Consider the following 72,089-nt stretch of genomic DNA (forward strand, 5'->3'; position numbering starts at 1 on the left):
TCGGCCGGGGCGGTCTCTCGCTATACCGCTCGATGGACTACACGAACACAGCTAGTCATAGACATGCCAACTATATGAACACTGTCCACACGTGGCAAAGAGATTTCAACACAATGCTCAAATGTCAACAAACGAGCAGACGAGCGACCTAATGGGAAGCGGTCACCGTCGCCCTTGAACATAAGCAACATCGGAGAAGCCACATATTATGCGTTGCCGAGCCTTGAGAACCATGAATACTCGTTGAAGAACCCCATGTCGTAGCGCAAAGGAAATACCTGATGGCTCCTCTACACGATGGCCCAGCGCCGGCCACTCCAAGGGACGCAGCCATGCGGTAGAATGAGATAGCAATATCACTTGCTCCCTCTAACACACAAATGCGTCCCTTGGAGTGGCCGGCGCTGGCCCATCGTGTAGAGGAGCCATGAGGAGGATCTTCACCATCTTGGAAGAAACGAGCGAGATGCCCGCTTATTTTTGGTGTGCCATATATGTAATGTATCTATAAGAAGTGGGAATGAGCTTTAATTATATAAAAGTGAGACGACCTATATTATGGTTTTGATACCTATTTGATACAATCGCTCGCACTTATTGGTGCTCGTGAGAACCATGAGTGTTTTCAAGGCCGTGACGATTCGCAAACATAAATTAACATTTTGACTGTGCTACATGATTAGTAACTATTGCATGTATCAACATCAATATTATATAATAATATTGTATTTATACACGTTTTATGCCCCTTACTAACTTTGAAAATGTGAGCACCGATGTTTTGTGTTACATATTCCCACTCCAATACCTAGTAAGTGCTCTTTTTCTGTGTGAATCTTGTGTATTACTTATCAACATTCAAGACATTTCGGGGTTTTTCCCACTAGTTACCACCAAGTTATAACCAGTGGTAACAACTGAGATTTTTTTCTCACTTAATACCACTGTAACAACTGGAAAAAAACACACTAGGTATTAACCACCAAACTTTGGTGATAAATACCTAGTGGGTGAGATGGTGGTAACTACTGGGAATTATTTTTATCTGTATCAGTAGCATACTGTGAATTATAGCATATTACGCTTTTGTAATTGGGTGTTAAAATTCTGTTTGTACCCTTACTAGGTTTTAATATGGGGCAGGAGCAGTGCCCCGCGCGTCTGCCATGCATGGATACCCAGTTCAAAAACCTAGTAAGTCTGCTGGATAACCACCCTAAAACCTAGTATGTCTCAGTCCCTTACTGGGTTATGATATGGGATTTGTGACTTGCTGAGTTTTACAATGGTAAACCGTCACTAGACATGCTACTTACTAGGTTTGGAGGTGTCAAAATCTATGTTATTTATGCCGATTCTTGAGCAGGTGTCTTTGTAATCGGGTGAGGACTTACTAGGTGGGTCCAAATAACATAAAAAACAAATTTTGGGAAATTTGTCACTTACTAGGTTTTGAAATGGGACAGCCGAAAATAGCTTAGGAGGAGGCCGATTCTTCGTGTAATGTTTCAGAGTTTTAAAAGATACCCATGCTCAGTTATTAGTCACCTCGGATACATAATTAATTATATGAGCTGTCGGCTGGCGGTACCTAATAATGCATGTCATTGAAAGTTATGCTGAATGTCTGAGTTAGATCTTCTAAAGTCTACGCCTGAATATCAAGCCTAAATTTTAGAAGTCATTGACACCACCTAACCTTATGAGGCGAACTATACACAGATACTATCTGATTGAACGTGCTCGCTGAATACGTTAACTAGACGACTAATTTAAATTCGCTAATTAGTACAGAACCTTGGGGAGTAAACTAAAAGTACGACGACACAATGCTGCCAACATTACAAGCTTGTATTATTATACAGAACGTGCCTACATTGTGCCTATTCTACCCACCGAAAACAGATACGAGTGGTATTCAGATTTCATAAATTGTTAAAGTTTTGATATTGCTATAATACGACCTTTAGGTACACGACTTGCAGTGCGCGAGAGATCGTATCATATCAATATCAAAATTCAAAACAAATTGAGATCTATGGTCTAACTAAGTACAATAAAGAGAAGAAACTCATTTATTGTATAATAAGTGTTATAAAATGAATATAAAACTAAAATTAACTACAACTAATAACTAAAGCTAAAAAAATTAAAAATACCTATCATAATTTTGCGCCCTTGGTAAGGTGCCCGTCGCGCAGGCAGCGTTCTGCGCTGGATTGCTATGGCCAATCTTTGCGCGAAAAAGCTGCCTGCGCGAGGGTCACCTGTGGCCTGCCTTAGGCGTTTGCTAGTACAATAAATGTATGTCAACGAGATATACTAGATTATTTTAATAGATACCAATGCGCAAATCACTTCTGAAGACTAACTAAATTGAATGTATCGCCGAAAATACGAATTAACATCCTACTTCTTTTAAAAAAAGTAGATAAATGATATTCACCGAGCATACGACGAGTAGGTACCTACATAGAGTTAGACCAAGAAAAGTTTGCAACGATTTAAATAGCACATGCAGTGCAAGTGTTACTTTAAACGTCAAACTTGCATGAAAAAAATATGTGTGCTATCAAAATCGTTGCAAACTTATCTTGGTCAATTCTAAGTATATGTTTTATGAATGCTATTCGAAAATAACGTTTGAAAGTCTCAAATATTCAAAGGTCGAATACCTATATGAAGTTACCTAAATTGTTTTAACTTACCTACTTACATTTACTTTTCAAAATTAATAAACAAATTTAGATAACTAATTCATATTTACGTAGGTACTTGCTCTATTTATTAAGCATTGAAAATTACCACTGAACGAAACCAAACTCCTTTACAGTACCTAGGTAGTTATCTAAAGCAAACCGCAGAGAGCGAGCGGATCATTTTCCTTTTTACTTCGGCCTCCATATTCGTATTTTGACCTCTTTAAAAGGCTTTGAGGCCTCTTTTACGAAATAGTAAGTGGGCTTGAAATACGAGAATGCCCTTGAATATCCTAATAATCCTATATTTATGTACCTATACCTATTTTATAATACCATCGCCCACACTGTTAACTGTACAATGTGTACATCGGTGGACCTTATGCCTTTTGTAATAAGGTCCACCGATGCACAGTTAGGAGTGTTGCTGTTTGTACCTAAGAAAGTCATACCTACGTAGGTTCTAAACATGGTAGAAAACATATTCGCTATACTCAACTATTTAAAAAAATCATCAAAAGTAGCCGATCAAACTAAATGCGCCAAAAGTATACTTAACTAAACTTAATTTAACGTAACTTAACAAACCGAGATAATTATGTTTCCATATATTAGACTTTGACAGATACTTCGCTTTCGTAAAAACTAGTGCCTACGCCAATTCTTGGGTTAGTTGTCAAGCGGACCCCAAGTCTCCCATGAGCCGTGGCAAAATGCCGGGACAACGCGAGGAAGATGAGACTTTGACAGATACTTTTGAACGCAACTGTAGAGATATAAATATACCTATCTCTTAACCTTTTATTTTCATCCTTAATAACAAGTAATATTAAACAACAATAAATAAAGCCTTAAAGTAAAAATTACAAACTAAACTATAAATAGAAAATTCGCCCCAAATAGCCTTCTATTTGGAAAATAATTCTAGGGTGGCAGACACTTGCGGCGTGTTGTTTCTAGAAATATCGATTGTGGAAGTAGACTTATTTTTAAATATATTGGTAACAGTATCACTAGGTGGAACGGAAAACCGCTGTTAGGATGCTAAGTAGGATCGGAGCATCCATTGACAGACTTCCCTATAAAAAGTGTCCGACACCGTAAAGATGTAATAATGCCTTTTGAACTTTTTACTCTAATGTAGGTATCTGACAAATACGAGTACCGTAGACCGGGGTGACTTTGGAAAAATTGGGGTTACTTTGATAGATTTAAAACGGCCATAGAATTACCATTATTCATTATTTACTGAAAATGTTCCTGTAACTAGTTAGATTACTATATATTCATATTCACCTACTGTAAAAAATCTCGCATAAATATATATTATGGCTTAAAACCTAGAATTTTAAAGTCGCCCCTGCATTTGAAAGTCACCCCGGTCAATGGTACCAATACCAATTCAGTACACGAAGGATTGGCTGGTTTAGGTACTTATTCTTAGTAACGGCAATCAAATGGAATTGGTACATCCAGCTTTGATGCAGTACCAAACAATACCCGGATCACCGGATAGGTACTCTAACCTACGGAGAGTATAGGGAGAACCACAGTATCCTGTCTCCGAACATTTAGCAATTCATGTTCGAGTTTCAAATCTCCGAGACAATGACTATTCGTCGTCACTAATCCAGATTAATCACAGCTGTGCCTTCGGCAGTAACAATTTGCCACTTGTTTTTGCCTGAGATGTACATTTATTATGGCGACAATAAACTACTGTATATTAATCTACTCTGATACCTACAGGTCGTAAGACGCAATCAACTCGGGCACACAACAAATTGAAGACCGGGTGTAGACTCCATTGACACGTTATTGATTCTGCCTGTCAACGTAATTGCTTGCGACGGCGAGACGGGCAGGATCGTAATACGTATGCCAGAGTTTAACTTGTCAATTTTACCTATTCCCCGAACATATATGATGGAAGGGTGGATTTATCCGGGTCATGCTAGAAATTATACCACTGGTAACTAATCTCCATAGAAAATGACATGTTATTATAGGTAAGTAGATTAGATCATCAAAGCCTCTGTTTGACAGTGTTGCCAACTTGGCATAATTGATGCCAGATCTGGCATAATTTCACTCACTTTGGCACCAAAATTTTCCATTTAGCATCTGGCATATTTTTTAGCATAATTTAGTCTAAGCCAAGTTTGCACCAACTTGGCAGCAACAATATGCGCCATCGCCTTATGTGATTCATATTTTCATATGAATTTTGACTTTTGTGGGCGGATGGACGTCGACGGACTATAGGTATATGAATATTTTTTATTAATGGCAAATAAATTCAGTTAAATTGACCTCTGATTTTTTCGTGGATTGACATAGGTATTTGAGTTTCGTTTTGCAGATTTGATCAGACAATTTAATCAGGTTGGGCGAAAATTGTCCCATCTGGACTGGCCTTCACTGATCTTGTAGGTATTTACCTACATAAATTTACAGAGGGCCTACCACGAACGTCGATAATGAAAATTTCGAGCAACTACCTCTTTTACTCCAATTAAGGCGTAATTAGATTGACAGAGATAGTTGCTGGAAATTTTCGATTTTCAATGTTCGCGGTTATACGCCTGAAACGGAGAAGCTTTGCTCGCATTTTGAGCTCACTTGGTCAATAATAAGGCTGGTCACAAACGCACGGAATTTTCCGTATGGACTGACAGGTGCAAACAAGAGATGTGTAGGTAGTTATGTGTATAGCGACGTCCCGTTCACACCTGACCGGAAACACAATGAAAATTCCGTGCGTCTGCGGCCAGCTTATATTGCCAAACAACAGCAGACTCGTAACCGTCGTAACTATAGTCTGTCAAGCCATTTCCGTTAGTAAACAAAAATGACAAAAAAAAAGTAGGCGCGAAGGATTATTATCCCATAGAAAATTTGAATTTCGCGCCTTTTTCTACTGACAAAGTGGGCCATTTTATTTAAAGTTGTCCCCTACACTTTTTTTTTAAATTGGGATTTTTTATGTTATTTGTACTTAGAATCATGAGCTCTTTTGATCCCAATTGGAGAAAAAAAGTGTCCCAAGATTTCCATACATTTTTCGATCTTTGCATTCCGAAACCGCGATACAAAGTCTATGAAAAAATGGCAACGGAATGGGAAAAAAACCTTGGGACACTTTTTTTCTCCTATAATAATAATAGAAAGTGCTCGTGATTCTGAGTAGAAACAACATAAAAAATCCCAATTTTGAAAAAAAAAAGTGTAGGGGACAACTTTAAATAAAATGGCCCAAGTACGGTTATTTTTAGTGAATATTTTTAGACATCATATTATTTTAAGTGTCTATTTTCAAGTGACATTTTAGCATTTTTTTTAGCACATTTCAAAATACTTTGGCATAATTTTGGCATAATCTAGACATTAGTCTAGCATTTTTTCAAAATCCGAGTTAGCAACACTGCTGTTTGATAACATGTGTGTATATAGGTAGGTATATTCCATTTAGTGTTCTGGCGGGTATACGGTGTGCTTTAGTAACACAAGACGGCTCAACCCGGCTCTGGTTCTTATATCTAGTGCAGCAAATACTGTTGCCATTCAGCGTGGAAATGCATATTTGAAGCTTTTGGATCGGGAAGGGATGAATTCCGGCCTCGGGGTATAAGTTTGTGTTCTGTTAGGTTGCAATACTTAATTAATATTGGGGTTGCTGTGCGTAGGTATTATAGGTTACTGTATGTAGGTACCTATGTATATTTTGACGAAGTATAGTATATGTTATGGATATTGTCTTCGTAGCAATACAATTATATTTTTTTATAGTCTTACATTTTAAATAATACTAATAATTTGGAAAAAAGCTGTTCTTTTCGGGCGTAAACCATAGCTAATACTGAAGACTCTGCCAGACGCCCGGATCTAATAGTAATAAGGACAGTACCTATAGCAAACTAACTGCCTAAGTAGACAGGTTTCATTGATCTCTTTCTAACGCTGCACCAGCAACGCAGGCGCAGTCCTTATCCGAATGCAACCTTAACAAAGCTTGCAACTAACATCTAAAGTAAAATCCGTAACGAGCACGGCCACGCGACCCTCTAACTGAGAAATATAATTAATTAAGAGCGTATACCATTCAATTAGTTGGTTTTACCACGTTCTTTGAAACACAAGTATCGTAAAATCAGGTAACTATAATCCTATAGGTACTACAACTACTTAGTATATAACTATGGTCCAGTTTTTAACGTTGATTCATAACAAGCCTTTATGATTCGAAAAATACTTACAGATAATTTACTGGAACTTGAATTTGGCCATATTTGTAAGCTGTGAACTAAAGTTACCTGATTTTACGGTACCTATTACCTACCTACCTACAGTACCGTCTTTACCATAAGGGCACATGGGGCCCGTGCCCAGGGCCCCCATCCTCAAGGGGCCCCGAAGGACAGACAGTAACAGTATATTTTGATTATCTACAGTAAATAGAGGATCATAGTAGAAAAATGTTAGTTTAATTCGCTCTCTTTACTTTCCAAAAGGGCCCCAAATTCTTATGTGCCCCAGGGCCCCAGCATAGTTTAAGACGGCCCTGCCTACCTACAAAATACAAAAACCAGACGCCTACAAAAATGTAATAGCAAACCAACTCCTACTATTCCACATCAATTCGCAATGCTAAGTAATGACGAATTTTCATCATTCCGTGCGATAAAAACCGGCCCGTTGAAAAAGGAAACTCGCTGATTAAGTCACTCGAGGGAAAAAATAAATCGAGAAGCGGCCCTAACGACCGTCAGGGGAAGTCATTAGCTGATGTCCACTGCTGCATGACTCAAATCCAAATTAGATTCTTTTTCGGCGTAAGCAGACACCACTACATTAATTAGTGGTTGCAAAGTTTGATGCGGCCGGTCAAAGGTTGATAAGTAGTTTTGGGTTAAAAAATTATGTCCTCTCTTCTTACTAGCGTTGTCTCGACTACTTTTTGCTGCGGCTCAATGGAGCAAGGCCCCGTAGACAACATGCCAACGCTAGCGGTAACGCTCCGTAGCGAACGAAACGCAACAGTCACTGTCACATATGGAAGAGTAATAGAGAGGAGATACATAAAGCGATTCGATGGCGAAGCGCAAGCGATTGTTACCATGACTAGGCCGCCTGGTTGGGCAAAAAGCAATAATCGCAATGCCATCTGACCTTCCAACCTTCTCACGATGTTTTTATTCACCGAAAAACGATACGGGTTTAACAATTAATTATGTCCGACGAAATAAATCAAAGGTGTCATGTTTAGTGTCCGACCGAAGGTTCGGTTTTGGGTTCGGCAGGTTTCGGCCAAAGGTTCGGCCAAGAGAAACCGAACCTTCAGTTTCTGTTTCAGCAGAACATCCGGTTTCTGTTGGACACTAGTAATTTATAGATATTAGGGCCGGGCCGATACAGGTGAACTGCATTCTAGAATTTCCAGCTGCAACTTATGAATGCCTACTGAACCTAGTCGGCCCGCAATTCGTAAAACTTAACAAAATAAAATTATATAGGTACCATCAAAACTGGCAATTTTAAGGCTTTGCCAACCGCAGCATATTTCAGGAAAACCAGAATAAGTACAACTTAACACAAAATGTAGGTTAGGAATAGCATACCTAAGCTTTTATAACTAAGACTAAAATATACCTACTTGTATATGTAGTGTAGATGTAGCGCGAGTGCGCTAAGCGCATTAGCAAGGACAGGCTTCAAAATTAAAAAAATCTTAATTAAATACAACACACGAAGAGATACGCTGCGAGTAATTTCAATTCAAGTTGATTTTTTAAGTTTTAATGCAGCTTCAATATTATCTAACTGCACATTTTGAAATAAAACCTACCTCAGTTACAAAACAAATGTGCAAGCATACCATCAATAATAGCCCTTAGTTAACCAATCAACTATCAGTCACCGACCCATCGCCGAGGCGAGTACCAAACGCTTTGTTGATTACCCTCCTTTGTTTCAACACCTTTGCTAGCTCCCATTTCCTACTTTCAAAATTAGTTAGCGGCTCTCTACTGTTTCACGCTCCTGCATTACTCGCCCCTTTGGAGAATGCTTCGTTATGAGGAGAGGTAATTTCATTTAGGTGTTGTTTTTTCGATGTATTCTAAGCTCTAGTTTAGTGGATTTAGTTTGTGTGTTTGTTTAAGGCTTTAAGCATAATTAACAAACAAATTACTCTGACAAATAACAAAGATAACTATTTCGTGATGTTAAAATACATTTTAAGTAGGTATTATTTAGTTATTGGCTACACACAAACCAGGGGCGTATTTTGAAATTTGGCGCCCCGGGCCAATACGTTTTGCCGCCCCAGAAGTCAAGGAAGAAAAACAAAATGCAATCCGGCATGCCGCCCCTGGGGGTTGGCATATGCCGCCCCTGGAGGTTGGCGCCCCGGGCCATGGCCCGGATGGCCCTAGGGTAAATACGCCCCTGACACAAACGCACATGTGAAGACACGAAACCTGTAAGAAGGGGTGCCGCATATTAGCTTTATTAAGATTTTAAGGCACCGTCAAAAGCCAAGCCCGAGTGTTGCTAGTCGGTTATCCACCAAATAAAGTTATTGTTACCAAACTAATTAATGTAAGCAATTCAAATGCACATTCCTAACCCCTTTTACGCGGCTAATCGGTGTTGTTCAAATATTTAATTCTTTGACCGCCGCGATAGGAGCCGGCGGCACTGTCAATGAAAACTCATCCTAAGAAAACAATGTGTTCCAAACAGAGAAAAAGTTACCTAAATTTAAGTCCATACGGTTCAATTTCATACGACGTCCAAATTTTACGATATTGAAACCGAAAAGCTTAATCTAGCAACTAGGTAAGTAACACTGAGAAATGAACCGCATCCAAAATATGGTAGATCTCTTTTTGATACCTAGTACCATTTCCGTCAGTAGAAAAAAGCGGCAAATTTAAAAAATGCAGGCGCGAAGTGTAATAGTTCCTTAGAAAATTTGAATATCGCGCCTTTTTCTACTGGCAACGTTCTGGCTATATTTTACACCTATTTGGTGGTTAAAAAGCAATAACTTAGTTTTTGTTTTCTTTTCAGGAAAGAAGACTACAGGCGCCATCTATTGTTCGTCCACTACATTTGGACGCTGCATGGGAGGCAACTGGTGGGAGCAGCCTGCATGTCGCGTTACGTAACTTTGTTGAGGACGCGGAATGTTGTATAACATCACATTACATAAACAAACCAAGTTATTGATCAAACTACATTACATAACCTGATGTGGTAATGTCTTTTGTAATAGCTGAAGATGCTAATTCATAAAATTAAAATACAGTTCATAGTTGACCATTTATATTAATCAAAGTTGTTCATATTTGGAAAAGAGTATAGACACATTTTGGTATATGATTGGTTACATAGAAGAGTTTGCATAACAATATTATATTAAATATGTATTCATTACATATAATTATAGATTATTACGGATCCCCTGGATCTTTAGTTTCTGAAATTGAATTAGCCTTCAACCTCTTAGCCTGCGTTGCTTCACCATCATTATTCTCCTCCCTACATAATTCATGTAAATTATATTTCTTAAAATTATAATAATCTTCCACAATGCTCAACAGGCAGATTCCTTTTATAATTTCAACAATCACACAGAGCCCAGGGTTCTTCAAATCAGCCTTGTTATCGCCATTCTTTAGCGCTATCATCTCCGCAAGCTCCTTTATGACCAAGTCCCGAGACACACTACTGTTAAAGCGTTTATTAAAAATCACAGCAAATGTTGAAGACTCCTTCAGGAAATATTTGTCAAACAGCTTCCCGGCACACTCCATGATGTCAGGCAGGTTTGCTTTGCATGTCGCCATGATGGGAAGTAAGCGCATGACATGCCGGGTTTTTTGGACTTTTGTCTCTGACAAGTCTTTGATTATGGCCATGGTCAATTCTACTGGACTAGGCAGATTAGTTTTAATGAAAATGCAGTTGGACGCGCCGGTCTCCACGACCTGAAAGCGTTTGTGCTTGAGCGACTTTTGCGAGTCGACTTTCATACACTCCACTTCTCGTTTTAGCGCGTCGCCGATATCAGTCTCTTCTTCGGATTCACTGCCGGAGCGGTTCTCCGCCGCGCCCGCCGCCTCCTGTGACTTTTCAATTCCCAAATCTGGATACACCTTCTCCGCATATTCATTCAACAGATTGTAAACTTCTTTCACGCAGTCTTTCTCCCTAAAGTTACACGTGCAAAAAAAGCCGCGAAAGCCGGGTTCCAAGAAATATTTGTTCCTACGCTTCCGAAAGTAGAACTTCTTCTTTTTACGTGTGTCACCCATTATAACCGTTTGTATGTAGTGAACAAAAAGTTAACTTTTAACGAAGCCTGGACTCTGGAGTATGATATAACAGATTATTACGTATTGAATTGGAATTATAAACTCGCAATCATACCATCAACATGTCAACTGTCAAGTTGTCAACAAACGTCAAACAGTTGTCATTTTTTTTTTTTATTCGTCCTTTCTGGACAGGCTAATACCAAAGGCCATACTGCCTAGTCTTCGGTGAAATTAACTTTCATAAGTCATTTTAGTTCTAAAGTCTTCCGTTTTTTTTTTCCATAAGTCAAATCCAATAAATATGTCTTCAGTATATTTGTCTTCAATAGTTTGTTTTATATATTGTTCAGTCCAATAATAAGTCTTCAGTTTAGTAGATTACCTTGTCAATATCAGGGTTACCATATCTAGGTATTTCTTCAAATCCAGTAGAAATTAGAATTTCAAGTTACTTCCAGGGCCCAGTTTTATAAAGTTACAAGTTACAAGTTTACAGGCGTTTACTGGCAACACTTGCTCCGTTTTTTACAATTTGCGTTTTATAAAAGTACTGTGTTACAATTTTACAGGTTACAGGTACAAGTGCCTGTAGCTCAACCATAGACGAAAATATGGGAGTTTAATAGTTTTAAACTCATAATCGAACAAGCGTTTTATAAAAATATTGTAAATTACAAGTGTAGATTGGTACACTCGTAACAAAAACGGACATACGTCTTGAGTCCTGTAATTCTTAATTTTTAATTAAAATTATTCGTTTTCTGAGCGATTTTAATCTTTTTTCTTTATTGTTAGGCACCAACGCCAACGATTTTGCCAGGGCATGCATATTTTTCCATGCACTGACCTCATCAGTTTTTGTTAATGTATCTGAAGTATATAGTAAATAGGAAATAAAGTGACAATATATTTGATATTGATTTTATTGATGATATCGTTTTATTTTATCTACTAGGAAACGGAAAAGGATTGGTGCCGTTATTTGTCGTTGATTTATTAGCATTCGTCTGTTTATTTAAGTATAGTGCATTCACATTATGGTAAAGTGTACTATTCATAATTTTCGATACACAGCGTACTTATCTTTGAGCCGCTACCGAAGCGATACATTTTATAATGTAATGTGAAACAGTATTTATTTACTTATTAGGTAAATATTTCATGAAATCTAACTTAATCTGAGTCTGAAAACGGCCCGAAAAGTATATCCTTGGCATCGAACACCGCTCTCAACCACTCGATTTTTCCTTAATTTCTCGGCATTTTTCCAATAATTAATATTTTACAGCAAACAATAACACAGCTTACACAGCATTTAGTAGAGCACAGAGTATCTATGACAGACTTTTTTTTTAAATAGTGATGTCCTTCACACCTGTAGATTTCACATGTAATCGAGATTGACCGTGGTTCTTTACAACTGTAATTATCTATGTGTATTTATAAAACACCTGTAGCCGTTCACAGTGCATTACAGGTGCCTGTAGCCTGTACTCTTGTAACCTGTAACTTGTAACTTTATAAAACTGGGCCCAGATCATACAAAAAAATGTATACTCCTCACAGAGATTAATCTGTGAGGATTCAAAATTAAACTCGTACCAAGTCAAAACAACTAATTTACAAATTCCTTATCCTATATTTCACCAACAGTGCTAACTATATATTTATACAATGGCAAATATGTACATTTATTTACAATTAAGTCTGTAATGTTACGCGGGATACACTCTGAACGCTCAAAGATAAGTAATAATTAGGGATGTACCGACTAGTCGCCGACTAGTCGGGAAAGCCGACTATCCGGCCACATTTGTAGTCGGCGATTAGTCGACGACTAGTTGGCAAAAATGGCCGATTAGTCGGCACTTTATTAGTGCGAGAAAAACAGAAAAAAAAGAAACCAACAGTAAATATTTACCATATGTTTTATGTCTATTTTACTAAAATACTTATTCAGGGTGCAAACGAAAACTTTTGTTCATATAATTGACCGTTTGATCATTATTATATATTGGTGGGCTGGTGTTTTCCTCTACAGGTCGGTCTCAGCTGATTCTCGTGTAATTAATTGTTTTTTTTTAATGGTGGAGCCATGGGAAATGGGAAACATTTGGGTTATTGCAAAATTTAGACAGGGCACGTTGCTCGTATAAATACGCTAACGACAGGGGATAGGTTCTTAACTGGCGACTACGTACGGGAAATAGAGCCTTGGAAATACCTCCTACAAGCTGTACTGACGGTCTGCTCAGGATCGCAAATTAAAGAAAGATAGAAATTGAACGAGGATTCATGTGATAGGTCTTTGAATCTGTAGAGAACACCTTTTAGCCAAGCTAATATGATGAATAGCGCAATCAAAGGAGCAAAACTATTGTTTTTCACCAGAACTTATACGAAACTAATGATCTGGCCGACTAGCCGACTAATCGGCCATTCGAGCGCCGATTAGTCGGCTAGTCGGCCAAATCAATAGTCGGTACATCACTAGTAATAATTCATCCAATAGCACAAGGCGCTGAATGCCAAAGGATGGGCAGTCAAAAATAATGTGAGATATGGTTTCTTCATTTAAATTACAATGTGAGCATTTCGGACTATCAACCATTTTAAGACGATACAAATGAAAGTTTAATCGACAATGACCAAAACGCAAACAGTTGTCATTTTTTAGGTTAATTTTTTTTTTCGTCCATCTTGACGGGCTAAAGCTCTAAGCCATACTGCCTTGTCATAAGTAGATTTTTTTTGTTTTTTCAGTAAGTTCAATCCGGTAAACGTCTTCAGTAAATACTATTCATATTTGGTTAATTCCGATATTAATGTCTTCAGTAGTCTTCATTTGGAACCTTCGATAATTTTCTACAATTTCTTTTCGGACTATAATAATGGGACTTTATTGAGACAAAAAATACAAACTAAACAATAATAAAACTAAACTACATGGAATATAAAACTTAAAATAATCATATAAATAGACTTATAAATGAACTTATAAATAAACTTATAAATATAAAATGCTCCCTAGGTCGCTGTCATGAGTTATGGTGCCCAGTAGGCTGGCAGCGTTACCAGCCTGGCCATTTTCATAATACAGGTCATATCCATTAAACATCCATTCTCATAATTTTGTCATTTAGGTTAAGACATTTTTACGAATATTAACCGCAAACACGTAGATACGTGCATCTTAGGCACTCTATACACGATAACAGCCGTCGAAGGACTATTGACTATGCGTCAAATTGGGTTCCGTACCATTACGCAAAAAACGGCAAAAAAATCACGTTTGTTGTACAGCCTGGCAAAAAAAGAGTAGAAATTAAAAAGTGGCAGCACTGTAGTGTCGTCCCGTTCTCTTAATATAAATTCATTTGAAAGGGACGACACTACAGTGTTGCCACTTTTTAATTTCTACTTTTTTTTGCCAGGCTGTATGGGAGCCCCCCTTAAATATTTACTTTAATCTGTTTTTAGTATTAGTTGTTATAGCGGCAACAGAAATAGATCATCTGCGAAAATTTCAACGTTCTATCACGGTTCAGGAGATACAGCCTGGTGACAGACAGACAGACGGACAGACAGATGGACAGTGGAGTCTTAGTAATAGCAAGGGTACGGAACCCTAAAAATCAACAGAGTTGAGACCTATTATAATCGTAACACACTACCGCACCGCACCGCGACCTTGATGCACCGCGCCCTCAAGTGAGAGCGAGAAAGAGATAAATCACTCTCGCTCTCACTCATGTGGCGGCGCACCGTGACCTTGGTGCGGTGAGGTAGTGTGTTACGGCTTTTAGATATGTATTTCTAATCATTTCATTTCTAATCATTTTGTTCTATGGGCACTAAGCCGAATTCCATTGCAGAACCGAGATATTGGTATTTTAGTCAAAATGTCGTCACCCTTATTACCTAGGCAAGCCAGATTAAACCATGAAGTGAATTCAGGGGTAAGCTAGGTGCACCAGTTAGGTCGATACCTACTTCTGCACAGAGCAAGTAAGGGTGGTCCCATTCCACCTGTCTAATTTCTTTGTACAATAATATATCATTGCGTCTCACTCTCTCATTTAAGTAAAATGTGAGACACAATACACATTGGACAAAGATATTGGACAGATGGAATACCACCCTAACCTAAGCAAAAAACCGGACAAGTGCGAGTCGGACTCGCCCACCGAGGGTTCCGTACTTTTTAGTATTTGTTGTTATAGCGGCAACAGAAATACATCATCTGTGAAAATTTCAACTGTCTAGCTATCACGGATCGTGAGATACAGCCTGGTGACAGACGGACGGACAGCGAAGTCTTAGTAATAGGGTCCCGTTTTACCCTTTGGGTACGGAACCCTAAAAAGGTACGGGCTACGTACTTACTACAATGCATTTCTGCAGCTCGGGCAAAATGGAGTGGTGTATTTTGTGACTCCAAAATAACAGTCTAACTAAAAGGACAAGTTTATAAATTCCTCATTGCGCCTGCCGTTAGTGTCGTTTTATATGACAGAGAGACGGGCCTAATGGTGGTACCCCGAGGTCAGTACCAGTAGAGTCAAACAGTGTCTGTTAAACAGGTAAAAAGTTCATAGAGCCAAATAAAGAAATAACTATTTAAATAGTACTTTATTTTAAAATCACATATCTTACTTAATATAAAGTTCATAATTTTTTTTTCATAAAATATGTGTACCTACTTAATGTTTTATATATAATGATTTTTATTTACAATCTTACATAAACGTTTAAACTAAGACTAATTATAGACAAAATCTAAAAATTATCCATAAATACTTTATAAATACTTTCAGTATAGATTTTGCATTGAAAACCGATATAACTCTAAACATGTAGATAACAATAATTATTAAAATTATCCTCACACATAATAGTCCAATGCATGAATTTTATTCACATATTGCATACCGACTCTGGTCAGAGAATCATGTCACAAAAAAATGTGGTAACTTATAAAAAGCCTTACCTGGCAGGAATGAATTAGAGTCAAACCAAGAATAGTCTGCAGCAGATTTGATAGCCCACGCAGTGAAAGTGTTATTTGAAACGTCAAACTTCTATGGAATGAAGACGTATAAATGACACTTGCACTGCGTGGGCTATCAAATCCGCTGCAGACTTTTTTTGGTCCGACTCTACCATTAAAAGATTGCTTGTATTCGACCTTATTTGCTAAGCAAAATTGTTGCCATATAAGGAATAAATAAAAAGCTTGTGACATGTCCCTCTAGCCAAGCTTTAACAACTAAAGAAGTATGAGAATTTTAATAGAACTGCACCTTGTGAGTGAGATCTTTAAAATGTAATGTTCAAAGCTGTGTGACAGCTTAAAATCTACAATATTTAGTCTTCATCACCGAAGGTAGGTTTGCAACCACTGGCTTATTCATTTTTGGACACACGGTGATACTGAAACAATGAAAAAAAAACATTGTAAAATTCATAAAATACTGCGCTATTTTATTTATTTGTAATCTATCATACAATACTAAAACTTAAGGTACAATATATAATAATATATAATATTAAAACTAAAGCTAAAACTAGAAATAAAATAAAAATACAAACTATAATATATACTTACCTACAAAAAACCTAACCAATTATAAAAAGAACACCCCGTCCAACAGGTCGGACTGCGGCATGGACCCCATGACACTGGCGGCGTTACCTCTCTGTATCGCAAGGGAAATACGTTGAGAGGTACGCACCAGCCCTGCGTTATTTTAAATTATTTCACTTCTTGCTAAAACTTTTTTTAACTCCTGTCCACGACTTCCCATATTATACCTCTACATATTGTGTTATTTGTATTTAAATATCAAATAAAGATATTTATTTTAAATTAAAATGCTACTCTTAATATATATCCTTGGTCCTGACTATTATTTGTAGCGGCATAAGTAATCACAACACGTTATTTCAATAAAATTCTAAATGAAAACTACTGAAAAATAATGGGAAAATTTTCAACCAAGAATGAAATTCTAACTAGTAACCTATACGAAAACCAAGTCGTCATAGCAAACTGGTACCGAAAATTGCTAGAGTAAGACCAAGTTAGTCTACAGAGAAGTTAGTTTAAACGTCAAACTTCTATGAAATTATAACCTATAAATAACACTGGCACTGCGTGTGCTGTCAAAATCTCTGCAGACTTTTCTTGATCTAACTCTAAAATTATGTAAATAAATAGGTTAATAAATAAGGACTTACTCAGTATTGTATTCAATGGAAGACAGCTTAAGGTACTCGACGTAGACGCTGGGTGATTTGAGCAGCCGCCACGTGATGGGGTTGAACAGGTTGGTCTCGTACTTCCACTCCACCATGACCGACAGCGGCGGCAGACCTGTGTCCCTCACCGCCACCATCTGCTTGTCTATATCGCCGGGTTTGTAGTATTTCCTGAAACACGTAGGAGGTTAAGAAAAACGTCGTTGAAGATTTCAAAAAGTAATAGGGCATATTAGGCAAATCTCTGCGTAGACGGCGTCACTAGGCCTACCGTGAAACACGACAATCGAAAGTTCGATTTCTGCTTATAAAGAAATATCTATTTTCGCGTTTCGCGGTAGGCCACCTGTACACAAACCGCCTTGATGCATCAATGTCATAGTGAACACTTATCAAAAAACTGTTTAAGACATGTAGGTATAAGTTACTCTATAGTTTACTAAACAAATTAGTGCTGCACTCTGGCGGCACAACATTGCAGTAATACTCCCTACTGTTCTCTAGAAGATCAAACAAGTTTGTCAGTAGCAAAAGGCGCGAAATTCAAATTTTCTATGGGACGATTACCCTTCGTGCCTACGTTTTTTTAAATTTGTCGATTTTTTCTAATAGCTGAAATGACTTGATAGACTATAAATTTGAAAATAATTACACAAATAAGGCAACAAAAATAAAACCGCAACTTACAAATAAGAGAACGACCTCTCACCCTAAGCGCATATTAATCATATTACCGTCTCAGTTCCATCGTTGGTAAAAATCGATTTACGGACGGAAAGAAAAAGATGGAGGCTTTGTTTTTTGAATACAAATAACTATGTTTACTTCATAAAATCAAAACTTAATCTCCCTACCATACACTAACATGAATAAAATTTTAAAGTAAACTTGCTGACCAAAAAGTTTTTAGAGAATATCGCAGCGGAATATTTAGAGATAACGGTCAAGGCAACATTAAATAATGACATAAGATAATCATCAAAACAAAAATACAAATTGACGCAATTTAGGACATGCAATCGATAACGAAATTCAACAACAATATGTTTTTATTACGAAACTGATGAGGTGTGACCCGTGTGACGTCAATGACCGAAGTCACAAGCTTTACGAAACCAGACGAAACTGATGAGGTGTGACCCGTGTGACGTCAATGACCGAAGTCACAAGCTTTACGAAACCAGACGAAACTGATGAGGTGTGACCCGTGTGACGTCAATGACTGAAGCTGGAAGGTATGGTTCGCGATAATGAAGAAGAGATAATTAAGATCCGGCAACAAATACGTCATTGTCTGTGATATGTTACGTACGACCTAACGTAACTTCATATATTGTATTCGGTTACCGCGATAGTTAGGTACTCATGAAATAAAACTATTAAAATGGATTATATCGCGTAGGTATATTGAATTTATACTAGTAGTAGTAGTTTTGGACATTGTAGTTTTTCCTCAGTCAGCCGTTGACCACGAACGAGCCGTTGACGTTCGAAACGTCGGGATGTAGTATGTAGTATAAATTCATTATACGAGATATAGGTAATCCGTTTTAATAGTTTTATTTCATAATCATAGACTTAGGGCCACTTGCACCATCCCACTAAACCGGGGTTAACCCGTTAAACCGTTAACCAAGAGTCAAATTGTACTGGTAACCATGGTAACTCCAGGTTTAACCGGTTAACCCCGGGTTAGTGGGATGGTGCAAGTGGCGCTTAGAGCGTTTTCACATTGGCCGATCCGATATTATCGGATGTCGGATACGACAACAAAGAAGAAAAATGTTTAAAAAGCTTTTTTCTAAGTTTCCGAATTTATAAGGTGGCAATGCCCCCAACCAGCAAGGGAGCGGCGCAAACATTAGGGGAAGCACCTGCATATTAGGATGAAGTGTCAATGTCATGTTTTGAGTTTTCGATTTAGGTCACAAAGTGTCATGGTATCTGCACGCGCGCGGTCACTATAGGCCTGTGACCGAAAATTATGTAGAGTTAGACCAAGAAACTGACTGTCGAGTCACTTCCACCCTAGTGCGGGTGTCTGACAGGGGTGTATCATATCTCCACTCCTGTTTAACATCTACACGGAGCTCATCATGAGAATTGCCCTTGAAGACTGGACCGACGGAGTTGCAATCGGAGGACTAAAGATCTCAAACCTCCGTTATGCGGATGATACCACCTTATTCGCTACTGGTGCTGGTTATATGGAGGATCTGCTACGCAGGATGGAGAGGGTTAGCCTGGAATTTGGTTTAAAGATCAACCGCAGTAAGACCAAGATAATGATTATTGAATGAATGAAAACATTTATTTTCAGGCAACTATTGGCCCATAGATAAATACCTTAAAACTAGCATACATATTATTACAAAATATATCTTAAAACTAAAAACACAATTATGGCTGCGATGCAGTTCGCAACCCCGCAGTGTCAGGGAGCCGGCCGCGGAACCGCCGGAACTTGACACCCTTCGGCCAAAATTCCTCCTTGGTGAAGGTCGCTAGATGTTCAGTCGGAACGCTCAGCACAAAAGAATTAAAATTCACACTGTGTCGAGATTCCAACTTCACGACCCTCAGGATGAATCCGGACTTGGCTCGTACATACTTCACGATCTCCTCGACCTTCGTAAGGTAGTGTAATCGGGACACATACAGCAGCGTCGTCGGTGTTGCAGGACGCAGCAAATGGTTAGGTCCAGTCGGTGCGGTACCGCACTGATTCGGACGAGCTGACTTCTTTCTCCTCTCCACCTTTTTGAAGCCATCTCTGTCGCATCCCGACTCTTTTAGAGTCAGCTGTGACCGATCCTTGTGAACAGGTTCACGAAGGCTCTGCACCCCTTTCTTCGGCCGCTGCTTAGACTTGAACACAGCAGGCGGCTTAGCGGCAGTGGCATTATTGATCGTGTCAACGACAATTCGCCCGAAGTCACACAAATAGCGAATTGTGATGTTGTAAAATCGTATGTTTATCTAGGAGCTCTGATTTCCAACAACGGAGGATGTGTAGACGAGATCAAACGTCGTATGGCAATCACTAGAAGCGCTATGGACAAGTTACGAAAAATATGGCGGAATCGTAATATCCCAAAAGCCACAAAAATCCGGCTCGTTAGAGCACTTGTATTCCCCATATTTCTCTACGCCGCTGAGACGTGGACCCTGGGGGAGAGTGAGAGGAAGAGGCTGGATGCCCTGGAAATGTGGTGCTGGCGAAGAATGCTTGGGGTATCGTGGACCGAACACCGCACCAACGTCTCCATACTCCAAGAGCTCGGCATCAAGCAGCGTCTATCCTCCATCGTTCAAGCTCGCATCCTCACCTTCTTTGGACACGTTTCTCGACGTGGAGATGTATCCATAGAGCGACTGGTGGTGCAGGGCAGAGTAGAAGGTACCCGAGCGCGAGGAAGGTCGCCCATGAGGTGGACGGACCAAATAAAGGCAGCAATGGACGGCCCCTTGCACGAATGCGCTAAACGCGCAGCCGTCAGGGAGGAGTGGAGGCGAGCCGTCAAACGTGTCACAAAGGGAGACTTCCAATGATGACCACGACCGCTCTGTCAAGAGTGTCCCGATCAAGAAGAGAGAGAGACCAAGAAAAGTCTGCAACGATTTTGACAGCATACGCAATGCAAGTGTTATTTATAAGTCATAATGTCATAGAAGTTTGACGTTTAAAATAACGCTTACACTGCGTGTGCTATCAAAATCGTTGCAGACTTATCTTAGTCTAACTCTATTATAATATTGATATTATTGATACTTACTGTTCCTCATCCAAGAACTTGTAATTGCTCTTGTTGTTGTTTCTGTCTATGAGAGTTATCTGCACTCTTCCCACATCGGGCCCGTGCGTTCTGCTGGCCGTCGAGTTGGACACCTTCAGCACCACTTCGTAATGCACTCCTGTAAAAGATAGATATTTCGTTATTATCACTAACCCTGATGATTTCACAGATGTAGTGCATAATCCTTTGCCATCGTATTTTCTCGGAAATGTTCGTATTTGTCATGCTACTCAGTCAACCTCAGTACTTTTTATACGTTCGTGCGTTTCCGTGAAAATACGATGGTAAAAGCAGGGGGGTGTCACTACGCAGTTTAGGTACATTTGGCCGGCGGGCCTCCCGGGTAGGGCAGGCGTATGGCAGTGGGCTGCCGCTCGACCGCACGATAGTCGTGTCACGTGGCGCTCGCGCAAAGAAGATTCACGGTTCGTGCGCGGTTATAAGTTTCCATTTTGTTGCAGGCGGCGAGTATAGGTATAATTTTATACCTAAATCTGACTTTTGTGAAGAAGTGAATTTTCTGTACGGTAGTACTATTAGTTATTCTGTCGTTAAAGGTTATGCACTACATCTGTATTTCACTGGGAAGACGCCGTTTGAGTAAGTATGTCCGCACGTTATGGCTGTATACGCATCTCAATGTGTGTATAAGCTCTTTAGGGCAGTCAGTTGAAAATATTATAGCATAGCCATGGCAATGTGGTACAAGAAAAAGTTATGACAAGCAGACTTGGCACAATACATTGGCATTTTGAACTTTCCACTATTGCGTTGCTGACCGAACATGAGATCCTGTCAATAGAGTGTCAGTATGTTACCGCGGGGTGAGGTAATTCTATTCGGGGCGGGGTGGAGCGTATCCCTTCTCACTGATAATCTATCTTATCTCTTATTCTGTGTTTATATTAATTATTAAATACCTCGGCCTCAAAAAGAGTACACACATACACTTTAATAAATGGTAAAAACGGCATTCCACATGAAGGTCTACTCCAGCGGTCGGCAACCTTTTAGCAGCACTTTTGTTAATATGTGTGACTTTATCAGACATTGTTGTTTGACAATATTACATACAAAATAGCCAGGGGGGCTCGCGGGCCGCAAGTGAGAGGTTCGTGGGCCGCTTGTTGCCGACCGCTGGTCTACTCTGTCAGGGACGTGACGCGTGTGCAGCTACCTTAATAATAATAACCTGCAGAAATCTATGTTAGGGTGGTATTCCACCACAAAACAAAGAAGTAATAGAAGTGAAACGTACATCTATAGCGTGTGGCATGATTAAGCCTTATTGTACTCAGTTTCACCACAGACTATTGTCAGTCGTGTGTCAATTCAGTATGGCGCTTTTGAGATGTCAGATGTGAAAACGATTCCAGGAAAAATTAGAAATAATTACAAATTTAATATGCCGCGCTGCTCCATTTTGGAGTGTAAAAACGCTAGCCGAACAATAAATGTTAGATATGGAGGCATTTCATATCACCGGTAAGTATTATTTCAAGTAATATTTCAATATTTTTTACATTTTCGGTTTCCGCAAGGATTTTTGGATTGTTTAGTGCAAAAATCAAATTTATGTAAATAAGATAAGGTTGATATCTACTTAGCGTCAAAGTCATGTACGGGTGCGCTATTCAGCCACAGTGCGAGGACCATATCAAAAATGTTATCGATGTCGATGTTCTTATAAATACACAGTTCGATTATTTTTATGTTCATACATGTTCTTAAGAGCCAACAGGAGTGGTCATTCCTCCATACAAACGTAGTCCTCGTTTTCCTCCGTGGTTTTTGAAGCTAGAGCAATGATTTTTTCAACACAGATTAATATTGTCAATATCTGTGTCGGACCGTTTTGCTTTTTTTGATATTTTTGTTTTTTAAGGCGCTAGAGCCCTTCAAAAACGGCCAAAATGGCCTAATAGACTATGCCGCAATGAGAGGCGTGGTATTCAAAACTGATATCAATTAGCCAAAAAAGCAAAACGGTCCGACACAGATAATTTCATAATCATTTAGATTTCCAAATTTGGTTACGATTGGTTAAGTTTTGGGGGAGGAAAAAGAGGACTACGAAACCTCGATTTTTGTCATTTTTACGCAGGATTTTTCGCCTCAGCTGCAGTTGTCCCTATCGCACTAATTTTAGGGGCGGAGTCAAGTTTCTAAATACGTACACAGCCAGAAAAGTGATGTGCAATAGTCGACATTTAATGTCGATAATCTAGTGATGTAAGAAGTTATCGATAAACCGTCTTGTGTGAAAATATCTAGATCCTAAGATACAAGGGGTTTTGGGTTGAGAGTAGGGAACACATTTTTGTAGTTATGATATACAATCTATTATGAACTTTTTGATTCTAATATTTCAAATTAGAAATCAAAATCAAAAATATTTTATTGCATGGTTAAAATGGGTTAACACAATTTTTAGGTACCTACAGGCACGCTTCGTAATTGTCGAGCAATTTAGGGTCCTAGCTGAATTGGTTGTTCCATACTTACTCGTGCTCTATGGAATGTCCAATTTAGCTAGAACCCTAAATGGCTCAACAATCACGGAGCGTGACAGTACAAATGATTCATGTTCTGTATATCCTGCCCTACAATGGCGTTAATATTTGGTTGTCATGTCTATACTTCGTTTTTAAGCATTATTGAAAAAAAAAAAGTAAATACTTACTAATATTAACCACTAAGTACATAACTATTACAAAAAAAGCTAAATAATTATACGATTGCATGCTTAAAAAAGACACGTCACCTTCACTCTAATGCTAAACAAACGAAGAATAAGAACTAACAGCGATAAGACCGCCTGTTGCTACCTTTATCTACATTGTAAATCGGTTTTAGGGTTCCGTACCCAAAGGGTAAAACACGGGACCCTATTACTAAGATTCCGCTGTCCGTCCGTCCGTCTGTCACCAGGCTGTATCTCACGAACCGTGACAGTTGAAATTTTCACAGATGATTTATTTCTGTTGCCGCTATAACAACAAATACTAAAAACAGGATAAAATAAAAATTTTAGTGGGGCCTCCCATACAACAAACGTGATTTTTGACCGAAGTTAAGCAACGTCGGGCGGGGTCAGTACTTGGATGGGTGACCGTTTTTATAAATAATGGTACGGAACCCTTCGTGTGCGAGTCCGACTTGCACTTCGCCGGTTTTTTTTAAATTTGTTTTTATGTTTGTGGTGTAATAAAGAATATTTTAGAGTCAGACCAAGAAAAGTCTACAGCAATTTTGATAGCACACGCAGTGCAAGTGTTATTTATATGTCATAATTTCATAGAAGCGACGTTTGAAATAATACTTGCACTGCGTGTTCTATCAAAATCGCTATAGATTTTTCTTGGCCTAACTCTACTTTAAATTACAAAGTAAGGCCTAAATTATAAAATAAGGCCCATCAATGTTTTTTTTTTTGTGTTTATTAAATTTGATATTTTGTCTATAGTATTAGCGGACATGGCCTCAAAATTTAAACCCGCTTAAGAATCGGGCCTTATTTCGTGCATTATATACAATACTACCCATTTTTGTGTAGTCATTATTTATACTATAGAAGCATTGTTTGAGTAGCCAATTATTTAAACAGTATTTTTTTAAAGGGCAACGGTGGCAATATTTTAAGGTCTGGATAATAAGATACAGATCTTAATAAGGATATCAATGTAAGTAGGGATTGCAATCCGGTCCGGCGGATCCGGTAATCCGGCCGGATCCGGCACTTTTTAGGAGCTACCGGATCCGGTTGAAATCACCGGATCCGGACCGGATCCGGGAAAATAGAAAAAAAGACCGCACGCAGCACCCACTGCGCGTTTTAGGTGAGATAAAGGCGACGGATAGAAGAAAGAAGTTAAACAGAATAAAGAACGAATGAAAAAATCCATATTTAGTAAAATAAGAAGATATTAAATATGATTGAGAACAGAAGAGGATTTCCTCTTCTTTCATGGTGGTGGCACGAATCGGCACGATACGATGATTACTTAAATAATTAGAAGTAAAATTTAAAGGATGGAGATGCCATGGAAGGCATTTGTAACGACCGGTCTGGCCTAGTGAGTAGTGACCATTCAGTGACCCTGCCTATGAAGCCGATGGGATGGTCCTGGGTTTGAATACCGGTAAGGGCATTTATTTGTGTGAGGAACACAGATATTTGTTCCTGAGTTATGGGTGTTTTCTACGTATACCGGGTGTGGCTTGTAATATGAGCAAAAAATTGAACAGTATGCTGTACTCCTCATACTGACCAACATTTGATCAGCGACTTTTAAAATAACTTGGGGTTTGATTTTTAATACACTTTAAAGTTTATTCTTAGACGCAATGTATTGCAAATTTTGTTATGTTTAAGGCGTGACAAGCAACGTCAATCACAATGATATGGCGTGGCGATGGCGTCCATTGAAGATAATATTTATTTTGTATGAAAAATAGGGAGTCTAAATACTTCATAATTTTTAAAAGTTGTTGAACAAAAGTGTCACCGTTTGAGGAATGCAATCTATGTTTTAATTATTTGCTCATGTTACAGGCCACACCCGGTATAAGCATGTATTTATCAATATACTATACGTATATATATCGTCGCCTAGTAATACTACCTAGAGCTAGCTAGTACCCATATTACAAGCTTTGCTTGATTTGGGGCTACGAGCAGGTCGATCTGTATAAAATTGTCCCCAAATATTTATTCATGAATTATTTATTTATTTGTGATTTAGGCTATAAAACTATTTTCACCGATAAAAAATGAAAGCAAGATAATAATGGAGCGCATTTCATACAATTTTGGTTAAAAGTAAAATATCTTGTTACTAGAATGGATGTCAGCGTTACAAATAATTCCATCAAAGAACAGTTACGAAAACTTGTCCTTTCAAGGAGTTCCATTTCCCATCCCATAATTATTCCATTAACAGGCTTTGGAATCTAATCAAATTTATATTTTTATTGTAAACGTATAAATTTGAGCAGAATGTGAATGATTAAATATAATAAAATTAATAAATGACTTAGATTTCAAATTTTATTTTTAAATTGAGATTGACTTCGACTATGTGACACTTTTTAATACTTCGTTTTATTTTATTGTTAAAAAGTTATTTCTTATTAACTTCAAAATGTTGTTTTATGAATACATATGTAAAAATACCCTTTGTTTCTCATATAACGCATAAAACTTGAAAAATATGTCATTTAATTAATTTTAATATCCTTATACCTAACCGGATCCGGTCCGGCCGGATCCGGCCGGATTGAGGCCAAAATCCGGCCGGATCCGGCCGGATTAAAAATCAATCCGGTTTGCAATCCCTAAATGTAAGTGAATGTTACCATGACTACCAAACAAACAAATGTGATGGAATTTGCCAGCTGGCATTGTAACATTCAGACAGTTACCTATGTACCTAATCTGAAATATGAATAAATTAGTAATATTTTAAACAGGAAAGTAAACCGAATTTTGGCCTTTTGCTGGACACAATCACAATAGTAATTTGTTTTACAAGAGGGCAAAGTTTATCGCCACCGGTTGATGCATTTGCAGCACCAATGGTAGAAAATGCAAGCTCATCATCAACTGCATAATCGACGTTTGATATGACTATTGAATTCGTTTTTTTGCATTAAGGTAACAGATTTTGACATGTCTTATTAAAAATTACCATTGAAAAATAAGTCATAGCAAATATGTTAGAATTATAAATCATATTAATCATATTAATGAGCAAGAGCACCCTAAACCGGCGAGCGTGTATGAGGAATTTTATGAATGTGAAGGAAGCGAAAGTGGTATGTTAGGATCGTAGCAAGTGGAAATCCGTGGTCTCTGCCTACCCCTCCGGGAAATAGGCGTGATTGTATGTATGTATGTATTAATCATATACTTTTTTATATTCTTTTGCTTTCATAAGTAATATAAACAAATTTTTGAGAGCGTTTTTCAATAATTATTAATAAAAAGACACGTCATGATTGTTTACCTTCTTTCTAATGCTAAAAAATAACGAACTATAATAACCGGGCCTTATTTGGTACAGAACCTTGATTTGATAGGTACATCGGATATTCTGGGCCCCTGAGTTTGTTACGTAAAGGACAAAATGGTGACATGTGGTTAGAGCTGATACTGTTAAACTAGTAGTTCTGTGCGCTAAGTATAAAAAATAAGCTTCAGCGAACTCATTACGCCTAGAAAAAACCCTACACCCTACTGCCACTTAAGTCAGTCTTGAGTCTTTGAATCAATTTCCGTAGTAGTACTACTACTACTAAGGTACTAGGAGGTAATAAGGCCTATAGTAGGTATAATAAGGCCTACCTGAAAAATAATGTTCTTACAACAGTGTAACCGTGTTAGTTATTTGAGTAACATATATGTAAAGTGATACAATTAAAAGCTAACAGCAAACCAGTACATAAATTATATCTTATGTACTTCTTATGAATTACACTCTTATAAAGGTTTCGGCTAATTACGCATATGTGCATCACGCAATAAAATCTATAAGTAGGTACCTTCTAAAGTAATGAATACTCGTATTCTTAAAATAATGTTTTGTATAATAATAATACCCTCAGGTATCTTTATAGTATAATACTTAGAGGTTAAGTTCGTTGAAATTTAGATACTTAAATAAATTACTTTCAATCGGAATAGAGATGTTTTAGTGCCTTAAATTTTCAAATAAAATAAAACTAATATGATACTGGCAAATATTGGTAATATTTCTTGAGTACCTGGGCCTTATGAGAATACAGTAGGTATATGGTGCTTATAAGAATTATGTGCTTCATAAATCGAAGTAGGTTTATGTAAACGTACATAGGCATTTTACATTAAAAATTTTTTAATGAAATCTGTTTTTAATTCACAAAAAATAATACTATTACACGTTCTTAACCTAGTTATAATCTTTAATATTTAAGATTTTAGTAACTAGGATGAGGGGGACATATTAAATTTATTCCCTAATCTTAAGTTCTAATATATTTATTACTTATCATTATAAATACATAATGTATATTTATGTGTAGGTATATGTATTATATTTATGTGCTTACTTAACTAATAATTATTCTTGTACTATGGTATTCAGTTCTTTTTTTATTATATACTTAATCTTATTAGGCTTATTACTTATTTCTAGTAAAACTCTATTAGGAAAGTTGTTTAGAATAGTAGGTAAGTATGAATTCCAAACTCTATTGCCATATTCATTAAATATTATGTGTGTAACTAATAAACACGATTTACCTACTTATATGTATGTAGGTACCTACCTATACTTCGGCAAGTCATCTTTGACATTAGAAAAATGCAGCAAACTTAAAAAAAATGTAATCGACAATGATCGACCTCCCATTATAAATTAAATTTAGTGCCTTTTTCTAATGTTAAAGTTGGCTGTTGAGTGTAAGAGTATATATAAGTAAGTACACGATTTATTTTCCCTACCCTTTTGACTCATTATTTGACGTTATCATGAATTCTTTATAAGTAAGTATCATAAGTACAACACAAATGTCATAATTATTGTAATATTATAACCAGAAGTTTTGTAAACAACACGTAGGTATAACAAAGGTATAGGTATACTTGAATAAAGGTAGATGAATTGCGTGCGGTCCAATAGGTAACCACAACTCACGGAGTCTAAACAATAAGCTGATCAGCAAAGTCAAGTAAACAAAGCCAAGTCACAGTAGTAGAAAGATTATCGAGTTCCGTAAACGTAAGCCGGGTCAAAAAATTCAATCGCAACACAGTAAGTAATAAGTGAACGCCTCGTGGCAGTAACGCACGAAAAATGACATTGCAAATTGTCGGCAATGAGGCGCGCGCGGGTGCAAGCGTACGCATCTGTGTGCGTGCATTACACACACAAATACAGTCTCTCACGCCCCGTCAGAGCGACGGGTATATTCAGCTTGAAATCTCAAAATTGACTTTTAGCTCAGCTCCCGTTTCGTCTTAATAATTTATTTTTGTTTTGCCTCTGGATGATCATATCGAAAAAGTCGTCGCTTATGCACATTTTATATTATGTACAAAATATGTTCTTACTTATTTATTGCTATTCAATGGATTATTTGATTTAAAGTTTTTCTTATAGTATTGCATCCATGGATACATATTTGTCAATTTTGTATATTAAATACGAGTAGGTAAGGTGTCAGTTTTAAGCTGTCACATAATTTTACTGCCGGGTATTTGCTGGCCAGTCTAAAGCTCGCTCCACACTCTTGGACAAATCTTAAAGCGGTCTTCACATTCGACCTTGGACTAGACTTTTGACACTTGTTTGACCCATATCGTTTCAATATTTAGTATTTGACATATCTCATTGTTCGAATACGGCAGTAAAGTCTCCTCTCGGAGTTGGACGGTCAGATGACAGTCTCTTTTGTACAAAAGAGTGCATAAGCCAATTCTTGTGATAAGTTTTCAAGCAGACCCCAGGCTCCGTGCCTGACGCGGGCCGGCTCACGGGCCGTGGCAAATAGCCGGAACAACGCTAGGAAGAAGGAAGATGATGGTTGCGCGACATGTAGCACGTAACTGAGGACGCGGACATCACGCGGGGTGTGCTAAGGAGTAACAGTTTTTATTATATACTCGCTTACAGTTATATGCGTGGTTGGTGGCTTGATTACTTTCAATACGAGCATTTTTTTATTAAAAAGTAAGTAGGTACCTAATCGTCGCCAGAAAATATAGTAATACATATGTATAAAAAACCTGGCCGCGTAGCCAAGATGCCAATCCCTTACGCTCCGTAGCGATCGAAACGCAACTGTCACTGTCACACTAATATGGAAGAGTGATAGAGAGACATAAAGCTTTTCGTTGTCGAAGCGATAGCGATTGTAACCTTGGCTAGGCCGGCTGAGTAGTTTACGTGTACACTAATCTTTAATAAGCGTTTATCGATATCACACCGAATCATGCACATCCCTATCGCATGTGTCAACCTCATAGTCGAATATTTTATCCTATCGCATTCACTCTTGGAAAAGCCATGCAAGTGTAAAAGCAATAGAGCATAAATGTCAATTTACAAAAATAAAAATCGTAGTGCATTTTCGACATATTTTTTTTTGCTGTAAAGTTCAAATTATTGAGATGGGCGAGGGCTCATAATCCTTTTCGAAATAAGAAAAATATGGCCAATTTTTGTGACAGCGTTTTGGCGACATAGGTTTCCATACTAATCCAGGCACATGCCGTTTCCCGTCAGAGCGCGGCGCGCTCATTCTTTCTTCCGTGTATTCCACCTATCCAATTTCTTTGTCCAATGTGCATTGCGTCTCACATTTTGCTTTAATGAGAGAGTGAGACGCATGACATTGGAGAAAAAAATTGAACAGTTGATGGAATACCACCCTTACATACCGTGGAATTTAAAGCTAAGTTATCAAACGCTACCATGCTAATATTAACCGTTTCTTAGCTTTACCAGAAATATTAAAAAAGCGTCACGTGCTTGTCAATTTTCTGGAATGCCCCAAAAGAGTAACCCCCTTATTCATAAAACTTTACGGGCCTGATTTAGTTAAATTATGTTTTATCCCTTTCTTGCAAATACATGTCAAAATGACAGATAAAGACAAACGATTATTAGTTCATTGAGGTTTGTAGCGCGTTTATGAAAAGGGCTAATTTAGACGGCGCGCGAACTCGCATGCGATTTTAGTTACATTGCGGACTGTTGGTTACGTCCAATTCAACCGACCGATCAAAACCAGCAATGTAATGAAACTCACATGCGGGTTCTCGCATCGTCTAACTAAATGAGGCCTAAGGGGGGGGTAAGTACTTACTGCAATATGGTTTCTTGCTTCCAGTTTTCCCGTACAGCGCGACGTTCGAGATGGTGTCAACAAGCCCTCGATCCAGCAGTTCCTTGTACGCCTTGTATGAGTGGTATCCCATGGGGATACAGAGTTGGGTTTGACTGCATGAAGTGCAGTTGCCTGCCAGGAATGCCTGAAAAATAGATTTATAGGATTACCATCTAGGTATGGTCAATATATCAATCCTGATGTAAGAAGTAATAAAATAATTTATCATGAACCTTTCGACATTACACTACGTGAAACTGTGCGCTAGAATCTTTTTAGTGTTCCGTACCCAAAGGGTAAAAACGGGACCCTATTACTAAGACTCCGCTGTCCGTCTGTCTGTCTGTCACCAGGCTGTATCTCATGAACCGTGATAGCTGAAATTTTCACAGTTGATGTATTTCTGTTGCCGCTATAACAACAAATACTAAAAAGTACGGAACCCTCGGTGGGCGAGTCCTTCTCGCACTTGTCCGGTTTTTTTAAACCGTCTTAGGAAAAAATATAAACTATGGGGTCTTCGGTCACATTTTGGGGGCTAAGGCCACCGCCCTATCGCTTTTTAGCGATAAGACCGCCTGTTGTTTATTTATTTTTAATATTTATGGCACAATACATGAAAGTACAAATGGCGGACTTAATGCCTTAATTAAGGCATTCTCTACCTCTTCTTGAGTTGCTGTATTCATTGTATTGAGGTGTGCAAAAAAGAGTATTTGCATTGTATTGTTGGATTCGAATCCTGGTAAGGGCATTTATTTGTGTGTTCATCATAAATATTTGTTCCTGAGTTATAGATGTTTTCTATATGTACTCGTACCTATACAAGTATTTATATATATTATATCGTCGTCTAGTACCCACAACACAAGCCTTATTGAGCTTACTGTGGGACTAGGTCGATTTGTGTAAAAATTGTCCTATAATATTTATTATTTATTTATTTATTTATTTATTGTATATTTGTAACTTTCTTTGGATAAATATAAAAAAGACTCACCTCAGAAGACTCGCACTGTATGAACATAAACGGGCAAGACGGCGAGATACTCTCAGTGAAGAACTCGTAGCTCCTCTCGTGGTTGCAGCCCACCGACTTGATCCATTTGTACATGTAGACTATTAAGGTAGAAGTACTAGTGCTCGACGCTGCACTAGTATTCGACAGGGGCACTTTATGTCAAAGTGATAAGGATTAAATTTGAATACAGGAAAATCTTCGCAGTACAAATTTAACCTATATTACTTTGACATAAAGTGCCCATGTCGAATACTAGTGCAGCGTCGAGCACTAGTACTTCTACCTTAGGTCAACGACCAGACCATAACATTTGTAAACACACAAGACTCACCTCATAAGACTCGCACTGTATGAACATAAACGGGCAAGACGGCGAGATGCTCTCAGTGAAGAACTCATAGCTCCTCTCGTGGTTGCAGCCCCCAGACTTCACCATCCACTTGTACATGTCGGTTTTCCACCTTCTTGCAGCCGGGCTGGATGACGCCGCCGTTCGGGTAGAAGTCCACGTGGCCTAGACTAGTACCTAGGTCAACGACCAGACCATAATGTTTGTAAACACACAACACTCACCTCATAAGACTCGCACTGTATGAACATAAACGGACAAGACGGCGAGATGCTCTCAGTGAAGAACTCATAGCTCCGCTCGTGGTTACAGCCCACAGACTTCACCATCCACTTGTACATGTCATCGTTGAGCGTGGTGACGTGGTTGTCCACCTTCTTGCAGCCGGGCTGGATGACGCCGCCGTTCGGGTAGAAGTCCACGTGGCCTATGGCCTCGGACATACCCAGACCTGGAAATTATGAATACTGTTATTCGGAAGGCATTTTTGACTGTGAAATTGTGATTTGGAAACCGTGAATTTTTAGTTGGATGATCAAAATAAAACAGGTGAATTTTGTAGGTGTAGACGTACACGTTTTAACTTAATTTATCTCATTGGCCTTTGCGTCTATTGCAGACGATTTATGGTGTAAGACAGTACACCGCACGGGACGGAATTAAGGAAACGCAGGGATGCCCAGCCCCTGCATTACCCTCTCGGCTTCGCTGTCTTATCCCACAGGAAAGGCGAGCCAATACGCGTGGAGACAGGTCGGCTGCAGGAATCTGCCGCATATTTCAGGTTGGACCCTACTCTATACTATTTATTTAAATAAAATAAGTACAAATGGCGGACTGAGTGGTACATATTCACACAAACATAGCTGCGTTACTTTCGTCACTTATGCACCACAAATATTTCGTCAAAACGGTAGGCAGAAGTAAGTAACAATTAATAGGGTATTTGACTGAATTAATTATTTTACATCATGCAAAAAATAAATAAAGCCCCAGAAGATTAATAGACAAACGTAGACAGCAGTTATTTTTAGAGTTTTTATACACAAATTCTATTTTAAAACATATAAAACTGTAAAGAGTAGGTAATTTGATCGTGACGCCACAGTGGCTGGCAGTGTTTCATATAAATTCCATAGTAGCAAAATCGTTTTGACAGTTCGAAAAAAGAAACTGATTGGACTAGTACCTAGTAAAATACTCTATTGTAGTGTAGTTAAGTTTAATTACCTGCATAATACAAGGGCATGGCGTTACTGTGTATGATGTCCACGTACTTCGCGTCCGACCGGTCTAGTCGCACCAGCGTCACGGTCTGACTGAAGTACGGCGCAGCGGGATCCAGGCCTGTTATTCTTCCTAATTTCAAGTTGAATTTCTGGAATAGGTACAATTAGGTGATTATCATATGGTTCGAAAGGAAAACTTTCAGAACTAAATCAACTTAAAAAACTTCTCTCTCTTCTTAATCGCTCCCCCATTGCTAAGGATCGTGACTCCACTTGCGCTTTATAAATTGCCTCCAACTGTTTCGGTCTAACAAAAAACTTAAGTGACCCATTTTAATATGGGGCATTATCAAGGGACCATATATTGTCGATGGCGCTTACGCCGCAAAGCGTCGCGCGGCATTGTAATTGTATATTGTATTTATATCGGAGCATCGTTAATAATGGCGTAAGCGCCATCGACATTAAGGTCCCTTTTCATAGATAACGTCACATATAGTCTCAAGGAATTTTTGTAAGTTAGACTGAATTGTTAAAGTAAAGATCGGTATAAGATATAACACACCTTTTGTAATGCGTGCCCGCAGTAACCGCCCAAATGCGCGCCTAGAGAATGTCCGATGAAGTGGAAGTTGTCCAAATTCTCCAGCCCTAACACTTCCTGTAACAAGAAATAGTACATTATTGTCGAGGCGGGGATGTTTAATTTAACTACGAGTTCTGTTGCCGCCTTCTAGGTTCAGTAAGGCATGTGGCAATAGCTACATAATATGATATTGATAAGCTAATTCAAAAATAGAAGACTGTACCTTAATGTCTTTGACGAGGTGAGCTGTCATGGCGCCGATAAGCCTGATGTTGGCAACAGCTTGTCCGTAAGGCGGCTGGGAGCCTCCGCGCCAGTCTACCACGAGTACTGTCGCCGCATCGTTGCCTTCTAGGTTCAGTAAGGCGTCCGCCATGTTTTGGATCTGAAATAGAACATCAGTTTGTTGTAATAAATAAATAAATAATTGCTGGGCACAGACAGGCCTCCAGGGCCTCCTCTTAAGCACGAGACGAGAAGGTTTGTTGGTCGCGAAATTCAAACGAGGTGAGGGCGCGAAATTCAAATTTTCTATGAGACGATATCCCTTCGCGCCTACATCTTTCAAACTTGCCGCCTTTTTCTACTGACAAGATCTGCTTGACCAACATTATAATTTAGATTTTAATCTAGAAGAGTAATAAATAGACCGGAAGTGGTAATATTAATAAAAAGAGAAAACGAAATAAGCTGCAGGTTACGGGCGGTGTATGAGTAAATTAATACAGCATCATTCTTTCTCAAAACATTTACCTATACACAGTGGGCAATATTTAATAAACTAAAGTTTATGTGCCCGCTGAAGCTTTATACTGCTTAGTTTTGCAAGCTACAATATGTAACTTCTGAAAGATATATTAACGCTGTGAACGCCTAGTGTGTAGGTACCTATTAGGCTATTATATACGACGCGCCATCTTAAAACTTTTCGGAATGCCCGTAGATTAATATGACACTACCTCTCTAACCGTGTGCGTCTGCGGCCATCTTTGGCGGTCAAAGGGATATTTAACCGTCAAAGTAAATCTTATTTTAAACTGGCATTTACATAATACCAAAAGCCAAGCTTACCCATTTCTTATCTCCGCCTTCCAAAAACCCGTGTGAGATCAGATAGAAAGGTCCTCTTGGGTCCAGATTCGCGTTGCGTACTTTTTCTACGTTGTCAGCTTCTAGTAACACTGGTATCTTCCTGTTCCGTCTCGTAAACACTGGATATCTGAAAGTAATGATAACTTGATAAGTTATTACAAACAATGTTGACTGACTTTACAATGTTGGTTACAGTTCTAATGTTCGGCAATCTAGTGTGACGATAAAGAGGAATTCACAGAGGTCTAGATCACTAGACTATTAATTGCTATAATTTAACGTCTGATCCGTTTCATGCCTACCCACCAGCGTTGTCATTGAGCATATTTTTCAACCGATTTCCTATAAAAGGACGTACTCAATTGAACCAAATTTTATAATTTATACTATTTATAGAATTCCACTCATTACAGAATACCATCAAAGCTTATACCTACTTCCAAAAATGGTTGAAATTTGCCAGACCTTAATAGACTTAACAAGTTATTAGATATCGATTTAACTCTTTAAATAATATTATGGATTTTACTGAAGTTTCTTTGGCATTTGCTCTTAGAGAACCATTTCAGATAACATCGACGCAGATCGTATTATTTGAAAAGGTTTCATAAAATGTTCATTGACGTACCTATTCACAATTTAAATTAAATAAATGCTTTATTCGTTTTAAAACTATTTAATTAATCCCGAATAAACCTATAAAAATATTAACATTATCTAGTTGAAACAACAATAGGTGAGTACCTCCAGTTGTTTACAGCAAGCTAGTCTGTCTCATTTCTTATTTAGCACGGGCAAGAGATTACAGCCAATCCATAAGTTTGATAAGGCGGGGGCTCGTCCGTGACATCGATCATTAGCAGACATAACAAGTGTTTACTCGTACGTCCCATAATTGCATAGTGACGTTCCTTGATAAACAAGCTAGCTGTAAACAACACTACCGTGCGCGTATGCAACAAGCCATTAAGTACCTATACGTGAGATTTTTATTATAGTCTGTATCTTTAGGTGTTTAAATAAAAGTAAACAAACAATTTGTACATTTTCGGGTACTTATAACATTTATTGGTTAACCGACCAATTACAAAACTGCCTGGATCAGTTACTGAACGACTTGACTTTAACCTACATTATTTGATCATGTAATGTACTGGCATAAGGAGCCATTTGAGGGTAGATTTTGTTTACTTTTATTTAAATACCTAAAGATACAGAGTATAGGTTAGCGTAAATTTTTACAAGCTGCCAATCGAGGCTCTTTTAGTGAGGATTAAAATATCTATAGAACTTATTACTAATTGTATCAAAGAAAAAACTAATAAAAAAGTTAGGAAATGAGAGCTCAAGTCATGGCTTCCTTCAGGGAATCATACGCTTAAATGGACACATAATAATTTGTACGTTTGGAAAAATAATTATGTATGGCGTTAAATTGAAGTTTTTTTATCTACAATAAAATGTATTGTTACTTAAATTTCTTTTTAAAGTTTAAAAAAAATCAAATAGTGTAAACAGTAGCTTTGTATTTTTAATTCATTTCGATATCTTCTTTTTTTTCATTTTGATAGATTGTTCTTGTTTTATTTATTAAAAAGAAATATTAAATGATTTCAAAACACCACCATATGTATATGTATTTGGAGATCTGAGCTCAAGTAACACCGGACGAACTCAAACGAGATAAAATACTTAGTGAATTACGTGTTTGCAGTGCATGTGCATTATCGGGTTCTCGGTTTGGGTCTAACGACCTTTGCGCGTGGGCGTGGCTGATAAGAAACGGATCTGATTGTCTTGAAAATAACGCCCGCGTAGGTCGGAGTTCGGCTCTCGAGAATTCTAATGACAGTTCTAGATATTTCCAGATTCGTTAGATTGGCTTTTATTTAGTGAATTTTTGTTTACTAATTTTGTTAATTAAATAAATGACGAACTTTGAGTAGCTACATACAGCATCGTAAATAGATAGTAGTAACTTTTAGTACGTAGGTATTACGAGTAGTGATGCCTACACACATTAACCTTTCGTACGTGTGTGGTGGTCTAAAATTTGTGGGTCAGGACCTCAGTCGTACCGTATAGAGCATAAAAAATTGTTTTGAAAAAAAAAATACAAATAGATGACTGATAAAATCGGTCAGGATCGTTATCAAGCACATACGAAAGTTAATGATTTTTTACGGCATTATTAGTGGTGAAGGATCACTATTCACATAAAATTTTCAGGAGATTTAAAAAATCTATTATAAATATAACAGTTATTTCCAATATTAATTGTCCAAGTCCCAAATTTAATAAGGATTGTTAATTTTTTAGACCCCCATTTTTTTATTATCTGAAAATATAGGTTAATTTAAGAAACCATTTTGAATGATACAGTAATTCGTGGCTCGGTTGAATAGGCACGAGACCACGAGTGTATCAATTCAATAACTAACAGATTAAAAAAATGTGATTGCTCCATAGATTTTTAACATAGAAAATGTTTCTGCTGTTACATTATATAGGTTACATGGGTACGTACTACGTAGGTTACATGGATAGGATAGGATAGGACTAAGCCTACTAAGGGGATGAAAATGAGGTTGAAATTTTTAACCTCTTCTGAGCAGATGAAGTCGCGGACAGAGACTAGTTTCTAATAAATTATAATTTGAAGCGGATCTTTATTTGCTTGTTCTAGCAATCAGTATGAAAACAACAACTTTATCAATCGGCTTTTACGCTGAATTGTAATGAGGATAAATAACAACCAATTAGTTGTAATCGGAGTTTATTATCTTAATTAATAGTCTTAATGGTCTTTCAGGGGTGTGTGTATTTGCGTAACAATTAATGATTGTAGCAATAGACAGCTAGGACTAAACTAGCATAACTAATAGTTAACTTCGAACTGGTATATACGGCTGCTGGTCTTATAGCCATCGACTGGGTACTTATAAAGCAATGAAAACGAGTTTTCCGCCTCGTAGTCAGATTTGAAATCGTAAATGTGGCTACCAGACTTCCAGTTCCATAGCCAGTTAAAAATGTGAACGATTTTCCTAACGTGGTTGCCTCGCTTGTATTAACCATTTAACAAATGGGAATGATTTTCCTATTTTGTAGCCAGATCTGCGGGCTCAGCACGGTTCCATTTTTATCGACTATCACTATACGCGTCCCTTTCGCACTTACATACTTGTTAGAACGTGACAGGCATGGTGACAAGGGATAAAAACGCGACCGTGCTAAGCCGCCTGGTGTGGCTAACTTCAAAATGAGAAATGTGGCTTCCAGTCTCAGTTATGACATTGAAACTATTTTCCCATCTGATAGTCAAATTTCGTGGCTAACTTTAAAATGGAAAATTTTATACTTCCCGTCTTATAGCCCGTTTAGAAATGGGAACGCTGTTGGAGACTAAGGTAATAAAAAGGCAGTGATGCAGAATACCTAATTGCAAGTGCCACCTAGATGGAAGACGTAGCCAGAGTCTCTAACCCTAGCCTCAGGGCGTGTAATATAATAATCGTAATTCATCTTATATACCAAATACTGAGCACAGGCCTCCTCTCGCGTACGAGAGGGATAAGTCTATACTTAGTCCCCACGCTAGCCCAAAGCACAATTCACACAGATATGTTTTGGAATTTCTTTGCAGATGTACGCAGATTTCTTTACGGTGTTTTCCTCACCGAAAAGCGATTGGTTAACCTCAGGTTAAGTTTGGCAGATATTTGTAAGACTGCTAAGAAACCTTAATGTTGTGGTCTACGTCATCTCCACCAACTGTTTAACTTAAATTGATGTGTATTATGGCTTCCGACTTTCTTTTTAGGGTTCCGTACCTCAAAAGAAGGAAAGGAACGTACATACAAAGTTTCATTCTATGAACAAATGCGTATTTAGCAGATGTCGATTATGTTATGTGATAGGTGCGTAATTTGAGATAGGATAGGCCTGTTCGGGGCATTGTACTGCAGAATTAGTTCCTAAGCGCGATTTGCACCAAATCTACAAAAGTATGACGCGACGATAAACAAAGTACGAATTTGGGAGGAAAATTGTAAGTTACATACACATATAATGCCATATAGGGTGAATACTCATTAGTCTCCCATGGTATAAATACAGGTAAGTATTAAAATACTGCATCGCCTTGCGGAAAATAGGTAGGTAGTTTATACTTAAGTATTATATAACTTATACAAATGCAATCCAACAAGCAGAAAAAACAAGATACTTCCGGTAAATAAGATATAATATATTAAAAACTTATACTTTTTGTTGTTTCAGTCGTTACCCTAATAGCATTTTCTTGTAGGGATTTGGTTGGGCCTTTGTTTACGTATTAGTTGGGCAACCGTTATATTTGGCCGTACGATTTGCTGGAGGGCCCTCGACAAAGGCCCTCCCGAAGATTCCCAACAGAGGGCCATAAGAGTAATTTTTTCGTTGGGCCTATTTAAATAAATCATACAATTATTCAACGGTGGTGGTTTTGGTTGGGCCGTGGTTGGGCCTATACACATTTGTTTGATGGTTGGTTAATTGTTACATTTGGCCGTACGATTTGCTGGAGGGCCCTCGACAAAGGCCCTCCTGAAGATTCCCAACAGAGGGCCATTAGAGTAATTTTTTCGTTGGGCCTATTTAAATAAATCATACAATTATTCAACGGTTGTGGTTTTGGTTGGGCCGTGGTTGGGCCTATACACATTTGTTTGATGGTTGGTTAATTGTTACATTTGGCCGTATGGCTTGCTGTAGGGCCAACTGCAAAAAAATAAAAAAGGGCAATTTTTTCGTTGTGCTTCTGTTTGCAAATTCAACAATTACCCAACGGCAAGTCAGGTAGGTCGGTAGGTAGTCGTGCACCAGGTTGGAGGCCCAACACAGCTTGTCCCACAAAGGGCCAACATTGTAACTTTAACGTTGGGCCTTGTGTAGGATTCTTACAATACTACCATAGGTAAATAGTTGTGTAATTTATAGTGGGCCTACAGTCTAATTATGTAATGGGCATTTGTTTACGAGTCCTACAGTTACCCTACGTTAGGTAAGTGGTTGTGTAATACGACGTTGGGCCTTTGCTGATAAATATTACAATTACACTACTGTAGGCATTGGTTGTATACCCACATGAAGGTCCTAGGCAGCAGTTGTTGTTAATCTTCTCTGTATCGTTCCAATTTTAGTATATGTACTGCCGAAGCAAGTACACTTACTATACACTCTAATTTGTATATATACTAACAGCATTTCAAAACTTCGTAAGCGAGATTTATGTTTTTTGAGATTTAAATTGAGAAAATGTTGGTAAAATACAATTTTTTAAATTAATGTATAAATTTTATAGTTATAGCTATTAGATTTATAAGTTACTTTTAAAAAATATTATGATTATATCCGGAATAATCGAGAAAATAACTATAACTTCGATGTTTGGAGACAGTAACGCCATCTAGTGATGCCACAAGCAAAGTTCCACAGCCAATGTTGGTAAATGCGACATTTGTCGTCATTGGGCCATCGGATGATATCGTTGATTAGCCAACGTTACCAAAGTAAACAAAAGCCCATTGTTGGGCATCAGTGCCACAGCCAATGTTGGTAAATGCGATATTTGTCATCAGTGGACCATCGGATGATATCGTTGATTAGCCAACGTTACCAAAATACACAAAGGCCCATTGTTGGGCATCAATGCTACAGCCAATGTTGGTAAATGCGATATTTGTCGTCATTGGGCCATCGGATGATATCGTTGATTAGCCAACGTTACCAAAATAAACAAAGACCCATTGTTGGGCATCAGTGCCACAGCCAATGTTGGTAATTGCGATATTTGTCATCATTGGGCCATCGGATGATATCGTTGATTAGCCAACGTTACCAATATACACAAAGGCCCATTGTTGGGCATCAATGCTACAGCCAATGTTGGTAAATGCGATATTTGTCACCATTGGGCCAACGAATGTTATCGTTGTTTAGCGAACGGTAGCAAAATACACAAAGGCCCATTGTTGGGCATCAATGCTACAGCCAATGTTGGTAAATGCGACATTTGTCATCATTGGGCCATCGGATGATATCGTTGATTAGCCAACGTTACCAAAATATACAAATGCCCATTGTTGGGCATCAGTGCCACAGCCTATGTTGGTAAATGTGATATTTGTCATCAGTGGACCATCGGATGATACCGTTGATTAGCCAACGTTACCAAAATACACAAAGGCCCATTGTTGGGCATCACTGCCACTGCCAATGTTGGTAAATGCGATATATGTCATCATTGGGCCAACTAATACTATCGTTGTTTAGCCAACGTTACCAAAATACACAAAGGCCCGTTGTTGGGCATCAGTGCCACAGCCAATGTTGGTAAATGCGATATTTGTCATCATTGGGCCATCGGATGATATCGTTGATTAGCCAACGTTACCAAAATACACAAAGGCCCGTTGTTGGGCATCAGTGCCACAGCCAATGTTGGTAAATGCGGTATTTGTCTCCATTGGGCCAACGAATGTTATCGTTGTTTAGCGAACGGTAGCAAAATACACAAAGGCCCATTGTTGGGCATCCGTGCCACAGCCAATGTTGGTAAATGTGGTATTTGTCACCATTGGGCCAACGAATGTTATCGTTGTTTAGCGAACGGTAGCAAAATACACAAAGGCCCATTGTTGGGCATACGTGCCACAGCCAATGTTGGTAAATGCGGTATTTGTCACCATTGGGCCAACGAATGTTATCGTTGTTTAGCGAACGGTAGCAAAATACACAAAGGCCCATTGTTGGGCATCACTGCCACTGCCAATGTTGGTAAATGCGATATATGTCATCATTGGGCCAACTAATATTATCGTTGTTTAGCCAACGTTACCAAAATACACAAAGGCCCGTTGTTGGGCATCAGTGCCACAGCCAATGTTGGTAAATGCGATATTTGTCATCATTGGGCCATCGGATGCTATCGTTGATTAGCCAACGTAACCAAAATACACAAAGGCCCATTGTTGGGCATCTGTGCCACAGCCAATGTTGGTAAATGCGGTATTTGTCACCATTGGGCCAACGAATGTTATCGTTGTTTAGCGAACGGTAGCAAAATACACAAAGGCCCATTGTTGGGCATCACTGCCACTGCCAATGTTGGTAAATGCGATATATGCCATCATTGGGCCAACAAATATTATCGTTGTTTAGCCAACGGTACCAAAATACACAAAGGCCCATTGTTAGGCATCTGTGCCACAGCGAATGTTGGTAAATGCGATGGTGGGCCAATACAAATTTTAATGTTGGCTACGGAACGAACCTCATCCCAACGTTTTCCCTACCGTTGGCACCGTGGGCCCCAACGAAAATGCTACTAGGGTAGCCTAAGGGATGTGAAACATGTGCGTGTGCGCGCCATAAAATGATTGCTTATTGGTAAGTATCAACGCAATCATGTTAACCACATTAGTCGTTTAAAGATAATAAGCACCTTTTACATTGCAAGGATGTGTAGATAAAAAGAAAACAATATACCTAATTGTAATGACCGCAATTACCACCACTAAACCACTTGCCAGTAATTTTTGTCATTTGATTTCAGACTTTACTCGCGTGTCTAGAGCGTCGTTTCTTGTATGCTCGTTATGTTTCATCTTAGAACATCGCTAAGAACGTGGACGATTTTAAAATTAACCGCCGTGAGAATTTTAATTGGATAAAAAGGTCTAGTTCAGGGGAAAACGCTGTTAATGATAATTAGGTTTTAAACGTTACAATACAGTCTTGGATATAGATTTTTCATCACATTATCTTGTAAAGGCTCTCTTTATTCTTCATAAACTGATGAGAAATTTGCATTTTATCCACAAGGATTGACTCAAATTTCGAGTTATTTCCTTGCGTTGGCTGGTGAAATTGACTTTTAAGTGATGATTTTGAGATTAGTACCTATATATTTATCTAATAGCGTTCATTCGGCTTTGATTTGTAATGTTTTACAGTTAGTACCTACCTATTTTACTCGCGTTGGTGCGGTGGAAAAATTTGTTTGACTCGGTAGCAGAGTTTAACCCTCGTGCCTTGAAACACTCGCAAAGCTAGCAAATCAGTTTTTAAAAATAAAGAGTCTTTACAGGCTGGTATGGTGAAAAATACTAGAATGGTTTTGCATAGGTTGTTAATTGTTATGCGTGGTGGGGCAAGACAGATGAATGAAACCAATACTTATAAAGGAAAACTTACCTTATTCGCATGGATTGAGGAGACTCGGGGAAGTAGTTGTCAGGCCGATGTTCCGTCCAAGGATACGCCTTCGAAAAGCACCCGAACGACTCGTAGCACCGCTCCAAATCCATATCATCTACAAAATGATAATAGTAAGTACTGTTCGAAATGATTACTATGACTAGGACATCACTAAGACAAAGTAAAAATGTCTATTTACCTATTAATTGTTTATGACCGTACAGTCAGCACCAGGTAGATCGTAGTTAGGTACTAGTGACCATAATTATACCTATTTATTTATTTATTTATTTATTTAAAATTTAAATCAGGCAACAAGGCCCATATATGCCTATGTAGGTAGGTACATTATTGTGATTTGTGATAGAGGTTTCTATTCCCATGATGATAATAATGACGAGTTTGAATATACTTGGCAATTAAGTACTTTCGTTAAAACCAATAGGATTGTTCAGATTTACAAGCAAAAATAATTTCAAAATAATAAAAATTACATTTAAATACACACGTAGCTCTTTAAATTAGGTAGGTATATGCATTTCACATATAGGTAATTAGATAGAGTTGACGTCTGGTACCATGAATCTAATAAAGCGAACATTTGGCAATTAAAAAAACGTAACAATCTTCAAAAAAATAAAACACCTAGGTACTAACCATTAACACTAATCTGAACTCCAGTAGAATTCTGCTTCTCCATCAAGACCAATATGGTCTGCACCATAAGAGACATACTTTTATTGAACATTTTGATCACTTCACAGCACGTGCGTTATCGGGACGCGATTGGTTTGAACTAATTGTTTCGAGCGAGTATCGTTGAATGAGATGCGACCGCGAAGTCTGTTGTTTAAATAGAGGCTGAGGGCGCGCGCGAGATCCGAAAGGGTTCCTGACATAAAGTAAGGATGTTTACCAGGACGATTATCTTAAACAGGTAAGAGTAAACATGCAACTAAAAGTTCGAACTTTGCACTGATTTGAACAGAACAAAGTGTGGGAGTCATTATAAACATCATATTTTCGTAGAAATTTAACATGAATTAGCTTAGGCAGAGTTAAAGCTTGGTCCGACTCTAAGCATGAGAATATAAATGTCAGGATTTATTTTATTTTGGTAAAGCATTCGCACCTACCTTATGTAATCTCTCTGTAGCCCTACGCGCCCAGAAGTAACAGTGTGCAGAGCAGATGGACCCAGGATCAGGTCGAGTCAACCAGACCCTTAACAGTCATTACCTAACAGGCCGTGTATTCTCTTTAGTTGGACATGCGATTAGAATTATATCGGGCGCCAGTATAACTTGACATCAAAGTCATGTCAAAATCCGAACAACTTATGAGTAATCGTAAAACGCGTTTATACCGTAAAACGGGGTGAAAAGACACGATTTTCAACTTCAAGGACGATTTTCGCCAATAATCCAAATGATAAAAGTAAACATTTTGATATCATTTTTTGAGTCTTGGTTAGTTCTTCAATTTTGCATTTATGAAAAAAAAAATTACCTACCCAATTCAGAGAAAATCAAAGAAAACTACCTGTATTCTCCATATCCTTAAAACGGGGTCGATAGACACAAGAAAGGGGTGAATAGAAATATTAAGTTTTAGTTGTCATAGGCATCGAATTTAGTCATTATTATGTTGATAGTCTATTGGCAAATGGTATATATATCTGTTAAACAGCTATTCGACACAAAATTATTTTTTCGTGTCTTTTAACCCCCAAGGCGTGTCGTTACACCACTTTGTTGTGTCTAATCACCCCCTATGGCGTCACTGTTCACCCCATATGCGTGTCCACTGACCCCTTTATCACGTAAATTTGCTTGTTATTGGTATTTTGCAAAAAAAAAAGCTTTATTATAGAGAAAATTAGTGATATTATTTATTATTTAGGTACTACAGATACTATATTACCAGGTAAGCTAACTTTTACTTAGTTAATGTCAAAACATTTACCGCTAGAACAAAGTTCAGACAGGCTTCATTTCTTACCTCGGCGAGACCTTACTTAAGAGTCATAAAAATCTAACTTTTAGGCAGTTTGATTAAGTTCTTTTGGTATCAATGTAGAGAATAAATAGTCTTCTATATACGCATTCCAAAAAATCTAATTTAAGAGATGTACGTTTATAAATATAACAAATTGAAAGAAAAAGTTCAAAATTTCTCTATTCACCCCGCGATTTCTGTTGACCCCGTTTTACGGTACCGGTTCATCTAAACCTCGTCCGTATTCGGGAGCAATTGGAATGACACAACAGATCCAACGGCAGACGTTCCGGGAGTCGATAACAGGGGTTACACGTTATCGTGTATTTGTTGAAAACCATTGACGCACGAACAGTCTGGACGATTGTGCAAGTAGATACATACACACAATCTACAGAGAATTGTCTACCTATAGTGCAAAGCTTCGATCGTCTGGTCTGCACTGAATAAGTATACATACATATGACTACATGTAATACATATTTTCGCCTGTTCATGAGATAGTTAGGCAGATACCTAACCTTTTTACCCGACTGCATCAGGAGGGCAATATTTTTCTTATAATTCTCTTAGAACATATTATCTCTTACTAATATAACGCAAAATTAACTACACACTAGTCTGTTATCCCCTGCTTAAACCGCTGACCCGATTTAAATCATATCGTAGCAGATCCTTAAACATTGAAAATTATTGATAGGTATGTTCTATTCCAGGGGTCTCCAAACTATATATGCATGGCCGCTAGTATCTAATCCAATCTGGCGAAAAGAGAAAAGGAAATAGAGACCTAGCCGTAGCCCTCAAATAAAGAGTTTGGAGAACCCTGTCCTCATCTGTAGGTAAATCTGTATTGTAGGTATGACCTACAATGACTTATGATATGAGGGTAGTTTCATAATTCAATCTATCGCTATACGCAACGTACCTTTTACGTTTAACAAACAAGTTTACATAACAATACTTTACAATCAATGCCTTGTTAATTACAGCCATCACTGGAAGGTTTATTTTGCAACAAGATAAGCCCAATATAAGATTGGACTTTGCATCCGCCTACTGTTATTGACAAAATAAACTAATTAAGTTTAACGATGTTATTACAGACACAACAGAAAAGGGGTATAAAGCGAATACATATTGGGAGTCTCGTATTGAAAATGGCTAAGTAACCATTCCGTCTATAGAAAATATAGGTACCCATTAGTAGTAGCTGTGCCCGCGGGGGTGAGGGGTGGTGGGATTTCAAATCGTGTGACATATCATACGAAAATCTATTCAGTAGGTAGGTATACTTAGGCCTAAAAGGTACCTAAGGGTGGTATTCCACCAGACCAATTTCTTTGTCCAATGTGCATTGCGTCTCACTGAGCAAAATGTGAGACGCAAATACACATTGGACCAAGATATTAGACATATAGAATACCATCCTTAAATGCAGTTATATCTATAATGTTACTTTCGCAGTTTTAGTACGAACATGAACTTATACACTTTATAAAACACTCCTCCTTTCTTATTGATGTTTTTAAAGTGACCATACTCGGATCTTCTCAAAATATTCAGAGATCCGTTACATGAGTTTCTACTCTTATCTGTCTTATTTGATTCAGACTAAAACTTCAGCTACAAAATTGAGAAATTATACGAGGGATCCTAGGTAAAATACGTATAGTCAGCAGCAGAAGTTGCTAAGCGGGCCAGGTGTTCAAAATTATCTTGACGCGACTTTATTGTTAAGAGTACTTAAGAGAATAAGAGCGTGTCAAGGTTATTTTGAACACCTCGCCCGCTTAGCAACTTCTGCTGCTGACTGTACTAAGTGAAGGGAAAAGAAGTTGATGTATATCGAATATAAGCAGTGGTTAGAGAAGTTATTTGACATATTTTGATGAGGGAAAAAAGAAACAAATATTTATTGGAACAAAATCCTATCCCAGCTGACATATCAGTATGTAACTTAAATCAATCATGGCTCGTGCGCTCCTTAACTAGATAACGAACCTAAATTTAGCGGCACATTATTATTAGAATACTATACCACAATTCTATATAATGTTTGTCTGCTGTCAGTCATACTAAAGAGGTCAAAAGGCAACAGGATAGCAGCGCAACTAAATGATGCTAATGTGCAAGATAGGTGCCCTTCAATAGAAATCATCAACGTTTATGAGTGATGTACGGTTGACGTATAATGTTGCGTGGTAATAAATTAGTGGCACTTTTTAGGGTTCCGTACCCAAAGGGTAAAAACGGGACCCTATTACTAAGACTCCACTGTCTGTCACCAGGCATCTCATGAATCGTGATAGCTAGACCGTTGAATTTTCACAGATGATGTATTTCTTTTGCCGCTATAAAAACAAAAACTAAAAACAGAATAAAATAAATGTTTAAGTGGGGCTCCCATACAACAAACGTGATTTTTTGCCGTTTTTTGTATAATGTTACGGAACGCTTCGTGCGCGAGTCCGACTCGCACTTGGCCGGTTTTTGTTATAGTCTAGTCAATGAACAATTAATACAGTAAAATTATACATTTTGCGTTTGCGTCAAATCCGGTAGTTCTGATTTTTTGCAGACTTGTTTATGATGTTGGTCCAATCAATAATCCAAGTTTGTGACCTCGAGCGCCGAACGCAACTTTGTCAAAAATCGAATGGGCGTTTTTAAAGTAGACTAAATTTGCTACGATCGTACCCCCCCCCCAACATCATAAACAAGTCTGCAAAAAATCAGAACTACCGGATTTGACGCAAAAGAGCCAGGTTACAAAATTCGACAAAGTTACTGGATTAAATTTCATTTCGTGCAATAGTGCTAGCGGTTGACCAAAATCAGCTGCAAATGGTGTTAAAGGTATGAAAATTGGCACGATTAATCTTTAGGCCATTTGAATCAATTTGCCCCCTATGATATTTTATATGTTTGCCCCGCAGCACCAAAAAAAAAACAAACTGAAAGGAGTTATGACGTGATCTTATTTTTGTATGGAAAAAAAAATTGTTCAAAAACCTATCGTGTGTGGTATTCAATGAAAGGGCATTTTGAGCCGGTTCTAAAAAAAATATATCACATTATCATATTTCCGTCACTTGCATTCCATTAAAATTAAAATAATTATCAAAACATACCAAGTTTGGGCTCCTCCAGATACGAAACCGTTGAATTATTTTTTGTAAAATATACCTCAAGTAATACCCAATATCCTCATATCTAAGCCCATATACACATATATACAAGCCCTGGTAAGGGCATTTATTTGTGTGATGATGATGATGAACACACAAATAAATGCCCTTACCAGGATTCGAACCTGGGACCTCCTGCTTCATAGGCAGGGTCACTATCGACTAGGCTAGGAGGCCGTTTCATTGATAGATTGATAGATCACAATTTGTGTTATAATAAAAAATAAAAATAAAATACTAAAACTAAATATTTTCGAAATTAATTTTTTGGGGTTAGATATGAGGATATTGGGTATTACTTGAGGTATATTTGACAAAAAATAATTCAACAGTTTCGTATCTGGGGGAGCCCAAACTTGGTATGTTTTAAAAATTATTTTAATTTTAATTGAATGCAAGTGATGGAAATATAATAATGTGATATATTTTTAGAACCGGCTCAAAATGCCCTTTCATTTAGCTGATTCCCGGATTTCAGGCTATACCGCTCCAGGCATAGTAGGATTTATCGAACACTTACGCGCTAATAGAATTTGAACTTTAGCATTCCGATTTAAGGTTCAAATTAGATTGGTCTTCCTGGAAATGTGACTTGTCTTTAAATTAATCATCAAAGCTGGATGAATCGTGCTCATGAAATTTGATGAGCTGGTTCAGCTGGTATCAAACTAAATTCAGGGGTCCATATTGGGTCGCATAATAATTGATTGTCCTAATGTAATGTTACGCATAACACTCATTTCGCATAATTGTTATTGTGCTGGAAATATTAACAACTCTGAAAAATTATAACACAAACCTAACCTAACCTACCCTGTTCTACACAACCTATGCAAAATATTTTCGAAAATACTTTCTGTTTCAGTTGGAAAAAAAATATGCGAAAAGAGATTTATGCGTAACATTACATTATGACAATTAATTATTATGCAATGAGATAGGATCGCTAAATTCAGACTTAGTTGCTTCAAAAACAAAGGCAAAGGTGATTGACCCTCGATTGACCGAATTATTTGGTCACGTATGTGTTCCTAACCTACTTTAAAAAAAAACTACTTTAATGAGATAAGTAGACTAACCTTCCTTACGGCATAATATCTCCATTACATTTCCCAGCATTTACAAGCTGTTTCACCACCATATGTGACCCGCGGCTCCAATATTTAATTTCAATATTCGAGTGCGAATAGTGCAAACCACACTGACCATAGGGGAATGGGGGGCCACCCGGTCAACCAAACCTCTCGCACAGCGGCAGTACTATAACTCTCGAATGATACATTTTAATAATATAGTAACATGCATAAGGAAGAAAAATGTAGATTTTTCACTAGTTTCAGTCTTTAAAACTTTATTAAATTTTTTACTTGACTCAAGTAAACAATCATCAAAACTACAAAATACAAATTTCATGCATAATTATTATCTGCTAACCCTCTCACTGCCTTCAACCTGACGGCCGAGTTCATATTGTATAGCCTGGCAATGAAAGCGTTACATTAACCTCACAAAATCAGACATAATCCAATAAAAACATTAATAATTATTCTACGTCAAAAAATATCTAGAATTCACGTAAACGCTTCAAAAATAAGTTTTCCTAAAAAGCTCCTTAGTCGTAATATTGGCACTACAGTGTTATCCAGAATTAGAAAGAGAAAACGAATACTTAAGTATTTTAATGAGATAATGCTTTCAATTCATTACATTTTTATCCCATTGGTTGAACGCTTTGTCATTTACTTATATTTTTATGCATATAAATATGCATAGCTCAAACAATAGTACAAATTTCGACTCTATAATTTTACTCTTTCTAATTCTAAATATTTCTTTAGCTGTTGAGAGTGTTAGGTTTGCTTTTGGAAGGGGTAGAAGAGAAGTTACAGGTGAAAGTCATGTCGTCTGGGAACAAGTCAGACATTGACATGACCTCACCTTTGTTTGAAGGTTGGTTCAGAAACCCGCTGAAGTTTCCAGTCATTATATTCTCTTTTTCTAACTTAGCCTCAGTGAACCGAAATCCTTTTGATTTCTCTGTGTAAAATTGAGTATTGTCTGAGGACGTCTCATCCTTGAACCCGCTGTCCACCCTCGCCCAGTGTACATTAGAGATCTCTTTCAACGCCGACGTATTAGTATTAGTAATAGTTAACTCTGAGGGTTTTATGGCACTTTCGTAGTAACTAGAAGCGTTCGTATAGAACGTGTTCTCATTAATTCCACTATCGAGTTTCTTAAAGCTAGAGGACGCGTCCGTCGCGTTCTTGGTGACGTCCGTGGCAGTGTAATCGAACTTAGTAATATTTTCAGTCAAAAACTTGAGATCAATGTTGTTGAAGTCTATCTTCTTGTCCTCCATGCTGAGGGCGTTATCTGAGGTATCTAAGCTATTATCTAGGGACATATCCATTGGAGTCATGCTCAATGGTGCCCGAATTTTGCTAATTTCATGTCGCCCACTGATCTCCGTTTTTCCTTTGATAGGCGTATTGTCCATAGTTTCCACGCAATACTTCTTGGTAGGCATTTTAGTGTTGCTGTGTTCCTTGTGAGAATCTTTGTCTAAATGGCTGACGCTGGTGTCTCCTACTAATGACCACGAATCGTGTCCGCTTGGTGAGGGGGTCGATTCACAATGCGCTGAAAATAATTCGAGGTGTCATAAACGCACGTAGCAAAGGATTCATTTCTTCTCAAAATATACTAAAACATGTTTTTAATCCAGTTCAGCAGTGTAATCTGATATTTTTTTAGCTTAGGAATATTACTGTGACACGAAAGTTTAATTTATTACAATAATCATCTATGCCCAGTACAGAACGAAATTTTATCTCTTAAATGTTGTATCCATGTGTCGTATGTACCATCAGCCGAAAAGTGCATGACGACTTTATCATTGAATTCATTCATAATTTCTTCATGCAATTTCGCAGCTCACTGTACCTTAGTTATACTACAAAATTTTATTATGACTGACAGTACAAGATACGAGTTATTTCCAAAGTCGTAAAAAAATATCGATTTTCACCACTAAACTATGCCAAGTTAAGTAAGCGTACATACCTTGCGAATGGTCATGCAGCGAGCCGTCCACACTCATGTTCATGCTGAAGTCGAGCTTCTGCACCGACCGACTCCGATGCAAGCTCGACAGACTCAAACTCCGCTTGCCCGCGAACGAGAATGAATGCTTCCTCCGCGGCGGCGAATCCTTTATAATCAACATTAATATTGTTCATCATCATCGTCATATCAGCCAGAGGACGTCCACTGCTGGACATAGGCCTCCCCCAAAGAGTGCCACAATGACTGGTCTTGCGCCACCCGCATCCAGCGGACTCCCGCGACCTTGACCAGGTCGTCAGTCCACCTTGTGGGGTATTGTTATTTGTGCAAAAAGCAAGAGGAATAGGTTCAGTTTGTTGCGGGTTCTGGTTTAAGGTGGTATTCCACCTGTGCAATGTCATTGCGTCTCACTCTCTCATTAAGCAAAATGTGAGACGCAATACACATTGGACAAAGAATTTGGATAGGTGGAATACCACCCTTAGCAAGCTAGATATTGTATACTCGCAATTTAAACTTCATTGATTGTATCGCATTTACAATTTTTCAACTCGGAGAAGTCGGAGCCGCAAAATAAAGATAATAAATACAGAATAAAAGAAGTGGTATTACACTTCGTTCTATACATATAATGATTTGGTAAAAAGTAGCCTTCTCACTGAGCGTAGTGAATAAAATGTGTTTTTAGTTACCCACTGTTTTCTCGCATAAAATGCGCTTGTTCGAGCTGTTCAAGTAAAAAATCTATCTGTTTTAAATGGACCGAGTGTAACGTTATAGCCTTAGGAAGAGTGCGCTGCGACAGTATCTCACAGCAAGAGAAATTACCCGCCTTTTTTAAACTGTATTAATTAGAAACAGAAGGGTAGTCAATATCTCTTGTGAGAAATGTCACAGTGCACTCGTGCTAAGGCTGCTGAAGTAGAAAATGTTAGTAAACTGACCTTTAACGAAGCGCTACGTTTTAAGCTGATGTTGGGCGTGGACTTGCAGTAGCATTGGCGTTTTTTGCCGCTGTCAGGGTCCGAGTCGGAGGCGATGCAGTCTAGACATGTCGCCATGGCCTCGGATTCGGGCGAAGTGAAATTATTTTTCTGTAAAATACAAAAGCGATGAAAATAAAATTTATGATATACGGTAGGTATCTGTAAAAAACACCAAAGATCATAAACGGATTGGTTCGCCCAAAATTGTACATCCAGATCTGTGAATGCGCAAGTAACGTGCGAATCGTTATTCGTTATTTACATTCCATAATTACTATTTACTGTGATTGCAAAACTAACTAGATATTAAGCAATAGATAATATGTTTTGTAAGGGAATTTAAAATATCATCTGTATATACCATGGCATGCAATAAATAAATGAAATGAAATCGCGAACAATTTGTCAAAATATCACCAAATGCCTCGGTCACGAAACGCACGCTCGACGTTGCCGCCGACGCGGCTCCGTTCATTGGATGTAGAAGTATGTTCCGTAACCGAAGAGATAAGGGTGCAAGCTGAGTGTACGCTCGAGTGGGACGTTATATTGACACAAATGCAAACATATGCGACCGTCCTCTGTGTACGCTGCTTGTTTATCTTGGAAGCTCGATGCCACGCTAAACCCGCCGCTGGACGTTCGTGGGACTGTACAGTACACTAATTGCTACCTACCGTATAAGGGTCTCCCCAGATATATCGAATCCGGGCGAGGCGTTAGACAGGGTTGCATACTATACCCGCAATTATTTAACTTGGTCGGCGAACACATAATGCGCAGAGTGCTGGAAAGTTGGCAGGGTGGTATCCGTGTTGGTGGTCACCTAATCAGTAACTTGCGATTCGCCGATGACACGACCATAATAGGCGCCAATGAGACAGAACTCGCCACATTTCTGAACAGGGTCGAATTATTCAGTGCGCAATACGGCCTCCATATCAACCGGAAGAAGACAAAGCTGATGTTCATCGACAGAGCTGGGCAGATGCAGAGGACGGGGGAACTGCGTGACCTGGACTTGGTGGAAGACTTTGTCTACTTGGGCTCGCAGATATCCAGTAACGGAGATTGCATGAAGGAGGTCATAAGAAGATCACAAATCGCAAAAGCAGCAGTGAAGCGCTTGGAGAAGATTTGGAGAAACAGGAATATATACCGCCACACGAAAGTCCGACTTATGCGCACCCTTATCTTCTCCATATTCCTCTACGCCTCTGAGACATGGGTATGGAAGCCACGTGTGAGAGCAAAAATAGACGCATTCGAGATGTGGTGCTGGCGCAAAATGTTGGGCATATCCTGGACGCAACGCCGCACCAACGCGTCTATTCTCGAAGAGCTACATATTACCACCCGGCTTTCAACTACATGCTTCCAGAGAATGTTGACCTTCTTTGGCCATGTGGCCCGCCAAGACCCGTCCAGCTTTGAAAAGCTCGTTCTGGTTGGGTGCGTCGAAGGGAGAAGGAGTAGAGGCAGGGCTCCAACTCGGTGGTCTGATGCCATACGCGACGCTACGGGCGTCAACATCCAGGGGTCAATACAGCTGGCCCAAGACAGGGGGGTTTGGAGAGCGGTGGTGAAGAACTGCACTCCTGATGGTCACGACCCTCAGCCTTGAGGAACCGACTAAGAAGAAGAAGATATATCGACGCGCATTCGGCAAAAGCCGATAGGAAAAAGCTTTATGTAATATGTAATATAAGAGCGAAGAAGTCGTCGTTTTGCTCGGCTCGCATCGGCCGGCGCCTGCCGACGCGTCGACGGCTTTTTCGCTCTTATTGCGCGGACATAAAGCTTTTTCCTATCGGCTTTTGCCGAATGCGCGTCGATATATCTGGGGAGACCCTAATGCGCGAGCAATTCGCATTAGCCAAATCTGCACGAAATAATTGGATAGTTATCACAATGTAGCCGTTTTAGTGGGCTCTTCAACTGATCAAATAACAATTCAAGTCAAACAACTCAAATTAGTACAGAAGACAAGAAAAGCACATACAGGCACGTAGTAAACTTAATATAGTCTGTCAAGCCATTTCCGTCAATAAAAAAAGCAGCAAATTCAAAAAATGTACGTGCGAAGGGTAATTGTCCCATAGAAAATATGAATTTCGCGCCTTTTTCAACTGACATAGTTGTTTGACCGGATATACTTACCTCTTCATTGCTAGAAGTGACTATTGACCGGTGATATAGAAGCCGACGCAAACGAGGATGTTGACGACTGTTGGTCGAGCCTCTTCGGTGGGGTGTTGAACTGAATAGGGCTTAAACAGTGGTCTCCAAAGTCTACCACGTCGAGGATCTTGTTGCGTAGCTTGTAGTGCGATGGACCCTTTCTTAGAGGCATGCGTGGGCTATTCAACTGATCAACAAGGCACATACAGGTGTCTTAAAATTTACCTCTTCATCGCTAGAAGTGACTTTATTGACCGGTGATATAGAAGCCGACGCAAACGAGGATGTTGACGACTGTTGGTCGAGCCTCTTCGGTGGAGTGTTGAACTGTATAGGGCTTAAACAGTGGTCTCCAAAGTCTACCACGTCGAGGATCTTGTTGCGTAGCTTGTAGTGCGATGGACCCTTTCTTAGAGGCATGCGTGGGCTATTCAACTGATCAACAAGGCACATACAGGTGTCTTAAAATTTACCTCTTCATCGCTAGAAGTGACTTTATTGACCGGTGATATAGAAGCCGACGCAAACGAGGATGTTGACGACTGTTGGTCGAGCCTCTTCGGTGGGGTGTTGAACTGAATAGGGCTTAAACAGTGGTCTCCAAAGTCTACCACGTCGAGGATCTTGTTGCGTAGCTTGTAGTGCGATGGACCCTTTCTTAGAGGCATGCGTGGGCTATTCAACTGATCAACAAGGCACATACAGGTGTCTTAAAATTTACCTCTTCATCGCTAGAAGTGACTTTATTGACCGGTGATATAGAAGCCGACGCAAACGAGGATGTTGACGACTGTTGGTCGAGCCTCTTCGGTGGGGTGTTGAACTGAATAGGGCTTAAACAGTGGTCTCCAAAGTCTACCACGTCGAGGATCTTGTTGCGTAGCTTGTAGTGCGATGGACCCTTTCTTAGAGGCATGCGTGGGCTATTCAACTGATCAACAAGGCACATACAGGTGTCTTAAAATTTACCTCTTCATCGCTAGAAGTGACTTTATTGACCGGTGATATAGAAGCCGACGCAAACGAGGATGTTGACGACTGTTGGTCGAGCCTCTTCGGTGGAGTGTTGAACTGTATAGGGCTCAAACAGTGGTCTCCAAAGTCTACCACGTCGAGGATCTTGTTGCGTAGCTTGCAGTGCGATGGACCCTTTCTTAGAGGCGTGCCGAATGTTCGCTTCATGCCTTTCTTTACGAAATCGTTGTACTGAAAAGAGAAAGAAATAACATTTTTATACTGTTTAAGAAATTAAGTGTGTAGGATTCAGTCTTTTTAGGTTTCCGTACCCAAAGGGTAAAAACGGGACCCTATTACTAAGACGCCACTGTCCGTCTGTCTGACACCAGGCTGTATCTCATGAACCGTAATAGAAGTAATAGAAGACAGTTGAAATTTTCACAGATGATGTTTCTGTTGCCGCTATAACAATAAATACTAAAAAGTACGGAACCCTCGGTGGGCCAGTCCGACTCGTGGTGACAGACAGACGAACGGTGGAGTCTTAGTAACAGGGTCCCGTTTCTACCCTTTGGTTACGGAACCCTAAATATTACCTAAACCCACACAATCACATGTAACTCATGGTATTACGGTAGGTAATTAAAGATGTTGATTTAAAACAGCAGTTTTATTATTTACGTAACAGATTGTGAGTTATGGCATGCCTTGTCTGGTTGCTGGTTGATTATTGTTTTGATTTACACGTGTTTTATACCCATAAATTATAAATCACATGACACACGGTGGTTTGTACCTAATAGCTTATTATAACTACATACTGTTTTAATTTTATAATTTTCGACGTATTGTTTGTTAAAATACTCTCATCGTTATCAGAAGCATGCCAGCTGTCACATAGTTACCTATCCCGTTATTTTTACGGAATGACTGCAATGTGACAGCTGACATACACCTCCAAACTACATGAGCATACATGAGCCTGTCTACGCAACGATGAGACAGCTACGATACCAAACATTACGCAGCTTCAGCAGGGGCATATTTACCCTAGGGCCATCCGGGCCATGACCCGGGGCGCCAATCCACTAAGCGCGTCTTGCACCATTCCACTAACCCGGGGTTAACCGGTTAAGCCTAGAGTTGCCATGGTTACCATTACAAATTGACACGGGGTTAACGGTTTAACCGGCTAACCCCGGGTTAGTGGGATGGTGCAAGTGGTCCTAAGGGCGGCAAACGCCGCCCCTGGCGGAATGCATTTTGTTTTTCTTCCTTGACTTCTGGGGCGGCAAAACTTATTGGCCCGGGGCGCCAAATTTCAAAATACATCCCTGAGCTTTCGGCCTTAAGGCTGAAGCCGCGTACGTCAGTTGATGCCTAATATCGATTAGCCTTCGTGCATTCCGACCAAAGTTCACGCGCTGCACATGACAGGCGTAGCGTTCAAGGGGTTGATAAAGAAAACCGCTACAATAATTTCGATCACCCGCTACAGCTCTAGCACAGACGGAGGCAGCAACGTGGTTCTCGTCCGTCTGTCATTTTCTCTCTCGCTCTCTCTTTCTCTAGAACAGCACCCTCTCACTCACCAAGTCCGGGCTGAACGTGACCGGGTCGTGCGCCTCGAATTTCGACGGTGGCCTCGCGTCATGTTGTTCATCATGTTTGTACCTTACTGCTGCGTGACCAGTTTCTATATCCCTCTAACACTAGCCATCTCACTCACCAAGTCAGGCCTGAACGTGACCGGGTCGTGCTCGGAGCATCGAAGTTAGACGGCGGCCGAGCGTCATGATGCTCACGCACTCGCTCTGTGCCGCCAGTGAGACAAGTTTCCTTCTCCCTCTAAAACTAGCCATCTCACCAAGTCATGGCTGAACGTGACCGGGTCGACGGCGGCCAAGCGCCATGAGTCATGATGCTCGTCATCCGTTTGTTCCGAATCGCACTCGCTATGTGGCGCTAGTGAGACAAGTTTTCTTCTCCCTCTCACTCACCAAGTCCGGGCTGAACGTGACCGGGTCGTGCGCCTCGAAGCTCGACGGCGGCCTCGCGTCGTGATGCTCGTCATCCGTTTGCTCCGAATCGCACTCGCTATGGTGCTCGGTGTCGCTGTGCTCGAAGAACAACTTGCGACGTAGCGAGCCGTTTGCAGTGATTTCGTACTCGCCGAACATGTCTTGGCCCTGTAATATCGAGATGGGAACTGAGGGCCTAGCGAAGACAAACGTTTATAGAAAAAACAAATCGAAATTGTACTATTATGGAATTGAAATAAAGGCGCGAAATAATCCACTGTTTTCTGATACTAAACTTAAACTTGGTGCATGGGCAAGAAAAAAAAAAGGTATTATCTGCTTACAAAATAATTTAACAGGTTAAAATCTTTACAAGAGACCCTTGCAAAGATTTCATTTACTTAATAAATTTAAGGGAACATAGTAAAGTTCAAAACCTTAGTTAGTGATGCACAGATGTACCTAGTGCATAATTATTTTCCATCGTATTTTCACGGAAACATACGATCGTGTTATGCTATTTCAGTCAGTCTCGGTACAAAAAGTACTAAGGTTGACTGAAGTAGCATGACAAATACGAACGTTTCCGAGAAAATGCGATGGAAAACAAAAACAATTATGCACTATATCTGTATATATTACCTGATCAAATGTGAAGTATGGAGCTAACATTTTCTCTAACTCTGGAGGTAGTTCCGGAGGTAAACTGAGGGTGGTCTGAGCTGAAACTGGTAAAGCAAGTGATAGTTTTTTCATTGCAGTAAACAAATTAATTATTGCATTGCTGTAAACAGGCCTTCCTTCAGTTCCTTCCATATTAATGAAGGGCGCCTTTAATCTGCATCGCTGTACATAGAATATATTCTCTTGGATTTATGTCGGTTTCCAGGAAACCGTTTCCTCACAATATTAGCTTACTAGCGACCTGCCCCGGCTTCGCACGGGTTACACAAAACCAAACAAATTGTATACCTAAACCTTCCTCAATAATCACTCTATTGATAGGTGAAAACAGCATGAAAATCCGTTCAGTAGTAGTTTATCGCAAACATACATACACACAAACAGACAGTTGCGGCCTGGGGACTTTCAAATCAATACATATAAGAGAACGGGACGACACTACAGTGTTGCCACTTTTTAATTTCTACTCTTTTTTGCCAGGCTGTACATATGGGTTCAGATGTATACTAAAAACCCCAGAGGTCACTAAAATAATGTAAGAGACAGACTTTAGTTAGATGGTAGCCATCCAGGACTGTTTGACTACCGAATGAAAAAAAAAAAGATGCACACATTTTTTATAAATTTTATAATGTAACTATCCCAGAGAGGAAACGGGCCTGATATAGTTAAATTATGTTTTATCCTTTTCTTACAAATACATAAGTCAAGATGACAGATAAAGATAAACGATGCATAGCTAGTTTAGGCCAGTAACGCGTTTATCAATAACGCCATTATAAAGTATAAAACTGCCTCCTAGCCTAGTGCCTAGTCAGTTGTCCCTGCCTATGAAGGAGGCGGTCCCGGGTTTGAATCCGGCAAAGGCATTTAGGGAGTAAAGGCATTTATTTGTGAGTTTATCATATTTCTTCCTGAATTATGGACGTTATTGTTAGTGTACGGACAAGTGGTGGCATTTTGAACAGAGCGGGAAATGGAGTTGCCTAGGTGCATTTTATGATTGATGAATAACGATTAAATGATTTTTCGAAAACATATTTATTACACTTTTTAATTCTTATTCAAGTAGTGCCAAAGTGTATTTATTTATTTATTCAAGTATCTGCTGCAATGTTTACCTAATTGTGCTAACACAATTATTTCACATGGTATACAGTACACGCTATTGTTATCGTTATATACAAGATTATCGTATGGTTCAATCCACTTCAAAATTGACGATTCTGGTGGGTCATTCATATTGTTTCATTTACATTTCTGCTGTCGTGCTGTTTTCAATTATTAGCCTAGCGTATTACAACAACAAATATAGCAAACAGTTGTCTAAATCAACAACATCAAATTATTTTGTCGTATCTACAGCTTATAAATTTTTTGGCAAGTAATTAATTAAGGTTGTTGTATATGGTTAAATAGTATATTGATTGAATGTGAGAGAGCAAGAGAAATAGATTTTATAAGTAAAGTAAATATCATATAAAATTTGAATTTATTCATTCAATCATAAAAAGTTAGTAGATAATAACGACTCCACTTCCCGCTCTGTTCAAAATGCCACCACTTGTCCGTACACTAGTTATTGTATTTTCACGATTTCGTCGTACATGCGGCCCACACCAATTTTGGTGTCTAGCCATAGTAGTTGCATTTATTTAATCATTTTATTTTAATGTGGAATAATGACCTACTTACCATCTTTCATAACCACAGTGCTGTCTTTGAAACTTTCAATCAGCTTCTCACTTTTAGCAGGAACCATAAGCAACGGTTTCTTCTTTGAGGACTCCATCGGACTTGGCATCACCATTTCTTGTGAAAAAAATCTGAAAATGGAAGAAAATATTTAACCAGAACACCTTTCCTCTTCTTAACTTCCTTCATTAGGCTGTCTTGCCACTGAAGTGGCCTTTCCACATCTCTTCTTCGCTCTGCTGGATTACACAAAGCTATTGGTTGATTCCCGCATGTTTCCTCTCTTCGCCACCTTAGTGGAAAGGCAGCTTTAGTCGTTAGTAACCTTTCAGTAATACAGGACCATTCTACAATTTCTTCATGCCAGTGACCACTAACTGTTTTGAAGTTAATATCTTTGATGACAAAAGAAAACAAGGAGCTATTCTATTTATAAATTGACAAACCATTTAAGATGATTCCGGGGATCACCTGTGGCCAGTGGGCCATCAGTTAAGAACCACTCTACTACAACCCGCTTAGCTGTGCCGTGACAGTATCTCACCCGCAGGATAGACTACCCATCCCCCTTTAGTTAATACTGTTAGAAAAAGCCAGGTAGTCTACCTCGCGGGTGAGACACTGTTGTGGCGCTCCTGTTCTAAGACTACAGTGTAGGTGTACAGACAAAGTACTACAAAGAGGTAAAGGAGCTTGTATGGAGAAGAATTAAATGAAAAATGAAGAGAAGAAAAAGGATGAACTCAAACTCACAGCGGGTATGAACTAGAGAAGAGTGGCCCACGATAGACCCGAATGGAAAGAGCTGGAGGAGGCCTTTGCCAAGCGGCACACTGAGCTAAGAGACATACTCTAACTCAGAATAAAAAGGCTTAATAGATAGATGGCACTGGAGGAGGCTAGGGATTCATTATTAAAATCGTATTATAAGTTTTAGTTTTATTTTCTAATTTTAATGTAAACATTTTATAATGAATAAAGGGCATTTTTTATTTTATTAGATAGATGGAGAAGAAATTACTGGAACTGCACTGACAAGATATTCCCTCTTAAATCTGAATAGAGTGTATAACTACAATCAGTCAATCAGTGTTAGCAAAAAATTATGTGCTTGTCCCTTTTTTAAAGGCTGGTATGTAGGAAAACATACCCAAAAGTAGGCTAGCCTTGTGGTGGGTGTTATTAAAGGTTTCAGAGGAGTAACCAACTTTAGGGCTTTAGGTATAATTCTACCTGCCTGTTTTCAGTGACAATGTTTGACCTTAGCCCCAGAACACAGACATACTCATAAATCTCTGGAAGGTAATATTATAAATAAATATATTTTTATGAGTCTAATTAAGTACCCCACTCCTGGGCAAAGACCTCCTGTTTCCTCCACTTGACCCTGTAGTTTGTATTTTCCCACCAATAAATAGGGTAGAATGTGTCCAAGTTGTCCCGCCATAAATATTATTGTCATAAAATTTAAAAAAATAGAAAAAAATCTATATTTTTTAATTTTATTCACACCTTATTGACAACTCCTTGGTCTATAAATATCTTAAGAGGAATTTGAACACCAAAGACCACATGAAATACAGTACTCACATTTCTGTAGCCTCCTCAGCTATTTGATCTAAATTGGGGTCTGGTGATGGCTCGAACTGACTGCTGCATGCCACTATGTCCGTCGGCTGTAACGTACATGCCTGGTCTATGTCCCAACGAAACGACCCCCGCCGTTCCTTCTTGTAAATTTTGCACATTGAAGGACTGTAAAAAATATTTCATATCTTTCCTGAATATTTACCATAACGATGTCTACTGCTAGCGAACATGCAGCATATAAAATAAGCAAAAGTAAACGTTAGCTTGAGTCTGTGCGGAAAGAGAAGAGTCGTGGAATGTATCTTCTCTTTCCGAACAGACTACGCAGTTTACTTCGAAGATTTTTTATAACATTACTGGATCACCCACCTGCATATTGGCTTGTGTAATTTATCAATCAGCACTCTATCAAAGGGATTTCGCACTTTTTTATAGGTTGGCGGAGTAGATACAGAATTATTTGGTGGGCTAACATTTTTGTCGTTCATTTCGAAATTAACGTTACTTTTGGTTTTGGCATGAGCATGAATGAGCACAATGACCCCAACGACATGTCAACCAAAATGCAGGACCACAGATTGTAGCTGGTGCTGTACTTTTAAAAAGCTCAATACCGTCCCGTTCCGTAGCCCGACGAAAGCGCCACCTATCAACCACTTATTTGATGATGTTCGAATACTATGTCATATTCACTTGTTGGTTTGTAAGAATTAACAGCCAACATGATTTACATGACGCTTGTCTTTTTACGTTTCTATTATGCTGCTAAGGGTGGTATCCCATCTTTCCAATTTGTATTTTGTCTCACATTGTGCTTAATGGAGTGGGTGAGAAGCAATTATAATTATTGGACCAAGATATTGGACAGATGGAATACCACCCTAAAGGCTCATTTAGACGATGCGAGAACTCGCATGCGAGTTTTGATCGGTTGGTTGAATTGTACGTAACCAACAGTCCGCAATGTAGCTAAAATCGCATGCGAGTTCACGTGCCGTCTAAATCAACCTTAGGCATATGTGCATGTTAACAATCCGTACTTGTTATACAGTCACATCTGTTACGGAACTGTAAAAAAATCACTTATTTCAGGCAACGATGCCGCTTCGAGAGATTTCATATGCATGTCACACCATTTTTCCCAATCCGTTAACCATTCATCACGTTGTAGTATAAGCGACAAACTCGTTGTACCAAACGTGGCGAACATGTCATAGCACATGGATTCAATATGCGTCTTCACTGATAGATATTCCCACATTATCATATAAGCTCACATTTATAGACGGGTCTAACGTGAATTTTATTCAATTACCTTGATTTACCGACGTTTCGACACAGGTTTCACTGGTCGTGGTCGCGGCTGACAAAATAAAATATTATATCATATAAGCTGTTCAGAAATATAATAAAAAAAAACACTGCCGCATACAGACAATAATCCGTTGGACCTTCATGATGTTTCTAACGACTTTTTACTACGTGATCATTGACGTGTTTTGTGGTAAACCTTACAATTGCTTTGTATTCTTACGCACGTTGTAGTGAAGTGGATGGGCCAACGGGCCAATAAGAAAAATAAAACACTACACCAAAATGCTTTTCTAGCGCCATGAATGCTGAAATTTTAGGTTTAAGAAAATGTACGACAATGTAATCTATAAAGTTGTAGCATCTAGCATTATCTGTGGTTTAGACAGCTACGTCGTTTACAAAGTATGGCATTGATTTCTACTGTGACGCTAGATAAAATTGATTGATGCATTTCTGCATAAAATGATGACAATAAAATAATATTTCTACATTTTCTTATAAACTACGTAAGTACACATAAATATTATTTCTTTATTAATTTTATTATATATCGAAATTAAATCTTTATCTCTGTGATTTAAAAACCAGTATCTACTTCTATAAACTCAAGTATTCCGTTGTTTTTGAAAGTTTTGACAGCAAGTTATCTCTCAGGTAAATGTCAATTTTAATTTTAAAAACAATGTGTTATCAGAAACAATAATTACTTAGTTACAATAAGAATAAGGCACATAGAAGAAATCGATTACAGATGGATTCTCAAAATTTGGACGTAAGTTATGAACCAATGGACATGGATTTGAGCTCCAATTCCATCAAGAATATGGACGATACACATTGTGAACTTGAAGAACGAAAAACGGTTTCACGATCGTCTTCTCCTATAATCTTTATTACAAATTTGATTAAACAAGAACCTATTATAGAAAAAAATATCACTCCAGTTTCTGGCAGTCAAGCAAAAGGCTTCCAAAATGTTAAGAAGTACCATATCATAATGCAGCCTAAAAAAACAGTAGCATCGTGCCTTTTGGTAAAACTCTCAGTGTTATTTGTACTCTTCGCATGTGCGTTTGTTTATCAAGTGAATACGTTCACATGTTGTGAAGGATTAGATGTAACTAAAATGAAAGACACACTTAGTAGAAAATTGTACGGGCAAAAGAGGGCTATTGAGTTACTATCTAGAGCATTGGATGTTCAAGCAAGTACCAAGATATTATTTCTATATGGTGGCACAGGAGTTGGAAAGACATATGCTACCACTCTAATGTTTGAGGAAGTGTGGAATTTGACAAATGTTTATCACTACTTAATGCCTAGTTTCATGGAGATATTTCCAGAGGATTTGTTATTGGGTATGTCCTTTTGCGAGTCCTCCATAGTGATTGTTGATGACTTATCACGGAATGACTTCCATATCAAGGACCACATTAAAAATGTGATTGAAAAGAGTGAATATTTGAAGAAGAATATAACAGTTATTCTGATCTACAATTACGATAACATTGAAAAGAATTTTATGAAATATTCAAACGCAGCTTTCTTTGACTTTGAGCTGAGAGAGGCTTTTAGTGACCTAGATGCTTATAAAGAATTTATTAAATTTGAGCCACTTACTGCGGAGCATTTGAAATTATGCATAAAGGATGAATTGGGTTATAACAATGTGGCCAATATGGAGCAGATAGTGAAGAATTTTAATGTTACCCTGGACGGCTGTAAAGGTGTTCACACTAAAATGAAACTTTTTAATGTTTTGTGATATTAGGTATGTTTTAATTTTGATTTTAATTTGTAGCTAGAGGCTTGTAGTTATGTTGATTATAAAATTATGAAATTATACAAACCTTAAATGAATTATTTTGTACACTGCCCATTCCTATCTGTCTCGGCTAACAGATGCTTATGGTCAACAGAAGGGTATTAGGTATACAGGGTGATACATTCATTGTACAGTCACTTGCAATAATATGTTACACAGAGGGCCTCAAAAATGTGTGACACACTCTTATTGCGTTACAAATAGGATTGTGTCAGATATTTTTGTGGCCTTCGTTGTGTAACATTATTGCTGGTGACTGTACCCATTGAGGGGAACTTCAACTGCCTTATAGCACCATTTTGGTTGCAGATAATATTTGCAACCAAAATTGTTATTATGGAAAAATATATTATATTTTTTCCATAATAATGTTATAAAATAAGAAATAAAAAGCTGATATGACGAATGATGATGATATGTGCCATTTTCAACCAAAAGGGTACTTATTGTTGGCTGTCAATACTTTGCTATTTCCATAAAGCTTCAATTTAAAATCATCCTTATTGACAACCTACAATGTGGTACCACCTTTTAGTTGAAAATGTCACATAATATTCGCTTAATACCTTAATACCTTGCTTACCAATCCATGCATAAATTCCCATTTACCAATTGTCATAAAAAGTTAAGAAATCTTCCGTCATACAGTCAGCAACAAAAACAGCGGATCAGACTACACATCAAAAGTAGGTTTCCACCGTTCACTAGTAACTTAACACAAAGGGATATATATGTCGCAGTACGATAGATAAAGCCGTTATATAGCTATAACCCTAGGGATATAATTATATTTCGTAACATAGTTATACGAAAGCGATTCATTACTATCTTACTAGGAATATAACTATAATACATCTTTAGTTTAGTGAAATAATTGTAGGTAGGAGTGCGGCGGTGCGGCGGAGGTATAGTTATATCCCTAGGGATATAGTTATATGCCGTATAATACGGTATTTGACTAAACTAATGTCGTTATATGGTTATAAATCTGCCAGGGAATCAAAGAAATCAGTAAGTATATTTACCCCCCGCCGCCGACTCCGCCGCACCCCCGCACTACACTGCTACAATTATAATACTGAACATAATCCAGTAATATAACTATATTACTAAACTAGAAACGTATTATAGTTATATTCCTAGTAAGATATTACTATCTTACTAGGAATATGATTATAATACGTACTATACGGCATATAACTATATCCTTAGGGATATAACTAGACCTCCGCCGCACCGCCGCACTCCTACCTACAATTTACTATCTTACTAGGAATATGATTATAATACGTACTATACGGCATATAACTATATCCCTAGGGATATAACTATACCTCCGCCGCACCGCCGCACTCCTACCTACAATTATTTCACTAAACTTAATCCAGTAATATAACTATATCACTAAACTAAAGACGTATTATAGTTATATTCCTAGTAAGATTACTAGTTACTTTAGTTTAGTGATACCTATAGTTAAAATGTTTTACATATAGAGATATATATCTCGCAGTACGATAGATAAAGCCGTTATATATCGCTTTCGTATAACTATGTTACGACATATAATTATATCCCTAGGGTTATAACTATATAACGGCTTTATCTATCGTACTGCGACATATATATCTCTATATGTAAAACATTTAGACTGTAACATACTGTACATATGAATGTGGACTGTAGAGATATAATACTTTTTAGGGTTCCGTACCCAAAGGGTAAAACGGGACCCTATTACTAAGACTTCGCTGTCCGTCCGTCCGTCCGTCCGTCTGTCTGTCACCAGGCTGTATCTCACGAACCGTGATAGCTAGACAGTTGAATTTTCACAGATGATGTATTTCTGTTGCCGCTATAACAACAAATACTAAAAACAGAATAAAATAAAGATTTAAATTGGGCTCCCATACAACAAACGTGATTTTTGACCAAAGTTAAGCAACGTCGGGAGTGGTCAGTACTTGGATGGGTGACCGTTTTTTTTCTTGCTTTATTTCTCGTTTTTTTTTGCATTATGGTACGGAACCCTTCGTGCGCGAGTCCGACTCGCACTTGCCCGGTTTTTTGGAAAATTAATCCAGTGTGGCAGATACTTTTGGTGTGTTGTTTCTTCGACTACGAGTACTACCTGTACTGCTGTGCTGCTGACTGTACTATCTCCAAACCAAACTTACCATTCACTCTTAAAATTCTTACCGACCACCTTAGGTAAACAGTAAAGACTAGCACTTTCACAAATCCAAATATTGAAAATAGTTCAAAGAGCGTAAAAACTTAATTTAAGTAAATCTTATTATTTGAAGAAGTCTTAATTGAGCTTTCTTTGGGGCTAGATCGATTTGTGTAAGAGTGTTCAGTATTTATTTTTAATTATTTATTTATTTTATTATTGAAAAAGTACTTTTTCAAAATTTTAACCACTTTTACTTTGACCTTAACACGCAACAGCTCACCTTTTTTCCAAGCACGGTGACAAAAATAGAAGGGGTGTTTACAAAAATTACATAACTCACTATACTGGTTGACACCTACAGCCATCAAGAGTATTCCTGTATAAGTGTCGACCAGTGTACTCAGCGTTGTTTTTGTAAACATCTCTTGAATCGCTCTATTTATTGGCAATGGGAGGAGGCCATAGCTACAATGGGAAATTTCTCACGTTATTTAATTTTTGCCTAGCTGCAACATAATGTAATAACACTCTTTATTTCTCAAACAAAAAGCGATATCTTTCAGATAACCTTTGGGTAGCAAAAAGGTAACAAAGGTGTGTTACGTTACGATCAAACCCCGTTATCAATTTTGATATTCATAATAATTTTACTTGAAGATTAAAATAATTCACCCAAAAATTTCCATTTAATAACATACTCAGATTTGAAGTTGTCTCTATTTAAGTTACCTTTTCGAAATGTAACCTAGTTAATCCTTATGGGTATTAAGATTGTAGATGTAGATGCATTTAATTAATTAAAAAAATTAACTTGTAACTGTAGTTACAAAAGTAATTTAGTAAGTGGATATTTATTATATTTTTATTTATATTAATAATATACTTAGAACAATTTGTTTACATGAATATATACAAAATACATACCTACTCAAAAAAATAAAATAAAAATGTTAACCTGGAATTCAAAGTTCCCAGTTATGGCAGCAATAGGTAACGGTGTGACTAAAATAAAATATAGTTTAGATCAAAAGAACTTTATTTTAGAGAATGTTACATGGTAATCGGCAATGCAGAGGTTGAAGAAATTATTTTGAATACGAATATACTGACATATTTTTTTCAATACACCTACACTTGCACATATGGAAATTATTCTACAACATTTTAGCCTTCATCATAACAAAGTTCGAATATTAAAAAAAAGTGGTGCATTTAAAGTACTTAATGTAAATTTCGTTAACCACTATACCAAAAGTAATCTCCATAGTTTTGCCTAGACACGGATGGGTGTCAATATTAGTATTTTGGACAAATAAGCTTAACATACACCCTAATTATAATTTCAGTACAGGGTACACATCTTATAATGAAGAGGCATAAGTAACCAAACACGCAAAATAACACAAAACAGTAACAATAATGTAGGTTAATACAATTACTAGCTGAATGGTGAAAATTTTAACGCTATGAAGAATTGTCAATAAGCTATATGAGTTAAGTATCTATCAAAAACATAATTAAAATCTTAAACATGTTATAATTTAGTTCTGGTATTTTTATTGCACTGTACCCATTAGTTGGTGTTTCAGATAATTTGTACTTGCGAACAGCACTTAGTTCCATTCCAAGTTACGTATAGGTGACTTTATAACAAATAATTTTCAAATATGTATAGCACTTGAAATTCAAACAAGTAGTAATAAATATTTATAAGTAGGAATTATAAAAAGTACGTAGCCAATAGAAGAAATTGAAATTTCATTTAAGTAGCTCCCCTAATCGTAGAAGCAAGTGAATTAAAGAGATTAACGTGCATAAACTTGTAGACAGCTGTGTGTATAACCAAATGCATCTGATGGCATCCCTTTTGTAGGTATTATAGAAGATTGTAAGACTGGAACACTGTTTAGGGAAGACAATGCATAATATTTAAAACGTCTGATAACTTGGTAAAGAATTCTGGAAGATACATGATATATTTGTGCATCTTTTATTTTTTTATTTATAGTTACAGCATTCAGGAGACTGCCAATGCATTGTTATAGGGACTTTATAAAGATAGTTAAGTAGTTAATAATACTAAACACGTTATTGAGATATTCTGGTAACTATTTCAAATACCTTACGTATATTTATTTTTAAAATAATAGATAAAGATCGGTTAGAGATTTAAAAGTCTTATTTGGGTTCCTCCATTAATGAAGTACTTATCTCCCTTAAGTCACGAGCAACAGGTACTTGGCCTAAGCAAATTAAAATTCTATAATTTTGCTAAATTATCTCTGAAATGTCCAGATCATAATTTTTGCATTTCCATTATTCATGGTCATGAGAGCTTAGATAAATCTTGTTTTGTAGCCAACCTACAAGACAAAATAAGCAATAAACTCGTTTTTCACTCTATTTGTAATACTAAGTATAAACGTATTTTTGATATTTTGTAAACGAGGAATTATTTTATACAAATCATAAAAGTACCTATTCTAGAGTGGGATGATAATTTTACCATTCAGTTAGGCTCAGAGATTCTCAAAATTTACTAGTCTATCCAACACTGTCGTGTCTTATACAAGATTCCAAAAGAAGGCAGGTCAGGTACTTAACACTTGCTAGACCTAGATATTTAATTGTGATAGTTATTTTCCTGTGACGGATTGAAAGTACAACAAAAACAAATTCTACTAGCTAAATATGCATCTGTAGTGAGCATGGCGGTAAAGTTGCCTAACAGTATAATTTAATAACTTCTGTATATTTGCTTAACATGCCAGAAACCCAGAAAAAATATGTTTAATAATTTGCGAACTATTAAACATATAAATACAAACATTTTGATAGATGAAGGGAGGTATGTAGAAGACGACACTCTTAAACACACAATGTGCAAATCAATATCTATTTACATAATGTTACTATTAACCTATTTATAGATCAAAATTAAATTAGAAACGTTGATTAAATACTAAATATGCATAACAATAAAGACTAGAATACATCTTTAGTTTTTACAGTTATTGGCACTAAATTCATGATAATGGCACAACTATGTACTCCGGTTACGTGAACATGATGGTAACCATAAATATTTTTTTTATTTATATATGCATGCATTGCATTTTATAATTACAATTCCAACTCCTTTCAGGTTTTTACAAATTAAGTGTTGCTAACTATACTAAAATCCTAAAATATGTTACAAAATTGTAAAAAACACGGTTCAATGTTATTTATATCTAAATATATTTCTAGGAAATACTGAATTTACTGCAGACTTACAGTTAGGTTTAGATCCAATAGTTAAAGCACATTTTCTTAAGTGAAACTGTGCAAAAAACACTTTATATCTTAATACACATTAATATCACGGTTGACAAAGCTCCTCTTAATAATGGCTAAAATACCAACAACCAGACCATTCTCTTGCACAGTTTTCACTTTCAAATTATTAGCTATCGCGTGAATATAAGTAATACATATTTTAATAACCAGGTATAACAATGTACTCGTTGAACAATAATAAAATAACGCAACATAAATAAAAAGCTGAATAATACAACAACATTGAGAATAAATCTAAAATTGACGAAATTGATATAATTTCACTTAAAATATGTAAAATGTTACAAGGAATCCACTCAAACTAATAGCTAATTGAAGAAAAATCTTACGAATATTCTATAGAAACATTCACTGTAAGATGCGTAGTGCCAATAACTGTACCATCAGTTACTTAAACCTTACTAACTAGGTATTTGATAACAAATAGAACACCATTTTTAAGCACGACAAAACATTCATAGTTAAAAATGTAGAGAGACTTACTGAGAAATGTGCTAATAATTCTAAACTTCTTGAAATTCTTGTCGATCTTTTATATTCAATATAGATTCATTTTTATCAGATCTGACTTAGATTAGATCGAGAATTTTAATATTACATCGGTACGTTTGCCTCGATGTTTGTTTCGATCGAGATCAGAATGGTTGTACACTCTACTAGAACTAGTACAAAGCATTAGGTATTTAAACGGTATCACATTTTAGTCACATTGTGATGTAAAAGACTTTAATAGTATAGTGACTTTTAACGTTATAAGAACTTTTGAAATGCTTATATTGGTGTAGATAATAACATTTACCTATATGTAATTAACATAATTCCTTGAGATTACAAAGAATTTCTAATAAAATTCGTGTAATTTTATAGCAGAATTGGATATTAAGTATTTATTTATTATTTACGTCGCTGCCGTAGAACTTTTGAAGGGTCTAATTATGTATATTTAATGTTTGAACTTACGCGTGTTGCTATGACTTCACCATTACAAATACTTTTCTTCGTTAGACCAACATCCTTCGGCGTAAAAGTTGGGATCGAAAGAGAGACTAGTTAGGAGCGATGAAAATGTATCGCTGTCCACTTGTTGTGGCGTTTGTGCCAAATACGAGTTTCTTTAGTTTGTTGTGTGGATCGCCGGCCTTCGGCATCGACGCTTTGCGTCACACACACATACGCTATAACAGCTCCATCGTCACCAATAAGGTGGACTCGAGGATTAAGTATGGTTGTATTGGCCTTTACGTGCTGAGGAGTGTTATCAATAAAGAATTTATGAAATTCTACTCCTTCAACCATATTACCTAGTACATCAGGATCAAAAGCAGTCACATTAGGATCACATAATTTGGAATATGTATCGTAGTCGCCATTGTTAATAGCATCTATAAGTACCTCCGTGGCTTTGATTACTTCTGAGCGACGCTGTGACGCATTGCTATCACCTCGGGCTTTCCCGAATGAATCAGCTTTAGTAAGTCCTTCGTCATCATGCTCTTTGGAGATTACAGTGCAAGCACGATCTACACCCTTCTTATCCTTATCCAGATCATCATCTTCCAAAGTAGTACTGCTGTCAGTCGACTCCTTTACTTGT

General features: G+C 38.0%; 5 protein-coding genes and 1 long non-coding RNA gene across 8 annotated transcripts in view; 1 reads left to right on the plus strand and 5 right to left on the minus strand.

Annotated features, from left to right (window-relative positions):
• Window positions 1-10,011: 10,011 nt before the first annotated feature.
• Window positions 10,012-11,164, minus strand: LOC134793616 (THUMP domain-containing protein 1 homolog). The gene has a single exon (XM_063765240.1). The coding sequence runs from the start codon at window positions 11,018-11,020 to the stop codon at window positions 10,157-10,159; it is 864 nt and encodes a 287-aa protein (XP_063621310.1). The 5' UTR covers window positions 11,021-11,164; the 3' UTR covers window positions 10,012-10,156.
• A 4,476-nt stretch (window positions 11,165-15,640) lies between these two features.
• LOC134793638 (pancreatic lipase-related protein 2) lies at window positions 15,641-44,309 on the minus strand. Its single transcript, XM_063765271.1, has 11 exons — window positions 44,127-44,309; window positions 43,467-43,584; window positions 35,208-35,355; window positions 34,360-34,521; window positions 34,116-34,211; window positions 33,552-33,699; window positions 32,546-32,772; window positions 30,931-31,096; window positions 21,061-21,199; window positions 17,264-17,455; window positions 15,641-16,456 (listed from the first exon to the last, which is right to left on the minus strand). The coding sequence occupies exons 1-11, from the start codon at window positions 44,215-44,217 to the stop codon at window positions 16,375-16,377; spliced, it is 1,569 nt and encodes a 522-aa protein (XP_063621341.1). The 5' UTR covers window positions 44,218-44,309; the 3' UTR covers window positions 15,641-16,374.
• Window positions 44,310-49,977: 5,668 nt separating this feature from the next.
• Window positions 49,978-62,414, minus strand: LOC134793617 (uncharacterized). The gene is made up of 9 exons (XM_063765241.1): window positions 62,211-62,414; window positions 61,842-62,006; window positions 60,252-60,382; window positions 58,515-58,600; window positions 57,852-58,040; window positions 55,864-56,100; window positions 52,672-52,821; window positions 51,725-51,872; window positions 49,978-51,301 (listed from the first exon to the last, which is right to left on the minus strand). Exons 1-9 carry the CDS (start codon window positions 62,327-62,329, stop codon window positions 50,493-50,495), a joined length of 2,034 nt encoding a protein of 677 aa, XP_063621311.1. The 5' UTR covers window positions 62,330-62,414; the 3' UTR covers window positions 49,978-50,492.
• A 1,428-nt stretch (window positions 62,415-63,842) lies between these two features.
• LOC134794011 (uncharacterized) lies at window positions 63,843-64,969 on the plus strand. Its single transcript, XM_063765717.1, has one exon. It carries the CDS (start codon window positions 63,907-63,909, stop codon window positions 64,918-64,920), a length of 1,014 nt encoding a protein of 337 aa, XP_063621787.1. The 5' UTR covers window positions 63,843-63,906; the 3' UTR covers window positions 64,921-64,969.
• Window positions 64,970-68,174: 3,205 nt separating this feature from the next.
• The window catches only part of LOC134793709 (uncharacterized), a 344,598-nt gene continuing 340,683 nt past the window's right edge, over window positions 68,175-72,089 (minus strand). Inside the window, exon 2 of the long non-coding RNA XR_010144571.1 lies at window positions 68,175-68,986. This is a non-coding gene — a long non-coding RNA (uncharacterized LOC134793709). The remainder of the gene's footprint in view (window positions 68,987-72,089) is intronic.
• The window catches only part of LOC134793640 (calcium/calmodulin-dependent protein kinase type II alpha chain), a 20,163-nt gene continuing 16,248 nt past the window's right edge, over window positions 68,175-72,089 (minus strand). For all 3 annotated transcript variants that reach the window (XM_063765274.1, XM_063765273.1, XM_063765275.1), the window contains exon 2: window positions 68,175-72,089. This exon is cut by the window's right edge and continues 1,072 nt beyond it. In XM_063765274.1, the coding sequence (XP_063621344.1) occupies window positions 71,546-72,089 (544 nt within the window). In that variant the 3' untranslated portion in view covers window positions 68,175-71,545.

Source organism: Cydia splendana, chromosome 9 (genome assembly GCF_910591565.1).
Source record: "Cydia splendana chromosome 9, ilCydSple1.2, whole genome shotgun sequence".
Lineage (NCBI taxonomy): Eukaryota > Metazoa > Arthropoda > Insecta > Lepidoptera > Tortricidae > Cydia > Cydia splendana.

Coding starts and splice junctions, on each gene's coding strand:
- LOC134794011 (XM_063765717.1), top strand. CDS start 63,907: ATGGATTCTCAAAATTTGGACGTAAGTTATGAACCAATGGACATGGAT.
- LOC134793638 (XM_063765271.1), bottom strand. CDS start 44,217: ATGTTCAATAAAAGTATGTCTCTTATGGTGCAGACCATATTGGTCTTG. Junction 35,356..43,466: donor CCTCAATCCATGCGAATAAG/GTAAGTTTTCCT, acceptor CATTACTTTCAG/ATATCCAGTGTTTACGAGAC. Junction 32,773..33,551: donor CATGCCCTTGTATTATGCAG/GTAATTAAACTT, acceptor CATAATTTCCAG/GTCTGGGTATGTCCGAGGCC.
- LOC134793617 (XM_063765241.1), bottom strand. CDS start 62,329: ATGAACGACAAAAATGTTAGCCCACCAAATAATTCTGTATCTACTCCG. Junction 56,101..57,851: donor TCACGTTCAGCCCGGACTTG/GTGAGTGAGAGG, acceptor TTCTCTTTTCAG/TACAACGATTTCGTAAAGAA. Junction 52,822..55,863: donor TCACTTCTAGCGATGAAGAG/GTAAATTTTAAG, acceptor TGTATTTTACAG/AAAAATAATTTCACTTCGCC.
- LOC134793616 (XM_063765240.1), bottom strand. CDS start 11,020: ATGGGTGACACACGTAAAAAGAAGAAGTTCTACTTTCGGAAGCGTAGG.